Here is a 72,089-nt window from a genome sequence, read left to right as displayed (position 1 = left end):
TAGGGAGGTGAGGGCTGCATTGCTTAGAGTAAGGACCGGGCCTGAATGCCCCAAGGGCAATCTGAGGGAACTAACTTGGGATAGCAAACCAGACTGTGGGATAGCTACCACGCGAAAAGCTCTAACCTAAGACACCCACTCACAGAACAAAGGACTGAGCAGAGCTAGCCAGCTGCAGATCAGCCCATTCCCCTCTGGTGATAGGCAAGCGAGGGCAGCCAGAGCCAGAAGGGGGCAATCATGGCTCCAGAGATGATTATCTACTAAACTGCAAGCAGGCTTCATTGCTAACCAAGACTTCTTGGGATTCTGGACGGTCAACATATGCCTGAGAAGGTGCACCAGTTGTACACCCAGAAAACCGAGCAGCAGGGACAGAGGAGGCGATAAGTTGCAGCGACTGTGCTCACCAAACACCTGGTCACCTGAGCTGCTCGGACCTGGGAAGGGCACAAAACGCAGGCCCAACCGAGTCTGCACCTTTGAGGAGTACCCGACTACCTGAACCTGAGCGGCTTAGACCTGGGAAGTGCATACAAGCCAGGGCTGGCCTCAGACAGTTCCCAGCAGAGAAACCTAGAGCCTAAGAAGGGTAGACAGGGAAAGCACACACGTCGTGAGGGGGGCAAACCCAGTGTGGCTGAGACGCTGTGAGCACATGCCAGTGTTATTTGTTTGCAGCGTCCCTCCCTCCCCACAGCATGACTGAACAAGTGAGCCTAAAAATGTGTCCACCACTGCCCCCTTGCATCAGGGCAGAAATTAGACACTGAAGAGACTAGCAAACAGATGAAGCTAAAACAGAGGGAACCTCCTTTGAAGCGACAGGTGCAACAGATTAAAACCCTTTGGTTAGTACCGACTACACAGGAAGGGGCCTATAGATCTTGAAAATTTAAACCGGATCAAGGAACTATCCGAAAATGAAAACCCCACACTGCCCACAACAACACCTATTTTTACTATCATTCTTTAATTAGAGACCCTATTTTTTAAAACAAACTTCATATATATATTTTATAATTTTGTGACCTTTTTTTACATTTAATATTGGATTTTTGAAAATCCAACCTCTACTCTAGATTTTAAATCTTTGCTTTTTGGTATTTATTATCAATTTTTTACCCTTAAGAACCTAATCTTCAGTACCCATTTTTACTTGGGAGCGAGATTACTGGCTTGACCACTCTCTCCCCCTTTTGTCTCTCCTTTTTCTCCACCAGGTTGCCTCTATCTCCTCCCTTCCCCTTCTCTTCTCTACCCAACTCTGTGAATCTCTTTGTGTGCTCCAGACGGTGGAGAACACTTAGGGAACTGATTACCAGCTGGATCTGTCTCTCTCCTTTTGATTCCCCTCTTTATCCTCCTGGCCACCTCTGTCTCTTTCCTCCCTCTTCTCTTCTCTTCTCTTCTCTGTATAAGTCTGTGAACATCTCTGAGCTGTCCAGACTGTGGAGCACACATAAGGAAGTGATTTACTGGCTAGCTTGCTCTCTCCTCTTTTGATTCCACCTCATCTCATCTGGGTCACCTCTATCTCCCTCCTCCCGTTTCTCGTCTCCATGTAACTCTGTGAACCTCTTTGGGTGTCCTTCACTGTGGAGAAACTTTTCATCTTTAACCTAGATGTTTTATCAATGGTGCTGTATAGATGGAGAAGTCTTGAGGCTACTGTAAAAATAAGACTGAAAACCAGAAGCAGGAGGCTGAAATCCAAATCCTGAGAACACCAGAGAACTCCTGACTCCAGGGAACATTAATTGACAGGAGCTCATCAAACACCTACACTGAAACCAAGCACCACTCAAGGGCCAACAAGTTCCAGAGCAAGACATACCACGCAAATTCTCCAGCAACACAGGAACATAGCCCTGAGCTTCAATATACAGGCTGCCCAAAGTCACTCTAAACCTACTGAGATCTCATAACTCATTACTGGACACTTCATTACACTCCAGAGAGAAGAAATCCAGCTCCACCCACCAGAACACCGACACAAGCTTCCCTAACCAGGAAACCTTGACAAACCACCCACAATGAGGAAACTCCACAATAAAGAGAACTCCACAAACTGCCAGAATACAGAAAGGCCACCCAAAACACAACAATATAAACAAGATAAAGAGACAGAGGAATACCCAGTAGGTAAAGGAACAGAATAAATGCCCATCAAGCCAAACAAAAGAGGAAGAGATAGGGAATCTACCTGATAAAGAATTCCAAATAATAATAGTGAAAATGATCCAAAAATCTTGAAAACAAAATGGAATCACAGATAAATAGCCTGGAGACAAGGATTGAGCAGATGCAAGAAAGGTTTAACAAAGACCCAGAAGAAATAAAAAAGAGTCAATATATAATGACTAACGCAATAAATGATATCAAAAACACTCTGGAGGGAACAAATAGTAGAATAATGGAAGCAGAAGATAGGATTAGTGAGGTAGAATATAGAAGGGTAGAAATAAGTGAATCTGAGAGGGAAAAAGAAAAATGAATTAAAAAAATGAGGAAAATCTCAGAGACCTCTGGGACAATGTTAAACGCTCAACATTCGAATCATAGGAGTCCCAGAAGAAGAAGACCAAAAGAAAGACCATGAGAAAATACTTGAGGAGATAATAGTTGAAAATTTCCCTAAAATGGGGAAGGAAATAATCACCCAAGTCCAAGAAACCCAGAGAGTCCCAAACAGGATAAACCCAAGGCAAAACACCCCAAGACACATATTAATCAAATTAACAGAGATCAAACACAAAGAACAAATATTAAAAGCAGCAAGCGAAAAACAACAAATAACACACAAGGGGATTAGCATAAGGATAACAGCTGATCTTTCAATAGAAGCTCTTCAGGCCAGGAGGGAATGGCAAGACATACTTAAAATGATGAAAGAAAACACCCTATAGCCAAGATTATTGTGCCCATTAAGGATCTCATTCAAATATGAAGGAGAAATCAAAAGCTTTACAGACAAGCAAAAGCTGAGAGCATTCAGCATCACCAAGCCAGCTCTCCAACAAATGCTAAAGGATCTTCTCTAGACAGGAAACACAAAAAAGGAGTATAAACTTGAACCCAAAACAGTAAAGTAAATGGCAACAGTATCATACTTATCAATAATTACCTTAAATGTAAATGGGTTTAATGGCCTAACCAAAAGACAAAGACCGGCTGAATGGATACAAAAACAAGACCCCTATATATGTTGTCTACAAGACCCACCTCAAAACAAGGGATGCATACAGACTGAAAGTGAAGGGCTGGAAAAGGATATTCCATGCAAATAGAGACCAAAAGAAAGCAGGAGTAGCAATACTCACATCAGATAAAATAGACATTAAAACAAAGGCTGTGAAAAGAGACAAAGAAGGACACTACATAATGACCAAAGGATCAATCCAAGAAGAAGATATAACAATTATAAATATATATGCACCCAACATAGGAGCACCACAATATGTAAGACAAATGCTAACAAGTATGAAAGGGGAAATTAACAATAACACAATAATAGTGGGAGACCTTAATATCCCACTCACACCTATGGATAGATTAACTAAACAGAAAATTAACAAGGAAACACAAACTTTAAATAATACAATAGACCAGTTAGACCTAATTGATATCTATAGGACATTTCACCCCCAAACAATGAATTTCACCTTCTTCTCAAGTGCACACAGAACCTTCTCCAGGATAGGTCACATCCTGGGCCATAAATCTAGCCTTACATATACACTGAGGAAACCAGAATTGAAATAGACACGTGTACCCCAATGTTCATCGCAGCACTGTTTATAATAGCCAGGACATGGAAGCAACCTAGATGTCCATCAGCAGATGAATGGATAAGAAAGCTATGGTGCATATACACAGTGGAGTATTACTCAGCCATTAAAAAGAATACATTTGAATCAGTTCTAATGAGGTGGATGAAACTGGAACCTATTATACAGAGTGAAGTAAGCCAGAAAGAGAAACACCAATACAGTATACTAATGCATATATATGGAATTTAGAAAGATGGTAACAATAACCCTGTATACGAGACAACAAAAGAGACACTGATGTATAGAACAGTCTTTTGGACTCTGTGGGAGAGGGAGAGGGTGGGATGATTTGGGAGAATGGCACTGAAATATTTATAATATCATATATGAAACGAGTCGCCAGTCCAGGTTTGATGCATGATACTGGATGCTTGGGGCTGGTGCACTGGGACGACCCAGAGGGATGGTATGGGGAGGGAGGAGGGAGGAGGTTTCAGGATGGGGAACACATGTATGCCTGTGGCGGATTCATTTCAATATATGGCAGAACCAATACAATATTGTAAAGTTAAAAAAAAAAAATCTAGCCTTGGTAAATTAGAAAAAAAAAAAAAATTATTCCAAGCATCTTTTCTGATGACAATGCAGTAAGATTAGATCTCAATTACAGGAGAAAAACTATTAAAAATTCCAACATATGGAGGCTGAACAACACGTTGCTGAATAACCAACAAATCATAGAAGAAATCAAAAAAGAAATCAAAATATGCATAGAAACGAATGAAAATGAAAGCAACCCAAAACCTGTGGGACACTGTAAAAGCAGTGCTAAGGGGAAGGTTCATAGCAATAGAGGCATACCTCAAGAAACAAGAAAAAAGTCAAATAAATAACCGAACTCTACACCTAAACCAACTAGAAAAGGAAGAAATGAAGAACCCCAGGGTTATTAGAAGGAAAGAAATCTCAAAAATTAGGGCAGAAATAAATGCAAAAGAAACAAAAGAGACCATAGTAAAAATCAACAAAGCCAAAAGTTGGTTCTTTGAGAGGATAAATAAAACTGACAAACCATTAGCCAGACTCATCAAGAAACAAAGGGAGAAAAATCAAATCAATAAAATTAGAAACGAAAATGGAGAGATCACAACAGACAACACAGAAATACAAAGGATCATAAGAGACTACTATCAGCAATTATATGCCAATAAAATGGACAACGTGGAAGAAATGGACAAATTCTTAGAAAAGTACAGCTTTTCACAACTGAACCAGGAAGAAATAGAAAATCTTAACAGACCCATCACAAGCATGGAAATTGAAACTGTAATCAGAAATCTTCCAGCAAACAAAGCCCAGGTCCAGATGGCTTCACAGCTGAATTCTACCAAAAATTTAGAGAAGAGCTAACACCTTTCCTACTCAAAGTCTTCTAGAAAATTGCAGAGGAAGGTAAACTTCCAAACTCATTCTATGAGGCCACCATCACGCTCATACCAAAACCTGACAAAGATGCCACACACACAAAAAGAAAACTACAGGCCAATATCATTGATGAACATAGATGCAAAAATCCTTAACAAAATTCTAGCAATCAGAATCCAACAACACATTAAAAAGATCATACACCATGACCAAGTGGGCTTTATCCCAGGGATGCAAGAATTCTTCAATATCCGCAAATCAATCAATGTAATACACCACATGAACAAATTGAAAAATAAAAGCCATATGATTATCTCATAGATGCAGAGAAAGCCTTTGACAAAATTCAACATCCGTTTATGATAAAAACTCTCCAGAAAGCAGGAATAGAAGGAACATACCTCAACATAATAAAAGCTACATATGACAAACCCACAGCAAACATTATCCTCAATGGTGAAAAATTGAAAGCATTTCCCCTAAAGTCAGGAGCAAGACAAAGGTGCCCACTCTCACCACTACTATTCAACATAGTTTTGGAAGTTTTGGCCACAGCAATCAGAGCAGAAAAAGAAATAAAAGGAATCCAAATTGGAAAAGAAGAAGTAAAACTCTCACTATTTGCAGATGACATGATCCTCTACATAGAAAACCCTAAAGATTCAACCAGAAAATTACTAGGGCTAATCAATGAATATAGTAAAGTTGCAGGATATAAAATCAACATGCAGAAATGCCTTGCATTCCTATACACTAATAATGAGAAAATAGAAAGAGAAATTAAGGAAACAATTCCCTTCACCATTGCAATGAAAAGAATAAAATGCTTAGGAATATATCTACCTAAAGAAACTAAAGACCAATATATAGAAAACTATAAAACACTGGTGAAAGAAGTCAGAGAGGACACTAATAGATGGAGAAATATACCATATTCATGGATCAGAAAATCAATACAGTGAAAATGAGGATACTACCCAAAGCAATCAGAAAATCAGTATAGTGAAAATGAGGATATGACCCAAATCTATAGATTCAATGCAATCCCTATCAAGCTACCAAAGGTATTTTTCATAGAGCTAGAACAAATAATTTCACAATTTGTATGGAAATACAAAAAACCTCGAATAGCCAAAGCAATCTTGAGAAAGAAGAATGGAACTGGAGGAGTCAATCTGCCTAACTTCAGGATCTACTACAAAGCCACAGTCATCAAGTCAGTATCGTACTGCACAAAGACAGAAATATGGATCAATGGAACAAAATAGAAAGCCCAGAGATAAACCCACGCACCTATGGACACCTTATCTTTGATAAAGGAGGCAAGAATATACAATGGAGAAAAGACAATCTCTTTAACAAATGGTGCTGGGAAAACTGGTCAACCACTTGTAAAAGAATGAAACTAGAACACTTTCTAATACCATACACAAAAATAAACTCAACATGGATTAAAGATCTAAATGTAAGACCAGAAACTATAAAACTCCTAGAGGAGAACATAGGCAAAACACTCTCCAACATAAATCACAGCAGGATCCTCTATGACCCACCTCCCAGAATATTGGAAATAAAAGCAAAAATAAACAAATGGGACCTAATTAAAATTAAAAGCTTCTGCACAACAAAGGAAACTAAAAGCAAGGTGAAAAGGCAGCCTTCAGAATGGGAGAAAATAATAGCAAATGAAGCAACTGACAAAGAATTAATCTCAAAAATATACAAGCAGAAGCTTTTAATTTTAATTAGATCCCATTTTTTTATTTTTGCTTTTATTTCCATTATTCTGGGATGTGGGTCATAAAGGATCCTGCCATGATGTGTGTCAGAGAGTGTTTTGCCTATGTTCTCCTCTAGAGTTTTATAGTTTCTGGTCTTACATTTAGATCTTTAATCCATGTTGAGTTTATTTTTGTGTATGGTGTTAGAAAGTGCTCTAGTTGCATTCTTTTACAAGTGGTTGACCAGTTTTCCCAGCACCACTTGTTAAAGAGATTGTCTTTTCTCCATTGTATATTCTTGCCTCCTTTGTCAAAGATAAGATGTCCATAGGTGCGTAGGTTTATCTCTGGGCTTTCTATTTTGTTCCACTGATCTATATTTCTGTCTTTGTGCCAGTACCATACTGTCTTGATACTGTGGCTTTGTAGTAAAGCATGAAGTCAGGCAGGTTGATTCCTCCAGTTCCATTCTTCTTTCTCAAGATTGCTTTGGCTATTCGAGGTTTTTTGTATTTCCATACAAATTGTGAAATTATTTGTTCTAGCTCTGTGAAAAATACCGTTGGTAGCTTGATAGGGATTGCATTGAATCTATAGATTGCTTTGGGGTAGTATCCTCATTTTCATTATATTGATTCTTCTGATTCATGAACATGGTATATTTCTCCATCTATTAGTGTCCTCTTTGATTTCTTTCACCAGTGTTTTATAGTTTTATATATATAGGTCTTTAGTTTCTTTAGGTAGATATATTCCTACAACAAAAGAAACTATAAGCAAGGTGAAAAGACAGCTTTCAGAATGGGAGAAAATAATAGCAAATGAAGTAACTGACAAACAACTAATCTCAAAAATATACAAGCAACTCCTGCAGCTCAATTCCAGAAAAATAAATGACCCAATCAAAAAATGGGCCAAAGAACTAAACAGACATTTCTCCAAAGAAGACATACAGATGGCTAACAAACACACGAAAAGATGCTCAACATCACCCATTATCAGAGAAATGCAAATCAAAGCCACAATGAGGTACCATTTAACCCCAGTCAGAATGGTTGTGATCCAAAAGTCTACAAGCAATAAATGCTGGAGAAGGTGTGGAGAAAAGGGAACCCTCTTACCCTGTTGGTGGGAATGCAAACTAGTACAGCCACTATGGAGAACAGTGTGGAGATTCCTTAAAAAACTGGAAATAGAACTGCCTTATGATCCAGCAATCCCACTGCTGGGCATACACACTGAGGAAACCAGAATTGAAATAGACACGTGTACCCCAATGTTCATCGCAGCACTGTTTATAATAGCCAGGACATGGAAGCAACCTAGATGTTCATCAGCAGATGCATGGATAAGAAAGCTTTGTACATATATACAATGGAATATTATTCAGCCATTAAAAAGAATACATTTGAGTCAGTTCTAATGAGGTGGATGAAACTGGAGCCTATTATACAGAGTGAAGTAAGCCAGAAAGAAAAACACCAATACAGTATACTAACTCATATATATGGAATTTAGAAAGATGGTAACAATAACCCTGTATGTGAGACAGCAAAAGAGACACAGATGTACAGAACAGTCTTTTGGACTCTGTGGGAGACGGCGGGGGGAGGAGGGAATGATTTGGGAGAACGGCATTAAAACATGTATAATATCATATAAGAAATGAATCACCAGTCCAGGTTTGATGCAGGATACAGGAAGCTTGGGGCTGGTGCACTGGGATGACCCAGAGGAATGGTATGGGGACGGAGTTGGGAGGGGGGTTCAGGGTGGGGAACATGTGTACACCCGTGTCGGGTGCATGTTGATGTATGGCAAAACCAATACAATATTGTAAAGTAAAATTAAAAAAATATATATACAAGCAACTCCTGCAGCTCAATTCCAGAAAAATAAATGACCCAATCAAAAAATGGGCCAAAGAACTAAACAGACATTTCTCCAAAGAAGACATACAGATGGCTAACAAACACATGAAAAGATGCTCAACATCACTCATTATCAGAGAAATGCAAATCAAAACCACTATGAGGTACCATTTCACGCCAGTCAGAATGGCTGCGATCCAAAAGTCTACAAGCAATAAATGCTGGAGAAGGTGTGGAGAAAAGGGAACCCTCTTGCACTGTTGGTGGGAATGCAAACTAGTACAGCCACTATGGAGAACAGTGTGGAGATTCCTTAAAAAACTGGAAATAGAACTGCCTTATGATCCAGCAATCCCACTGCTGGGCATACACACTGAGGAAACCAGAAGGGAAAGAGACACGTGTACCCCAATGTTCATTGCAGCACTGTTTATAATAGCCAGGACAAGGAAGCAACCTAGATGTCCATCAGCAGATGAATGGATAAGAAAGCTGTGTACATATATACAATGGAATATTATTCAGCCATTAAAAAGAATACATTTGAATCAGTTCTAATGAGGTGGATGAAACTGGAGCCTATTATACAGAGTGAAGTAAGCCAGAAAGAAAAACACCAATACAGTATATTAACACATGTATATGGAATTTAGAAAGGTGGTAGCGATAACCCTGTATGTGAGACAGTAAAAGAGTCACCGATATATAGAATAGTCTTTTGGACTCTGTGGGATAGGGTGAGGGTGGGATGATTTGGGAGAATGGCTTTGAAAGATGTATAATATCACATATGAAACGAGTTGCCAGTCCAGGTTCGATGCACGATACTGGATGCTTGGGGCTGGTGCACTGGGACGACCCAGAGGGAGGGTATGGGGAGGGAGGAGGGAGGAGGGTTCAGGATGGGGAACACAGGTATACCTGTGGTGGATTCATTTTGATATTTGGCAAAACTAATACAATATTGTAAAGTTTAAAAATAAAAACAAACAAACAAAAACCAAAATGTTTTTGGTGTTAAAAATAAATTAATAAAAAAATTAAAAAAATAAAGTAAAAAAAAAAAAAAAAAAAAAAAAAAAGAGAGAGAAAAATATGTAGACATTTGTAATAGTGTTAAAAAGTTATAATCTTATACCTAAGAATCCTGACTACAATCCTCTAGCTAGTAGTTCTATAGCTAGGAATAAATCTTGCAATAATAGGCAATACTTCTGTATTTAAAACTGCAAAACATTGATGAAGGATTTTTAAAAGACCTAAATAAATTGAGGAATATATGCACATGAATTGGAGGACTCAATAATGTTAAGATTTCATTCTCCCTAAATTCTCCTATATACTCAATATGTAATGTCACTCAAAATCCAAGTTGAATTTTATTTTATTATCTTGTTATTTATTTACTTTAAAAATATTTATTTTTGAAATTTTCAAACTGATGCTAAAGTATATTTTTTAAAAAGTCTTGAGGAGCACATTAGAGAATCATGCTACCAAGTATCAAAACTTACTATAAAGTTTCAGCTACTAAGCAGAGTGACAGTGGCATGTCATTATTCAGTTCAGTTCAGTCACTTAGTCGTGTCCGACTCTTTGTGATCCCATGAATCGCAGCACGCCAGGCCTCCCTGTCCATCCCCAACTCCCAGGGTTCACTCAGACTCACGTCCATCGAGTCAGTGATGTCATCCAGCCATCTCGTCCTCTGTCATCCCCTTCTCCTCTTGCCCCCAATCCCTCCCAGCATCAGAGTCTTTTCCAATGAGTCAACTCTTTGCATGAGGTGACCAAAGTACTGGAGTTTCAGCTTTAGCATCATTCCTTCCTAAGAAATCCCAGGGCTGATCTCTTTCAGAATGGACTGGTTGGATCTCCTTGCAGTCCAAGGGACTCTCAAGAGTCTTCTCCAACACCACAGTTCAAAAGCATCAATTCTTTGGTGCTCAGCTTTCTTCACAGTCCAACTCTCACATCCATACATGACCACAGGAAAAACCATAGCCTTGACTAGACAGACCTTTGTTGGCAAAGTAATGTCTCTGCTTTTGAATATGCTATCTAGGTTGGTCATAACTTTTCTTCCAAGGAGTAAGCATCTTTTAAGTTCATGGCTGCAGTCACCATCTGATTTTGGAGCCCCCCAAAATAAAGTCTGACATTGTTTCCACTGTTTCCACATCTATTTCCCATGAAGTGATGGGACCGGATGCCATGATCTTGGTTTTCTGAATGTTGAGCTTTAAATCAACTTTTTGACTCTCCTCCTTCACTTTCATCAAGAGGCTTTTTAGTTCCTCTTCACTTTCTGCCATAAGGGTGGTGTCATCTGCATATCTGAGGTTATTGATATTTCTCCCAGCAATCTTGATTCCAGCTTGTGCTTCTTCCAGCCCAGCGTTTCTCATGACGTATTCTGCATATAAGTTAAATAAGGAGGGTGACAATATACAGCCTTGATGTACTCCTTTTCCTATTTGGAACCAGTCCGTTGTTTCATGTCCAGTTCTAACTGTTGCTTCCTGATCTGCATACAGGTCTCTCAAGAGGCAGGTCAGGTGGTCTGGTATTCCCATCTCTTTCAGAATTGTCCACAGTTTACTGTGATCCACACAGTCAAAAGCTTTGGCATAGTCAATAAAGCAGGAATAGATGTTTTTCTGGAACTCTTTTGCTTTTTCGATGATCCAGCAGATGTCGGCAATTTGATCTCTGGTTCCTCTGCCTTTTCTAAAACCAGCTTGCACATCTGGAAGTTCACGGTTCACATATTTCTGAAGCCTGGCTTGGAGAATTTTGAGCATTACTTTACTAGTATGTGAGATGAGTGCAATTGTGCGGTAGTTTGAGCATTCTTTGGCATTGCCTTTCTTTGGGATTGGAATGAAAACTGACCTTTTCCAGTCCTGTGGCCACTGCTGAGTTTTCCAAATTTGCTGGCATATTGAATGCAGCACTTTCACAGCATCATCTTTCAGGATTTGAAATAGCTCAAGTGGAATTCCATCACCTTCACTAGCTTTGTTCGTAGTAATGGCTTCTAAGGCCAATTTGACTTCCTATTCCAGGATGTCTGTCTCTAGGTGAGATAGAACAAAATTGGAGAAGGCAATGGCACCCCACTCCAGTATACTCTTGCCTGGAAAATCCCATGGATGGAGGAGCCTGGTGGGCTGCCGTCCATGGGGTCGCTAGGAGTTGGACACGACTTCACTTTCACTTTCACTTTTCCCTTTCATGCATTGGAGAAGGAAATGGCAGCCCACTCCAGTGTTCTTGCCTGGAGAATCCCAGGGGCCGGGGAGCTTGGTGGGTTGCCGTCTATGGGGTCGCACAGAGTCGGACACGACTGAAGTGACCTAGCACCAGCAGCAGCAGCAACATTAAGAGGCTTCTCTGATAGCTCGGTTGGTAAAAAATCCGCCTGCAATGCAGGAGACCCCGGTTCGATTTCTGGGTTGGGAGGATCCGAGACGGGATAGGCTACCCACTCCTGTATTCTTGGGCTTCCCTTGTGGCTGGTAAAGAATCCGCCTGCAGTGTGGGAGATCTGGGTTCAATTCCTGGGTTGGGAAGATCCCCTAGAGAAGGGAATGGCTACCCACCCCAGTATTCTGGCCTGGAGAATTCCATGAACTGTAGTGTCCATGGGGTCCCAAAGAGTCAGACACAATTGAGCCACTTTCACTTCACTAACATTAAAAATACTTCCATCGTGTGAAAGAAGTTTCTCTCTTAGGTATAGAGCTAAGGGATATGTATACATAAGTTCCTCTGATAAGATGCATCATAATATTCATTGTAGCTTTATTCATAATAGCCAAATGCTGGAAACAGTTCAAATACCTATCAATGCTGAATAAATTAATAAGTTGTAATGGATTATTTATATGATGAAATACCACACAGTAACATAGCAGAATAAATTTCTGTTGTGGAATCTGGAGTCACAAAACACACCTTGGAGGACACTTAAGCCAGTGTAGTACAGTTTATTATGCCAGCGGGTCCATAGGGAATCAGTTCCCAGCAAGGACTCTGATGTTTTTGAGAGACTTAGTTTTATACCCCTCGCTACGTGACATGTTCGCAACTTCTTTGATGTATATGATTGAGTTTTACAACAAGAAGGTGGTAGGAGATCAAACAATTAAGGTTAAAGGAGGGAACAAAAATTTTATATCACAGGGGCATGTCTCCATGGTTAATCTAACAGGGCCAGCCTGACCTCAACTACAATCTCCATTTGCCATCTGTTGGGAGGGAAGTCTCCAGGAGACCTGGTTTTCATTAGTAATGGTTTCCTCATTCTTGGGCAGAGTTCAGGCCCAGTTCACATCCTGTCTTTAAGATGAATGACAGGCTTCAAGATGGTGTCTCTCCTGCTTTCCTCACAGTGGCCCCAACACTACTACCACAGGCAACAACAAAGGTAAATGGTGAACAAAGGAAACAAGGCCCAAAATTAATAGGTAGACAATGATTCACATCAAAAATAGTGGATGCTATATGATTCTCTTTATAAGAAACTCTAAAGTAGGCTAATTTAATACAGAGTAATAGAAATCAGAGTGGAGGTACTTCTTTGCTGGACAGGTGATAGTTATGAGAGAAAGGGCATGAAAAACCTTCTGTCTGCTGAAAATTTTCTGTATGTTGATATGGGGGATGATTACACAGTTGTATATATATTTTAAAATTGGTTGAGGCTATCCATTCAAGATTTGTGTTCTTCTCTATATGTACCTTCTACCACAATACTAAAATTTTAATGATGTTTTAAAATTTGAAATACAGAATAATTAAATAAAAGTTTACCTAGATTTGGCACATTGTTTTACAAATCAGAAATAGCACTTTTGACACCTTTTATAAACACACTAAAATACATTTGGATTACATGACAAAAACAAGGGCTGTTCTTGGATAAAGAGCAGCAACCTTAATATGTTCACAATATTTGAAACAGAATTCCATAAGCATCAGATCAGATCAGTCGCTCAGCCATGTCCGACTCTTTGCGACCCCATGAATTGCAGCACACCAGGCCCCCTGTCCATCACCAACTCCCGGAGTTCACTCAGACTCACGTCTATCGAGTCAGTGATGCCATCCAGCCAGCTCATCCTCTGTTGTCCCCTTCTCCTCTTGCCCCCAATCCCTCCAAGCATCAGAGTCTTTTCCAATGAGTCAACTCTTCGCATGAGGTGGCCAAAGTACTGGAGTTTCAGCTTTAGCATCATTCCTTCCAAAGAACACCCAGGACTGATCTCCTTTAGAATGGACTGGTTGGATCTCCTTGCAGTCCAAGGGACTCTCAAGAGTCTTCTCCAACACCACAGTTCAAAAGCATCAATTCTTTGGCACTCAGCCTTCTTCACAGTCCAACTCTCACATCCATACATGACCACAGGAAAAACCATAGCCTTGACTAGACAGACCTTTGTTGGCAAAGTAATGTCTCTGCTTTTGAATATGCTATCTAGGTTGGTCATAACCTTCCTTCCAAGGAGTAAGCGTCTTTTAATTTCATGGCTGCAGTCACCATCTGCAGTGATTTTGGAGCCCCCCAAAATAAAGTCTGACACTGTTTCCACTGTTTCCGCATCTATTTCCCATGAAGTGATGGGACCGGATGCCATGATCTTCGTTTTCTGAATGTTGAGCTTTAAGTCAACTTTTTCACTCTTCTCTTTCACTTTTATCAAGAGGCTTTTTAGTTCCTCTTCACTTTCTGTCATAAGGGTGGTGTCATCTGCATATCTGTGGTTATTGATATTGCAGTATTAATTTTTGACTTGTAGGAATTGCATAAATAAGAGGAAAGATTAAAGAAAATTTACAATTTAATTACTAAATAAGAACAAACTAAATTAACATAACTCATAAGATTCTAAAAAAGAATGTTAGTCTTCTATCCAAAACCTCCTATAAAAAAAGTACAGAAAGCAGAAGGAACAGACTAAAAAGAAAAGTTAATAAATGAGAAAAACATGAAAATTTATTTGGACAAATCTAAGAAATAGTTCTTTTAGAATATCAATAAAAGGGATTGTGAATCTTAATCCATAATAAAAGAGAAAATAATTTTTTAAAAAATTAAAAAATACTCCATTGTGTATATGTACCACAGCTGTCTTATCCATTCATCTGCTGATGGACATCTAGGTTGCTTCCATGTCCTGGCTATTATAAACAGTGCTGCGATGAACATTGGGGTACACGTGTCTCTTTCCCTTCTGGTTTCCTCAGTGTGTATGCCCAGCAGTGGGATTGCTGGATCATAAGGCAGTTCTATTTCCAGTTTTTTAAGGAATCTCCACACTGTTCTCCATAGTGGCTGTACTAGTTTGCATTCCCACCAACAGTGTAAGAGGGTTCCCTTTTCTCCACACCCTCTCCAGCATTTATTATTTGTAGACTTTTGGATCGCAGCCATTCTGACTGGTGTGAAATGGTATCTCATAGTGGTTTTGATTTGCATTTCTCTGATAATGAGTGATGTTGTAATGAGGTGGATGAAACTGGAGCCTATTATACAGAGTGAAGTAAGCCAGAAGGAAAAACACCAATACAGTATACTAACGCATATATATGGAATTTAGAAAGATGGTAACGATAACCCTGTATACGAGACAGCAAAAGAGACACTGATGTATAGAACAGGCTTATGGACTCTGTGGGAGAGGGAGAGGGTGGGAAGATTTGGGAGAATGGCATTGAAACATGTGAAATGTCATGTATGAAACGAGATGCCAGTCCAGGTTCAATGCACGATGCTGGATGCTTGGGGCTGGTGCACTGGGACGACCCAGAGGGATGGTATGGGGAGGGAGGAGGGAGGAGGGTTCAGGATGGGGAACACATGAGAAATAAAGGAATAAATTTAAAAAAAAAATTAAAAAAATTGAAAAACAATTATATTAGCAAATATAAACAACTATTTCCAGACTAACTAATTTGGAACCTAGGTGAAAGGACTGATTTTTAGGAAATTTGAAAATAAATTATCAAAAAGCTAAAGAGAATAGTTTAGAATATTGAGAATGTGCTCAAATAGCTACTTCAAAAAAAAAAAGGTATATTCTCTGCCAATTCTCTTGTTTTGTTTTAGCAATGATTTCATATGTACAAGGAGCCTAATAATGATAGGTTAAAGGGCAGTGGTGAACAGATTCTTGATCTCTGAAGGAGATAATTTCACTTTGGGGCCAAAGGACACCGACTCAGTCACCAAGAGCTTCATGTAGCAAAGTTTTATTAAAGTAACAGGGATAGAAAAAGCTTTTAATAAGAGGCACTGGAAGGGGGAAGGAGAGTAACCCCCTTGCTAGTTTTTAGCAAGATACTATATACTTTTTCAATTATTACTAATAATAGATCAAAATTGTTGGAAAAGACCCTGATGCTAGGAAAGATTGAAGGCAGGAGGAGAAGGGGATGACAGAGGATGAGATGGTTGGATGGTATCACTGACTCAATGGGCATGAGTTTGAGCAAGCTCTGGGAGTTGGTGATGGACTGGGAAGCGTGGCATACTGCAGTCCATGGGGTTGCAAAGAGTTGAACATGACTCAGTGAACTGAACTGAACTGAACAGATCCAAAGAATGTCTCAAGGTTGTAAATGTCTTACCAGACTCACTCCCACACATACATCTTATGATAACAAGATTAGCCAGAAGGTTACTGTTTCCTGGAAAAACATATCTTACAGCAAGATCAGTTCTGTTCAGTCGCTCAGTGGTGTCTGACTTTTAGCTTGCTCAAACTCATGTCCATCGAGTCAGTGATGCCATCCAACCATATCTTCCTCTGTTTTCCCCTTCTCCTCCCACCTTCAATCTTTCCCAGCAGCAGGGTCTTTTCAAATGAATCAGTTCTTTGCATCAGGTGGCCAAAGTATTGGAGTTTCAGCTTCAGCATCAGTCCTTCCAATGAATATTCAGGACTGATTTCCTTTAGGATTTACTGGTTGGATCTCCTTGAAGTCCAAGGGACTCTCAAGAGTCTTCTTCAACATGACAGTTCAAAAGCATCAATTCTTCAGGGCTCAGCTTTCTTTATAGTCCAACTCTCACATCCACACATGACTACTGGAAAAAACATAGCTTTGATTAGATGGACCTTTGTTGGCAAAGTAATATCTCTGCTTTTGAATATGCTATCTAGGTTGGTCATAACTTTTTTTCCAAGGAGCAAGCGTCTTTTAATTTCATGGCTGCATTCACCATCTGCAGTGATTTTGGAGCCCCCCAAAATAGTCTGTCACTGTTTCCATTGTTTCCCCATCTATTTTTCACGAAGTGATGGGACCAATTGCCATGATCTTAGTTTTCTGAATGTTGAGTTTTAAGCCAACTTTTTCACTCTCCTCTTTCATGTTCATCAAGAGGCTCTTTAGTTCTTCACTTTCTGCCATAAGGGTGGTGTCATTTGCATATCCAAGGTTATAGATATTTCTCCCTGCAATCTTGATTCCAGTTTGTGCTTCATCCACCGTGGCATTTCACATGATGTACTCTGCATATAAGTTAAATAAGCAGGGTGAAAATATGCAGCCTTGACATACTCCTTTCTGGATTTGGAACCCATCTGTTGTTCCATGTCCAGTTCTAACTGTTGCTTTTTGACCTGCATACAGATTTCTCAGGAGGTAGCAAGATACTTTGTTCCATTAACATAGCTTAAGAAGGACATTTGGGCATTCTCATGAGCAAGATATACTGGTTTATTGAGCAATTAGCAGCTCAGGGTTTAAAAAATTTAGTTTTGGGTAGTTGCCATGGCAACACAAGGTTAAAGGAGCCTCCTGTGTGACTAAGGAGGAGTGAAGAAATGTAGAGAAAAAAAAAGTCTGCTGTTTGATCACTTGCCTCTTCTCCTGGCTTGGGGACCTTGGCCTCCCTACAGAGCCCTACCTGACCATTCATTCTTTCAATAATTTAGTATAATTTTGAGAAATTTATTTGGAATCATGCTAAAATAAAACTTTTCTGTTTACATAAATAGCATATATTGATCATAAAACCTGGAAAATGCCCTTCTAAAATTATGCACAAATATTGCCACTAAATATATATTAAAAGTTACAAATGAAACAAGTGTATGTATAGTTTTCAAGCTAATTGGGGTTATAGTGGTTTTGTACTGTGAATTTAGTTGAATGGGAGCTACATTTACCAGAATTTGCTCCCCTGTATGGTCCTGGGTCAGGTTTCTGTGAATGTGTGCTAAGTCCAACTTCAGTGTCCAACTCTTTGTGACCCTATGGACTGCAGCCTGCCAGGCTCCTCTGTCCATTAGATTCTCCAAGCAAGAATAGTGGAGTGGGTTGCCATTTCCTTCTCAGGGTATCTTCACCACCCAGAGATCAAATCCACACCTCTTACATCTCTTGCATTGACAATCTGGTTCTTTACCAGCATGACATTAGAGAGGCAGAAGTGAAGCAGCTGTCATTACCCTCTAAAAGTCAGTGTAGGGATCTAGGTGCAGTTTCATTCCAAACGTCATGCACTGGCTCTTTTGGTTGCCAAGGGATAGCACTCAGACCTGCAGCTCTTTCACCTCCAATAGGATCTTCTCCTGAAGATTATTAAGGCTGAATCAGATGCAGATTTTTAGTGAATTACTCTATAATCAAGGTTAAAGATAGTGAATGACAGACATCGGGTTGTATTCATAGGTTGTCACAATTCTTGCCTGTTTTTCTTCCAGACTGTCAATGTTACAATATGCAATGAGTTCTGGCCCAATACTGGACTCAGAACGATAGCCTTATGTAGACTCTTTTACCTGCTCTCTTCTTTGGGGTCCCTGGTTAGTGACTTTTATCTGATCCTTCAACAGTCCTCTTCCAGACCTCTGTTTCCTCTCTTCTCCCTTACCTACCCTTTATAATAAATCATTTATTCTATATCAATCATAAACTTAAAAACTTAATCTCAGAAAGTTTCCAGCAAGTTTTATAAAGTATTCAATAAGGAAATAACTTCAATCTTATATCATCTCTTTCAGAAACTGAAAAAAACAAAACAAACAAACAAAAAACCCAGGAAACAGTACCAAATTATTATATGTATGTAGCTTAACCTTAATATTAAAATATAGCAAGAACAATCTGAGAATGAAAATATATGGTTGATTTTTGCTCCTTAACATAAACACAAAGGTCTTAAACAGATCTTTATCTTTTTTTATTTTTTTAGTGTTTTTTTTTTAAATTTTATTTTATTTTTAAACTTTACAATATTGTATTGGTTTTGCCAAATATCGAAATGAATCCATCACAGGTATACATGTGTTCCCCATCCTGAACCCTCCTCCCTCCTCCCTCCCCATACCATCCTTCTGGGTCGTCCCCCATATAAATTTATTTATTTTAATTGGAGGTTAATTACTTTACAATATTGTATTGATTTTGCCATATCTTTAAAACACCAAATCCATTAATGTGTGTATGTAAATACATTAAAGTTAGATTTTATTCTAGAAAGAGAAAGTTGGTGTTGCTCAGAAAATCAAACAATTCCCCACATTAACAGAGAGGAAAAAGCTATTGACAAGGTCAATAGATATAGAAAAAGCATGTGATAAAATGTATAATATTCATTTTATAAAGCTTAAAGAAATAGGAATGAAAGAAAATGTCTTGCTTAAAAAGTATCTTCAAAAAAACATTCAATACATATCATGTGCTTTGTGTGCTTAGTCACTCAGTTGTGTCTAATTCTGCCGCCCCATGGACTGTAGCCCAATGGGCTCCGTATCCATGGGGATTCTCCCGGCAAAGATACTGGAGTGGGTTGCCATGCCCTCCTCCAAGGGATCTTTCCAATCCAGGTCTCCTGCATTGCAGGTAGATTCTTTACTGAGTCACTGGGAAAGCCCAATATATATCATACAGATAGTTTAAGATGTCCTTTGGTGGAGGAGTAAAAAGATAATGGGAGAGTAAGACATGGAGTTTACATTCTGCACACAAAAATATAAAAAATGCATCTACAAGTGGAATGACTTCCCAGTGTTGTGTTAGTAGCTCAGTCATGTCCTATTCTTTGCAACTCCATGGAGTGTAGCCTGTCAGTCTCCTCAGTCCGTGGGATTCTCCAGGAAAGAATACTGGAGTGGGTAGCCATTCCCTTCTCCAGGGTCTTTCCAATCCAGGGATGGAACCCACATCTTCTGCATTCCAAGCAGATTTTTTACTGTCTGAGCCACCAGGGAAGCCCAGCAGATCTACTACACTCTAGCAGAAGACCTTAGTCTTTTAAAAAGGAAAGAAAATCTCTAAATAACTGGGTAGAGCAAAAGGAAAAAAGAAATAAAAAAGAGAGAGACAAAGGAATCTGGGAAGGAGCTGTGAAGGAAGAAAATTTTCCACAATGTAGGACCTACCCTCATTAGTGGAGACAAATGGGAAGCTTCAGAGCCTCAGAGGAGAGTACAGCAACAGGTATACAGAGGGCAAAGCTGAGAGAATCCTGCACAGACGATCGGTGCTGATGCACACTGCCCAGCCTGAGACATTTGTCTGCTTGTGGTCACAAATCAGGGTGGGTAGGGGCTTGGTATTGAGACTCTGGCTTTGGAGGTCAGACCCAAGGGAAAAGACTGAGATTGGCAACATGAAGACAGCTTGTGGAGGCCAGAGTATAATGTACCACATCTGAGGGAATCCAGGAAGAAGACTGGGCATGCCAAAGAGGCATGGGACCATTGTTGTGGGGTGCACAAGGAGGGGCTGGGGTCTGCCATAGGAGCTTCTTTCTCCCCATGCCCTTAGGCAGCCGGGCACCATTTATGTGAGCTCCAGGGGCTGTTGTGAGTGATGGATCCTATCGCGGATTGAAGAGGCAGGCATGGACCACTACCACTGTTGCTGCTGCTGCTACCTCCAAGGGTCCTTTGAGCTAGTACAGAACAGTGCATATACTTTCCCAGTAGGCCCACCATTGTCTAGGGTATCATGATCAGGATGTGGGGGACAACTTCCCTGTCAAAGGCAAGAGTACATGGTGTACCCCAGCCTCTCGCAACTTCCTGCCAGCCTCTATCACCACAGGCACTTCCACATCCCACTTATGCCATATCCTTCCTTCTCCCTTGCCTGAGTGAGTGTGCTCTAATCAGCTACTACTGAACCCTAGGGATAGTGCTACTAAAGAAGAGGAACAGAATTCTCTCCATGCAGCCACAGGGGCAACAGATTAGATCCCTGTAATTGGCTTGGTAAACACTGCATTTGTGGAATATCTGAATAGACAATGAGGGTTCCCACATTTTGAGGCTAGTCTAGCATTAATAACTGTGGGCTTTGAGGAAAAGTACACACATAAATTGGGCTGAGTCAGTGTCTGAGCTGGCCTCACACTACTGATAGCAGGTCCAGAGACCCACCTAGAGGTATTAGAGGACTTTCTGGGAGGGTGAGGATCAGCTGTGTTTCACCACTGGGGCAAGGAAAATGACAGATGGGGCCTCAAGAAATTTCATTATTTCTACTATTTCATTTTATTCTGTTCTTTCATTATTCTTTTATTTTTATTTATTTATTTATTTTTGGTCTTTTCAGCAAAGTGATGTCTCTGCTTTTTATTTTTAAATTTAAATTTATTTATTTTAATTGGAGGTTAATTTAAAAAATTAATTGGAGGATAATTACAATGTTCTGCTGATTTCTGCCATTAAATGTGAAACAGTCTTAATTATAGATGTATACTTTCCCTCTTGAGGCTCCTTTCCCCCTCCCGTCTCACACCTCTTGGTCATCACAGAGAGCCATGCTGGGCTCCCTGTTATATAGCAGCTTCCCACTAGTTATTTTACACATGATAGTGTATATATGTCAATGCTACTTTCTTAATTCGTCCTTTACTCACCTTACCCTGTGGTATCCACAAGTCTCCTATCTATGTCTGCCTCTGCATTCCTTCTCTGCAAAATGTTCACCAGTGCTGCTTTCTAGATTCCATCAGTTCAGTTCAGTTCAGCCCCTCAGTTGTGTCCGACTCTTTGGGACCCCATGAATCACAGCACACCAGGCCTCCCTGTCCATCACCATCTCCTGGGGTTCACTCAGACTCACGTCCATCGAGTCAGTGATGCCACCCAGCCATCTCATCCTCTGTCATCCCCTTCTCCTCCTGCCCCCAATCCCTCTCAGCATTAGAGTCTTTTCCAATGCGTCAACTCTTCGCATGAGGTGGCCAAAACACTGGAGTTTCAGCTTTAGCATTAGTCCTTCCAAAGAACACCCAGGACTGATCTCCTTCAGAATGGACTGGTTGAATCTCCTTGCAGCTCAAGGGACTCTCAAGAGTCTTCTCCAACACCACAGTTCAAAAGCATCAATTCTTTGGCACTCAGCCTTCTTCACAGTCCAGCTCTCACATCCATACATGACCACTGGAAAAACCATAACCTTGATTAGACGGAGCTTTGCTGGCAAAGTAATGTCTGTTTTTGAATATGCTATCTAGGTTGGTCATAACCTTCCTTCCAAGGAGTAAGTGTGTTTTAATTTCATGGCTGCAGTCACCATCTGCAGTGATTTTGGAGCCCCCAAAATAAAGTCTTACATTGTTTCCACTGTTTCCCCGTCTATTTCCCATGAAGTGATGAGACCAGATGCCATGCATCTTCGTTTTCTGAATGTTGAGCTTTAAGCCAACTTTTTCACTCTCCTCTTTCACTTTCATCAAGAAGCTTTTTAGTTCCTCTTCACTTTCTGCCATAAGGGTGGTGTCAACTGCATATCTGAGGTTATTGATATTTCTCCCAGTGATCTTAATTCCAGCTTGTGTTTCTTCCAGCCCAATGTTTCTCATGATGTATTCTGCATATAAGTTAAATAAGCAGGGTGACAGTATACAGCCTTGATGTACTCCTTTTCCTATTTGGAACCAGTCTGTTGTTTCATGTCCAGTTCTAACTGTTGCTTCCTGACCTGCATATAGGTTTCTCAAGAGGCAGGGCAGGTGGTCTGGTATTCCCATCTCTTGAAGAATTTTCCACAGTTTATTGTGATCCACACAGTCAAAAGCTTTGGCATAGTCAACAGAGCAGAAATAGATGTTTTTCTGGAACTCTCTTGCTTTTTCGATGATCCAGCAGATGTCGGCAATTTGATCTCTGGTTCCTCTGCCTTTTCTAAAACCAGCTTGAACATAATGGAAGTTCATGGTTCACGTATTGCTGAAGCCTGGCTTGGAGAATTTTGAGCATTACTTTACTAGCGTGTGAGACGAGTGCAATTGTGTGGTAGTTTGAGCATTCTTTGGCGTTGCCTTTCTTTGGGATTGGAATGAAAACTGACCTTTTCTAGTCCTGTGGCCGCTGCTGAGTTTCTAAATTTGCTGGCATATTGAATGCAGCACTTTCACAGCATCATCTTTCAGGATTTGAAATCGCTAAACTGAAATTCCATCACCTCCACTAGCTTTGTTTGTAGTGATGCTTTCTAAGACCTACTTGCCTTCACATTCCAGGAAGTCTGGCTCTAGGTGAGTGATCACACCTTCGTGATTATCTGGGTTGTGAAGATCTATTTTGTACAGTTCTGTGTATCCTTGCCACGTCTTCTAAATCTCTTCTGCTTCTGTTAGGTCCATACCATTTCTGTCCTTTATCGAGCCCATCTTTGCATGAAATATTCCCTTGGTAGCTCTAATTTTCTTGAAGAGATCTCTCTGGCTTCACTTTACACTCTGGGATATCTGGCTCTAGGGGAATGATCACACCATCGTGGTTATCTAAGTCATTAAGACCTCTTTTGTATAGTTCTGCATATTCTTGTGACCTCTTCTTAATACTTTCTGCTACTGTTAGGTCCATACCGTTTCTGTCGTTTATTGTGCCCATCTTTGCATGAAATGTTCCCTTGGTATCTCTTTTTTGTTGTTGTTGTTGAAGAGATCTCTAGTCTTTCCCATTCAATTTCCCCCCTCTCTTTCTTTCTTTTTTTAATTTATTTTTTTAATTTAATTTTATTTTTAAAACTTTACAATATTGTATTAGTTTTGCCAAATATCAAAATGAATCTGCCACAGGTATACCTGTGTTCCCCATCCTGAACCCTCCTCCCTCCTCCCTCCCCATACCATCCCTCTGGGTCGTCCCAGTGCACCAGCCCCAAGCATCCCATATCGTGCATCGAACCTGGACTGGTGACTCGTTTCATACATGATACCTTACATGTTTCAATGCCATTCTCCCAAATCTCCCCACCCTCTCCGTCTCCCACAGAGTCCATAAGACTGTTCTATACATCAGTGTCTCTTTTGCTGTCTCGTATACAGGGTTATTGTTACTATCTTTCTAAATTCCATATATATGTGTTAGTATACTGTATTGGTGTTTTTCTTTTTGGCTTACTTTACTCTGTATAATAGGATCCAGTTTCATCCACCTCATTAGAACTGATTCAAATGTATTCTTTTTAATGGCTGAGTAATACTCCATTGTGTATATGTACTACAGCTTTCTTATCCATTCATCTGCTGATGGACATCTAGGTTGCTTCCATGTCCTGGCTATTATAAACAGTGCTGCAATGAACATTGGGGTACACGTGTCTCTTTCCCTTCTGGTTTCCTCAGTGTGTATGCCCAGCAGTGGGATTGCTGGATCATAAGGCAGTTCTATTTCTAGTTTTTTAAGGAATCTCCACACTGTTCTCCATAGTGGCTGTACTAGTTTGCATTCCCACCAACAGTGTAAGAAGGTTCCCTTTTCTCCACACCCTCTCCAGCATTTATTGCTTGTAGACTTTTGGATCGCAGCCATTCTGACTGGCGTGAAATGGTACCTCATAGTGGTTTTGATTTGCATTTCTCTGATAATGAGTGATGTTGAGCATCTTTTCATGTGTTTGTTAGCCTGTGTATGTCTTCTTTGGAGAAATGTCTATTTAGTTCTTTGGTCCATTTTTTGATTGGGTCATTTATTTTTCTGGAGTTGAGCTGTAGGAGTTGCTTGTATATTTTTGAGATTAGTTGTTTGTCAGTTGCTTCATTTGCTATTATTTTCTCCCATTCTGAAGGCTGCCTTTTCACCTTGATAATAGTTTCCTTTGTTGTGCAGAAGCGTTTAAGTTTAATTAGGTCCCATTTGTTTATTTTTGCTTTTATTTCCAATATTCTGGAAGGTGGGTCATAGAGGATTCTGCTGTGATGTATGTCGGAGAGTGTTTTGCCTATGTTCTCCTCTAGGAGTTTTATAGTTTCTGGTCTTACGTTTAGATCTTTGATCCATTTTGAGTTTATTTTTGTGTATGGTGTTAGAAGTGTTCTAGTTTCATTCTTTTACAAGTGGTTGACCAGTTTTCCCAGCACCACTTGTTAAAGAGATTGTCTTTAATCCATTGTATATTCTTTCCTCCTTTGTCAAAGATAAGGTGTCCATATGTGCGTGGATTTATCTCTGGGCTTTCTATTTTGTTCCACTGATCTATATTTCTGTCTTTGTGCCAGTACCATACTGTCTTGATAACTGTGGCTTTGTAGTAGAGCCTGAAGTCAAGTAGGTTGATTCCTCCAGTTCCATTCTTCTTTCTCAAGATAGGTTTGGCTATTTGAGGTTTTTTGTATTTCCGTACAAATTGTGAAATTATTTGTTCTAGCTCTGTGAAGAATACCATTGGTAGCTTGATAGGGATTGCATTGAATCTATAAATTGTTTTGGGTAGTATACTCATTTTCACTATATTGATTCTACCGATCCATGAACATGGTATAGTTCCCCATCTATTAGTGTCCTCTTTGATTTCTTTCACCAGTGTTTTATAGTTTTCTATATATAGGTCTTTAGTTTCTTTAGGTAGATATATTCCTAAGTATTTTATTCTTTCCGTTGCAATGGTGAATGGAATTGTTTGCTTAATTTCTCTTCCTGTTTTCTCATTATTAGTGTATAGGAATGCAAGGGATTTTTGTGTGTTGATTTTATATCCTGCAACTTTACTATAATCATTGATTAGTTTTAGTAATTTTCTGGTGGAGTCTTTAGGGTTTTCTATGTAGAGGATCATGTCATCTGCAAATAGTGAGAGTTTTACTTCTTCTTTTCCAATTTGGATTCCTTTTATTTCTTTTTCTGCTCTGATTGCTGTGGCCAATACTTCCAGAACTATGTTGAATAGTATTGGTGAGAGTGGGCACCCTTCTCTTATTCCTGACTTTAGAGGAAATGCTTTCAATTTTTCACCATTGAGGATAATGTTTGCTGTGGGTTTGTCATATATAGCTTTTATTATGTTGAGGTATGTTCCTTCTATTCCTGCTTTCTGGAGAGTTTTTATCATAAATGGTTGTTGAATTTTGTCAAAGGCTTTCTCTGCATCTACTGAGATAATCATATGGTTTTTATTTTTCAATTTGTTAATGTGGTGTATTACATTGATTGATTTGCGGATATTGAAGAATCCTTGCATCCCTGGGATAAAGCCCACTTGGTCATGGTGTATGATCTTTTTAATATGTTGTTGGATTCTGATTGCTAGAATTTTGTTAAGGATTTTTGCATCTATGTTCATCAGTGATATTGGCCTGTAGTTTTCTTTTTTTGTGGGATCTTTGTCAGATTTTGGTATTAGGGTGATGGTGGCCTCATAGAATGAGTTTGGAAGTTTACCTTCCTCTGTAATTTTCTGGAAGAGTTTGAGCAGGATAGGTGTTAGCTCTTCTCTAAATTTTTGGTAGAATTCAGCTGTGAAGCCGTCTGGACCTGGGCTTTTGTTTGCTGGAAGATTTTTATTACAGTTTCAATTTCCATGCTTGTGATGGGTCTGTTAAGATTTTCTATTTCTTCCGCCTTTATTTCTATACATTGATCACTTAGGAAGCTTTCTTTTCTCTCCTTGCTATTCTTTGGAACTCTACACTCAGATATATCTTTCCTTTTCTTTTGGATGTATCTTTTCCCACACAACATAACCTAAAAAGATTAATTATGCATTTGACAACACTTCTATATAATTTAAAACACCAAATTAACCTAATTAGTTTAGTATCTGTCTTTGGAATGTTTAAGGGGCCCTTTGAAGCATCCCAAAATTAGATAGAAGTCAAAGAACTTCATTAAATTTTGATTTAGGAAGTTTTGTCAATAAATATCAAGAGTTTAGAACACTCAGTCAGATAGGAACACAAATCACTGTGAAACAAGTTATTCCCTTGTTTCAAATGTTTCAAAGGCAAATACAAGAACATATCACTTCAAAGTAAAGAACTTAAAATGTGTTATCAAAGGCAGCTCAACATTTAAAAAATTTTTACCATGCACAAAACTCTTTTTTCAGGGTCCACTTTCACAAAGCTTTCCTTATTTTCTGTAGCTCTCCCTTAATTTGCCCATCCTGAAATAGACACTCTGTAAGTCAAACCCACTTCTTTTTCCTTTAGTTAAATGCAATTCCATTCCTGATACCTTCTTTACTAAAAATATGCATTCTACTTTCCTTAAGCAACCATGAACAGTTCTTTATATCAGCACTCTGTAGATTGGTGAACATAAATGCCAGTGATAATTTCTAAAAATATTTACTTTCTTTTAGAGAACATATCAGGATGGCACCATGTTCATTAATAGCCCAAGATATCTTTAGTTTCTCTATAAGAGGAAGTTAGTGTTCAGAAATTAATGTTTCAGTATCTTATTATATTTGTGAGTGACTGAGCTATTCAATAAACTACCATCACTTAACTAATTTGGAACAGTCCTAGAAATTCAATTTAACAAAATCTAGGGAGACTAGAATAGAGTTTTTCTTAGTAGAGTTTATCTAAAAAGTTCTTATCTCATTTGTATTTTCATTCCTTAAAAGTCTTTTCACATTGGGTTACTTGCTGATAAAATTGTAACAGATATAACAAGGTTTTATTTAACTTACATTAAATCTAGGCACAATGAAAATATTATATTGATGTTACTGACTCAAGACTTGTCTATATTAATTAGATCAACAAACTTAAGCATTAAAACCAGGTATTAATTTAGTATTGAATATTCCCCAGTTGACATGAACCTGAAATTAACTTAGTTTAACTTTTTCTCTATTTAGAATTGTTTAATTTGTAAGTGCTTACTTTCTCTTTAGACTAATTAAATAGGGATCATTTACAAATTAACTTCAGCAGTATTAAGACAAAGACACAATATCAAAGACAAAGACATACTGAGATGTACATATATCGAGACAGACACAACAAGAGATCTAGCTTCATTTGATAAACTAAGTCATGAATTAGATATCATGATATAAAACTCACTAGTTTTTAAATGAAAGTTGGGATACTGCTGCTGCTAAGTCGCTTCAGTCGTGTCCGACTCTGTGCGACCCCATAGACAGCAGCCCACCAGGCTCCCCCGTCTCTGGGATTCTCCAGGCTTCCCCGTCCCTGGGATTTTCCAGGCAAGAACACTGGAATGGGTTGCCATTTCCTTCTCCAATGCAGGAAAGTGAAAAGTGAAAATGAAGTTGTTCATTCGTGTCCGACTCTTGGCGACCCCATGGACATCAGTCTACCAGGCTCCTCCATCCATGAAATTTTCCAGGCAAGAGTACTGGAGTGGGGTGCCATTGCCTTCTCCGAAAAGTTGGAATAAGAAAGATTTTAAAGGACTTTATTCCTTGTTCGTGTTTTGTTTTTTTCAATTTCAGGAATTAGAGATGGTCTAGATAAGATAAGTGATCCTGAGAGCCCTGGTCTCAAGGCACAGGGAGTGAAAATCAGGTTCTCCAAGTAGAATTTATTCCCTCAGTACTCTACTTTCCTTCAAGCTATCTTCCTCTACTAGTTTCCTTGTTTGTGTGTTTTTTTTTTTTTTTTCAGTTTCAGGAATTAGAGATGGTCTAGATAAGATAAGTGATCCTGAGAGCTCTGGTCTCAAGGCACAGGGAGTGAAAATCAGGTTCTCCAAGTAGAATTTATTCCCTCAGTACTCTAATATTACTCTCCTTCAAGCTAGCTTCCTCTACTAGTTGGAACTTAAACTCATTGGGGGTCATTTAAGCTTTGACTGGCATTGTGTACTTTAGCACAAATTTATTGGCACAATTAAAGGTTCATAATTTTTGTAGATACTTCTGTTTCTTTTTTTTTTTTTTAATGGTTTGAAAGTTTGGTCAGCCAGTATAAGAAGGGTGTTTATGTGTAATTCAGAGCAATCTAGATTGTCTTCTGACTAGAGTAGCCAAATCCTCATCTAAGCTGTCCAAAAATGCAGACTTAAGCAAAGGATCACTTTGGGCATTAAAAAATAACTCAAGTGTCAAGCCATAATGTTGCTTTAAAGTTTTTTGATTTAAAACTTTCATAGTAGTTCAGAATTGCTTCATTTGGTCTTTACTTGCACTGTTGGATCTCTGTCCAATCTATAGTTTTTGAAAAAGACTCTGGGAAAAATTTTGAGTAATTTTTGAGCTAACTGCTTGCATTTAGTGCTACCCTGTGGACGATGTGATTCAATGTCCACTAAGAACATTTCCATTCTGCTTTCTCTACTTATTCCTTTGTTTTGCTTTCAAAAACTGACAGCTGAATAGGCATGCACACACAAACACTTGACAACTATATTAATTGATATAGATCTGAAAGCCAAGGCTTATAGGAGGGATGGTCAACTGAAATTACTTAGCAAATCTTAATGGATTCTGATTTAGATTGGGAAATTCCTTAGCCAACATTCTAAGCCACTCATTCTAAGTGCTGCTAAGTGTATGTGTTAGCCTCAGGGCAGTTGACTTCTCTCTCTAATAGATTTCTCCTTAAGGGAACTATAATCACTTCTGATTTTTATCCTCCTATGCTGGGAGAAGGGGAGCAGCAGGTGGAGGAAGAGTTGGAAGAGAAAAAAAGAGATATCATCCAGCCAAGTAATTCAGATAGAAAAAGATATGTAGAAGGAGAGAGAGAGTCAGTGACATACTGCTAGCAGCCTTTTGTTTCCGTTATTCTTATATAATCTCAAGAGAAGTTTTTAGATACCAATCAAAGCAAGCATATCATTCAGTCTGATCTTATGGCCAGCTTTTTCTAATGGTGTGCACAAAGCTACCAATTTTGGAATATCAAAAGAACCCCAATTTTGTCATTTTAGTTTGAGATATCCCTTAGTGTAATTTCCCCAATCAAGTAGGCACTTTCAAATACAAATTTTGTATATACATAACCCTGGCTGGTGTGTTAGTTAGAGGCTGGCTTTCTGATGCCCCTTGTTTCTGTTTGATTGACTCTATTTCCCATTTTAAGTTCGATTTATTGGGATAAAAGTTACTAATGAAATTGTGTGGTGGGTCACTGTGCTGCTTGTAAGCTTAACTATTCTAGGCATCAACCTTAAGTCATTTCAGCTCTCTTACATGCTTCAGTTTATCCCTTCTGCAGTCTAAGACCACCACCTGTGTTCAGATTACTGAATGGTCAATTCTTACCTGTGACCACTAGACAAGTATTTTAATTAATCAGTGGGTTTTCCTTTAGGACCACTGAACAATATGAGGACTCAGCCTCCACCACTCCTGTAAATTTCTCAGTTGCCCGAGAAAGCTGTAACCAGCCAGGAGAAGTTTTGTTTCTTTTCTTAGGAGCAAAATCCTCATATAATATCTATTATCTTGACAAATTCTATTAAGTCAGCCATTTCCTGGTTTTGAGGAAAGCTTTAGGACCTGGTGATGGACAGGGAAGCCTGGTGTGATGGACAGGGAAGCCTGGCATGCTGCAGTCCATGAGGTTGCAAAGAGTCAAACATGACTGAGTGACTGAACTGAACTGAACTCACTGAGGAAAAATATGAGATCAGATTCTTATCTAACCATTGAGCATAGACCACTCAGTCTCTTACAACTGAGCAGCCTCTGTATCTTTCAACTGAGCCCTACCCTGTATCTTTCCACTGGGTAGGGTGCCTTGGTATCTTTCAACCACTCCCACTCCAAGTTTCTTTCAGCTGAGAGAGGGCAGGTACCTGCTCCAGTGCAAATAAAATTAAGGATTTTCAACCAATATGGAAAATCTGAGAACCAAGAGAAACTTACCAAATTCATCTGGAATCTCTGAAGAGGCAGATGGGCACAAGGGGTCTCTGCTGGTACCAAAGCTCAGGATCCTAGGAGAGTTCAGGCAAAGAAAAGAAGTAAACTCTTTCTTGGTCATCAAGGAACCCTCCTTCTTGGTCATCATAAAACTGTGGACTTAAAAAATGCATAACATGTCAGTTATGAGTTAAGTTTCACTTGGGGCAAAATAAGGACTGCAGCCCGAGCCACAGCTCCTCAGATATCTCTGAGAAACTGATCCAAAGAGGCAGGGGGGAATATCAGTATTTATGTGATTTTGGTGAAGGGGGAATACATGCAGTCAAGCACATATTTTTCTAGATAATTTCTGCTAGTCTGGTGAAGCTTTCTGCTAGTCATGAGAAAAAGTCATCATCAGCATGAATTACTTTAGTGATTTTCTAGATATGAAGAGATAGAAAAATTGGGCTCATAATATTGGCTCCTGAAAATCCTACTTTTCCCCTCAACCCGGAGTGTCGCATTTTGCTCTCCAGCCCAAACTCTTTTCTGGAGGTGTTAAATGTCAGTAGCTGCAGCAGCACTTGATTTAACCCTTATAGAAATACATGACAAGTGCCCAAGAAAGGGCAAATTTGTTGTTGATAGTAGATACTACTGGCATTATAGGAGGCTTACAGTAAGAAGAAGTTTTGAAAGAAAGAGTCCAGCTAGCTAGCACTGTAGCTAGCAATAGTGTGAAGTACATTTAATAATGATACACACAAAATCGAAAGTATAAATGGACGTTTCTACAATGGTGTTTGAGAAAGTTAAACACTACACTGGATTTTATTGCAGATGAGTTTATGTAAGTGGGGAATATCTTGAAGTGAAAGGAATTAGAAGCAGCTCATAGGGATATTATTTGTTGTTGTTCAATCACTAAGTCATGTCTGAATCTATGCAACCCCATGGATTGTAGTGGGCCATGCTCCTTTGTCCTGTACTAACACCCAGAGTTTGCTCAAATCCATATCCACAGAATCAGTGCTGCCACCTACACATTGCATCTTCTGCCACCCCCTTCTCCACATGGCTTCAATCTTTCCCAGCATCAGGGTCTTTTCCAGTGGGTCAGGTTTCACAACAAGTGTCCGAAGTATTGGAGTTTCAGCATCAGTCCTTCCAATGAATATTCAGCATTAATAATTGACTGGTTTGATCTCCTTGTTGTCCGAGGGACTCTTAAGAGTCTTCTCCAGCACCACAATTAAAAGCATCAATGCTTTGGCACCGAGCATTCTTTATGATCCAACTCTCATATTCAAACATGACTACTGGAAAAACCATAGCTTTGACTATACGGACCTTTGTTGGCAAAGTAATGTCTCTGCTTTTTAATATGCTGTCTAGGTTTGTCATATCGTTCCTTCCAAGGAGCAGTTAAGTTCAGTTCAGTCACTCAGTCTTATCCAAATTTTTGCAATCCCATGAACCGCAGCACTCCAGGCCTCCCTGTCCATCACCAACTCCCAGAGTCCACCCAAACCCATGTCCATTGAGTCGTTGATGCCATTCAACCATCTCATCCACTGTCGTCTCCTTCTCCTCCTGCCCTCAATCTTTCCCAGCATCAGGGTCTCTTCCAATGAGTCAGCTCTTTGTATCAGGTGGCCAAAGTATTGGAGTTTCAGCTTCAACATCAGTCCTTCCAATGAACACCCAGGACTGATTTCCTTTAGGAAGGACTGGTTGGATCTCCTTGCAGTCCAAGGGACTCTCAAGAGTCTTCTTCAATCCCACAGTTCAAAAGCATCAATTTTTTGGTGATCTCTCACATCCCTATATGACCATTGGAAAAACCATAGCCTTGACTAGACAGACCTAGTTGACAAAGCAATGTCTCTGCTTTTCAATATGCTGTCTAGGTTGGTCATATCTTTCCTTCCAACGAGTAAGCATCTTTTAATTTCATGACTGCAATCACCGTTTGCAGTGATTTTGGAGCCCAGAAAATAAAGTCAGCCACTGTTTCCACTGTTTTGCCATCTTATGCCATGAAGTGATGGGACCGGATGCCATGATCTTAGTTTCCTGAATGTTGAGCTTTAAGCCAACTTTTTCACTCTCCTCTTTCACTTTCATCAAGAGGCTTTTTAGTATTTCTTTGCTTTCTGCCATAAGGGTGGTGTCATCTGCATATCTGAGGTTATTGATATTTCTCCTGGTAATCTTGATTCCAGCTTGTGCTTCCTCCAGCCCAGCTTTTCTTATGATGTACTCCGCATATAAGTTAAATAAGCAGGGTGACAATATACAGCCTTAACATACTCCTTTTCCTATTTGAAACAAGTCTGTTGTTCCATGTCCAGTTCTAACTGGTGCTTCCTGACCTGCATACAGGTTTCTCAAGAGGCAGGTCAGGTGGTCTGGTATTCCCATCTCTTTCAGAATTTCCCACAGTTTATTGTGATCCACACAGTCAAAGGCTTTGGCATAGTCAATAAAGCAGAAATAGATGTTTTTCTGGAACTCTCCTGCTTTTTCCATGATCCAGCAGATGTTGGCAATTTGATCTCTGGTTCCTCTGCCTTTTCTAAATCCAGCTTGAACATCTGGAAGTTCACGGTTCAGGTATTGCTGAAGCCTGGTTTGCAGAATTTTGAGCATTACGTTACTATCGTGTGAGATGAGTGCAATTGTGCTGTAGTTTTAGCATTCTTTGGCATTGCCTTTCTTTGGGATTGGAATAAAAACTGACCTTTTCCAGTCCTGTGGCCACTGCAGAGTTTTCCAAATTTGCTGGCATACTGAGTGTAGCACTTTCACAGCCTCATGTTTCAGGATTTGAAATAGCTCAATTGGAATTCCATCACCTTCACTAGCTTTGTTCGTAGTGATGCTTCCTAAGGCCACTTGACTTCACATTCCAGGATGTCTGGCTCTAAATGAGTGATCATACCTTCGTGATTATCTGGGTTGTGAAGATCTTTTTTGTACAGTTTTTCTGTGTATTCTTGCCACCTCTTCTTAATATCTTCTGCTTCTGTTAGGTCCATACCATTTTTGTCCTTTATCGAGCCCATCTTTGCATGAAATATTCCCTTGATATCTCAAATTTTCTTGAAGAGATCTCTAGTCTTTTCCATTCTGTTGTTTTCCTCTATTTCTTTGCATTGGTCACTGAGGAAGGCTTTCTTATCTCTCCTTGCTATTCTTTGGAACTCTGCATTCAGATGCTTATATCTTTCCTTTTCTCCTTTGCTTTTCGCTTCCCTTCTTTTCATAGCTGTTTGTAAGGCCTCCTCAGACAGCCATTTTGCTTTTTTGCACTTCTTTTTCTTGGGGATGGTCTTGATTCCTGTCTCCTGTACAATGTCATGAACCTCCATCCATAGTTCATCAGGCACTCTATCAGATCTAGTCCCTTAAATCTATTTATCACTTCCCCTGTGTAGTCATAAGGGATTTGATTTAGGTCATACCTGAATGGTCTAGTGGTTTTCTCCATTTTCTTCAATTTCAGACTGCATTTGGCAATAAGAATTTTCTGATCTGAGCCACAGTCCACTCCCGGTCTTGTTTTTACTGACTGTATAGAGCCTCTCCATCTTTGTTTGCAAAGAATATAATCAATCTGATTTCAGTGTCAACCATCTGGTGATGTCCATGTGTGAAGTCTTCTCTTGTGTTGTTGGAAGAGGGTGTTTGCTATGACCAGTGCGTTCTCTTGGCAGAACTCTATTAGCCTTTCCCCTACTTCATTCTGTACTCCAAAGCCAAATTTGCTTGTTATTCCAGGTGTTTCTTGACTTCCTACTTTTTCATTCCAGTCCCCTATAATGAAAAGGACATTTTTTGGGGGGGGGGGCGGGTATTAGTTCTAGAAGGTCTTGTATGTCTTCATAGAACTGTTAAATTTCAGCTTCTTCAGCTTAATGGTTGGGGCATAGACTTGGATTACTGTGATACTGAATGGTTTTCCTTGGAAAAAAACAGAGATCATTCTGCTTTATGAGATTGCGTCCAAGTACTGCATTTCAGACTCTTGTTGACTATGAGGGCTACTCCATTTCTTATAAGGGATTCCTGCCCCCAGTAGTAGATATAATGGTCATCTGAGTTAAATTCACCCATTCCAGTCCATCTTAGTTTGCCGATTCCTAGAATGTCGATGTTCACTCTTGTCATCTCCTGTTTGACCACTTCCAATTTGCCTTGATTCATGGAGCTAACATTCCAGGGTCCTATACAATATTGCTCTTTACAGCATCGAACCTTGCTTCTATCACCAGTCCCATCCCCAACTGGGTGTTGTTTTTGCTTTGGCTCCTTCCCTTCATTCTTTTTGGAGTTATTTCCCCACTGATCTCCAATAGCATATTGGGCACCTACTGACCTGGGGAGTTCATCTTTCAGTGTCTTATCTTTTTGCCCTTTCATATTGTTCATGTGGTTCTCAAGGCAAGAATACTGAAGTGGTTTGCCATTCCCTTCTCCAGTGGACCACATTCTGTCAGACCTCTCCACCATGACCTGTCCATCTTGGTTGGCCCCACATGACATGGCTTAGTTTCAATGAGTTAGACAAGGCTGTGATCCATGTGATCAGATTGTACTGTTGTCTGTGATTGTGGTTTCAGTCTGTCTGCCCTCTGATGCCCTGTCTCAGTGCTACCGTCTTACTTGGGTTTCTCTTACCTTGGATGTGAGGTATCTCTTCACGGCTGTTCCAGCAAAGTGCAGCCACTGCTCCTTACCTCAGACATGGGGTAGCTCCAAGGAGCAATGGTCTTTTTTTTTTTAATGGAGGCTAATTACTTTACAGTATTGTATTGGTTTTGCCATACATCAACATGGCTGCAATCACCATCTGCAGTGATTTTGGAGCCCAAGAAAATAAAATCTGTCAGTTTCCAGTTTTTCACCTTAAGTTTGCCATGAAGTAATGAGACAAGATACCATGATCTTCATTTTTTTTTTTTTTTAAATTTCAAGTTTAAGCCAGCTTTTTCAGTCTTCCCTTCACCCTCTTCAAGAGGCTCTTTAGATCCTCTTCACATTCTGTCATTAGAATAAAATCATCTGCATATCTGAGGTTGTTGATATTTCTCCTGGCAATCTTGATTCCAGCTTGTGATTCATCCAGTCTGGCACTTTTGCACGATGTACTCTGCATATAAGTTAAATAAGCAGAGTAACAATATACACCCTTGTCATACACCATTCCCAACTTTGGACCTGTTCCTTGTTCCATGTCCAGTTCTAACTGTTGCTTCTCGACCCAGATACAGGATTTACAGGAGACAAGTAAGGTGATTGGGTACTCCTATCTATTTAAGAATTTCCCACAGTTTATTGTGATCTGCATAATCAAAGGTTTAGCATAGTCAATGAAGCAGAAGTAGATGTTTTTCTGGAACTCCCTTGTTTTGTCTGTGATCCAACAAATGTTGGCAATTTGATCTCTAGTTCCTCTGCCTCTTCAAAACCCCCTTTGTACATCTGGAATTTCTCAGTTCATGTAGTGCTGAGTCCTCACTTGAAAGAATTTGATCATAATCTTGCTAGCATATGAAATGAGTGCAATTGTAAGGTAGTTTGAACATTCTTTGGCATTTCTCTTAGTTGGAATTGGAATGAAAACTGACATTTTCCAGTCCTGTGGCCATTGCTGAGTTTTCCAACTTTGTTGATATATAGTTGTGATGTGCTAAATCTTGTCCAACTCTGTGATACCATGGACTGTGGCCCACCAGCCTTCTCTGTCCATGGAATTTTCTGGGCAAGAATACTGGAGTGTATTGCCATTTCCTACTCCAGGGTATCTTCCTGACCCGGGAGTTAAACCTGCATCTCTTGAGTCTCCTGCATTCGTAGGCAAACTTTTTACCATTGTGCCTCTTAGGAAGCCTTAACAGCATACATTAACTGACTTATTCAAATTAGTCACTTATAAAGAGGACAACAATTAGACTAAATGTGAAAAAATTAGATATGTACCATGCATGATGAAAAGGCCATTAAGAATCTTTATGTTCTCCAATAATACAGTTCTTCCTGATCCTTTGAATGAAGGGATGGAGGAAACTAATTCCTTCCTAATTTCTGAGGCCCCATCCTTCCAAGACTAGTAGAATATGGCAGCTCCTTTCGAATAGCTGACAGTCTGTTGCATCTCTCCATTGCCCTGAACACGTCCTCCCTTCTTCTTCTGCCTGCTTTTTAAAGCTCTTCTAGATTCAAACAAAAAGGTCCAGTTTTCTGAATTTTTAGTATAAACTAGCCTTGATATGGAGAAGGCAATGGCACCTCACTCCAGTACTCTTGCCTGGAAAATCCCATGGACAGAGGAGCACTGCAGTCTGTGGGGTCGCTGAGTCGGACATGACTGAGCGACTTCCCTTTCACTTTTCACTTTTATGCATTGGAGAAGGAAATGGCAACCCACTCCAGTGTTCTTGCCTGGAGAATCCCAGGGATAGGGGAGCCTGGTGGGCTTCCATCTATGGGGTCGCACAGAGTCGGACACGACTGAAGCGACTTAGCAGCAGCAGCAGCCTTGATAATTGTGGAGGTCCATTCCTAGTTTAACATTTAATAGGTTGTGATCAAAACCAAAACAAACAGTAGGGTTTTCCAGGCCTTGCTGTTTTCTGCCAAATATGTGCTGATATACAGACTGCAACACTTTAATAGCATCATCCTTGAGGATTTTAAATAGCTCAGCTGGAATTCCATCACCTGTAATTACTTTGTTCATGGTATACCTTACTAAGGACCGCTTGATTTCACACTTCAGGATATAAGGCTCTGGGTGAGTGATCACACCATTATGGCTATCTGGGTCATTAAGACCTTCTTGTATAGTTCTTATGTGTATTATTGCCACCTCTTCATAATATCTTCTGCTTCTGTTAGGCACGTACCATTTCTGTACTTTATTGAGCCTACCCTTGCATAAAAATTTCCCTTTATTTCTCCAATTTTCTTGTAGAGATCTCCACTCTTTCCCATTCTGTTGTTTTCCTCTATTTCTTTGCATTATTCATAGAAGAAGGCCTTCTTATGTCTCTTTACTATTCTCTGGAACTCTGCATTCTCTTAGTAAAATTTTCCCTTTCTCCTTTGCCTTACACTTCTCTTCTTTTTTCAGCTATTTGTAAAGCCTCCCCAGACAACCACTTTGCATGTTTACATTTCTTTTTTTTTTTTTGCATAGAAACTTGGAATCTTAGGTTCATGAATCAATGTAAATTGGACATCGTCAAGCAGGAGACCACAATATTGAACATTGACATCTTAGGAATTAGTGAACTAAAATGGATGAGATGGGCAAATTTGCTTCAGATGACCATTATATCTACTAATATGCACAAGAATCACTTAGAAGAAATGGAATGGCCCTCATACTCAACAAAAGAGTACAAAATGCAGTACTTGGGTGCAACCTAAAAAAATAACAGAATAACCTCTGTTTGTTTCAAAGGCAACCATTTAACATCAGAATAATCCAAGTCTATGCCCCAACCACTGATGCTGAAGAAGCTGAAATTGACTGCTTCTATGAAGAACTACAACATCTTCCAGAACTAACACTAAATTAAAAAAAAAAAAAAAAGATGTCTTTTCCATCATAAGGGATTTGAATGCAAAAGTAGGAACTCAAGAGATACTAGAATAACAAGCACATTTGGCACAGGGCAAAGGCTGAATTTTGTCAAGAGAATATGCTGGTCATAACAAACATCCTTTCCTAACAACACAAGAGATGACTGTCCAGGTGGACTTCACCAGATGGTCAATACAAAAATCAGATTGATTATGTTCTTTGCAACCAAAGATGGAGAAACTCCATACTGTCAGCAAAAAAACAAGATATGGAGCTGATTCTGGCTCCTTATTGCAAAATTCAGGCTTAAATTGAAGAAAGTAGGGGAAACCACCAGGCCATTCAGGTATGAACTAAATCAAATCCCTTATGATTATATGATGGAAGTGAGGCATAGGTTCATGGGATTAGGTCTGGTAGACAGCATGCCTGAAGAACTATGGCTGGTGGTTTGTAACACTGAACAGGAAGCAGTGACCAAGACCATCCCAATAGTATATTGCCTATTGTCTTCTTAAAGTGACAGGTTCTCAGTTAGCCTTTTCTTTCCTACCATATATATGTATTATACATATATATATATATATATATATATATGAAAGTAAAAGCACCTAGATAAGAGTAGAGAAATAATTCAAACATCACAGACAAACAGCAAAAATAACCAGGGAAACAATAGAGAAAATAACCGTCAGAAAGTCATCTCAAGCAACACACAGAAGACTGTGTTTAGTGGTAAATAAAATCGGAATCTGAGTATCTTGCAAAGAAAGGAAGCCAAAGAGTCCTGATGGTACAGTAAAGAATAGAAAGTAAAGACAATGGAGAAAAATCAGATGAAAGATAATCATAGTGAGATAGACTGAGTAGAATGAAGCAGCAAAACAAGCAGATCAAGAGTCTAATCATGAGCTCATTTTAGCATGTCTTAACTCTCTGGTTATAGTAACCATCCTCCCCATATGTAACTCCTCAGCAAATACCTGAAGTACAATATAGCTAAAACCTACCTAAATATCTTGCTATGGAATTGCCAGTACCTGGCTAGCTCAGTTGATAGAGCATAGATTCTTAACCTCAGAGTTGTGAGTTCATGCCCCACGTTGGGTGGCAAAGGTTTTTTGGATTTCCCTGGTGGCTCAGATGGTAAAGAATCTGACTACAAAGCAGGAGACGCATTCAATCCCTGGGTTGGGAAGACCCACTGGAGAAGGGAATGGCAATCCACTCCAGTATTCTTGCCTGGAGAACTCCATGGACAGAGGAACCAGGTGGGCTACAGTCCATGGGGTTGCAAAGAGTCAGACACAACTAAGTGACTAACACACATGCATACACACACATGCACACACAGAATTAACAGATGTTTTATATATTTAAGAAATAGGTCAAAAAATTCATGTAGATGCTGAAATTCTTATTATCATCCAAATCTCTTTTTTAAAACTCTTTTTATAGTTTAAACAGTAAAGGAGTAGATTGCTTCCTTATAGTCAGCTAAGCTATTCATAATTACCATGTCACTTTACAGAAATATAGACAAAAACTTTAATGAAAAAGATTTAAACAGCAATGTCCCAAAAACTCTAAGAAATGACAAGGCAGTCAGGAAGAACCTTGCCAAAAATAAAGGGAAAACAGGACCCAGACAGAAGCAAGCATTAAAGCCACTTTGCCCTGAAAGCATTTACTGGTACTGTGAAATTGGGATCTTATTTTTCCCCATTAGACGCTGTGAAAGAAGCACAATTTAGAGCTCCAAACCAGTTTAGTGAAGGACCATCTCTACAATAAACTGCAAAAAAGTCTCCTAAAGTGCTATATCCTCAAACTTAGAATAAAACAGCAACGGGAAAGCTTTTACATGTAATGTGGGCCCAGAAGTAGAGAAGTAGAATGAAAAAGACTTCAGTTACTGCAATTATTAAATTCAGATAATGAAACAATAACGAATAAAGAAATGAATGTATTTGGTTGTCTCCAAGTTTAAAATGCATTATAACTATAATGAAAGATATTCTTTTGAATCAAATTTAGGATAAAAGAAAGAAAATGACAAAGCAAAAAGAGAACTTTATCTTTCCCACAATAAAAGTATATAGGTAGAATGTGTTAATATAAACGTGGTTCAATTTTTTAAAAGAAAGTGAAAATGTTAGCTGCTTAGTTGTGTCCAACTCTTTGTGACTCCATGGACTGTAGCCAACCAGACTCCTTTGCCATAGGATTCTCCAGGCAAGAATACTGGAGTGGGTTGCCATTCCCTTCTCCTGGTGATCTTCCTGATCTGGGATCAAACCCAGGTTACCTGCATTGCAGGCAGATTGTTTATCATCTGAGCCACTAAGCAAACCCTAAATTATTTAAAAATACTCCTATTTCTGGACATAAGACTTTCAACAAGTTGTTTTAAGAAAAAGCTTTGTATGATTGACAGGCTTTATTCACAATGTTTGTTGGGAGAAGAAGTTTTGACAGTTGTCTTGTTGATTGCTGAACCCAGGGTAGGCAAGGTGCAAGCAGGGAAGTTGGAAGAAAATGTGAGGAGAAGCAGTAGCAACTACAGACAGTCTTTATTCACTAGTGGCCAACACAGCAGGAGGGGATATTTCAGGTGGGCTTAATATAGGTACACAGGAACAAAGGTGGCAATTTGCCAGGCGATTACATCATGATGCACACACGCAGTGCTATGAATGAGCTCAGCTGTTAGATAACCATGCGAAGTCATTGTTTACAGAAAGTGGGGTGAGAGAACCTGAACACCGCCATCTTAACTCATTTCTATTCCTCTAAAACAGTGTATTTATACAATTGAGTATAAATAGCAGTGAGACTGGAAGATCTGTATTATTAAATGTTAATGATTGGTCAGACCTATTCTGCTTAAGGCCAGAATGCTAGAAATGCCCTTCACAGACTACATTTATGAATTTTCTAAGGGTTCTCTTTAAAAGGCACTTAAGGAACTATAGGTAGGTATGGTAAGTATTGGAACAGTCATAATAAATAGAGTGGAGCCATGGCATTTAGCATCTCTCTTATTATACAATGGATCTGTCTACATGTAAAAATATCTGCATGAATCTTATGCCTTAAGACGTACATGAATCACCTGGGAATCTTGTTAAGTTACAGATTCTCATTAACCTTGTCTGGGGTGGGCCTGAGATGTCAAACAAGCTCTAGATAATGCTGACAATAGTACACTTGACTAAGAGGATCTACTGTAAACTTTATTATGCATTAGAATCACCTGGAGACCTTCTTAAAACACAGATTCTTAGATATGACAGGAATTCTAAGTTGGTTCCTGAGAGTTTTCATTACTAAAGCTTTCCTTGGAAATGCTGATATTGCTGGCTGATATGCCAGATTTTGATATCCACCAATCTAGTATAAACAATTTGGAACAGGCAGTTGAAAATACTAAAGAACACAATAGGAAATAATTTTGGTCATAACCCAAGGCTTAAACCTATCATGCTTCTCCTGACAAGGCACCATAAAAAGCCTGGGTAAGGACACACTTTCAGGTGCATTTCAGGTGTCTAATTAGTTCTCATGATAGATATGGTGGGCCTCAGCCTCTTGAACCCAGTCAGTAAAGGGTTTCATTAAATAGCCATTGTGTCTGAAGTTCATCATTTTGCTGTTACATACCAGGAACTGAATGTAATTTCATTCATATAAATTCAGATGGAAAAAGAAATTGGGATCATTCAGTAGCCATTGTTTAGAAAAGAAATCGAGAGCCAGAGTGATTGCTTGAGATTACACAGTTAGTGGCATAATTGAAATCAGATAGTCTCTGACTCCCATGGTATAAAATGGAATGTTATCTTCTAGTACATTGTGATTGCACTCTAAGTGTTCCTCTTTGAAGAAGATGTTCAAGTTTTAGGGACATACTATGTGTTTGGGGAAGGAGAATTCACTCAATGTTCCTCTGAAAGTAATCAAGCAATAGATCAGTAATTATTTCCTGCCAGGATATTATTTCATCTAAACTAACAGTAAAAAATAATAATAGTAACAAAATAGAACAAACAAAACAAAAACATATAAACAAAAAAGATGAGGGGAGAAAACATTTACTGAGTGCCAATTATTTTAGACATTGTGCTACATACTCTTTCCCACATATTTATGTTTTATCTTCATAAGGCCCTTAGAAGAAAAAGACCCTGGATCTTAAAATTGAGATTATCATCCAAAGTAAAAAACCTAAGTGGAGTCACTTATTATATTTCTAGGGGCCAAATTTTACCCTCATACTCTTAGTAAGCAGAACACTGGAGGAAGAAATAAAATGAGACAAGAATTTAAAGGGGCCAAATAGCTTAGACAAAAGACTAAAAACTGATGCAATTCACTTACTCTGTAGAAGTAATTGGCTGCATATTTACATTGCACTTGGACTCAAGTATTCAGCTATATGTCCTGTATGGATATATCATAGGCATGCTGAACACAAAGTGTACAAGGCTGAAGCTATCTTTCCTCCAAAAATTTGTTGCTTCTCTCTTAGGCCTTATTTAGTAAATGGAAACATCATTTTATGCAAGACTGAAACCTAGATGTCATCTTAACTCTTTCTTCTTCCACACCACTACATTCACATGTCACTAATATCTTTTAACTCACTGGACTTACTCTCCTTCATCTTACTTCATTTTTTTTTCAGTATAATATGTGTTTTAACTGAAGTGGAATAATAATTCTGAGATCTGAGATCTCAGAGATCTTTAACAGAACAGAATAGAAATCTGAAGTCTGTATATCTACATCCTTTTGTTTTCCCTTATATCTTTTAAAAATTAATTTATTTTAATTGGAAGATAAATACTTTAAAATGTTGTGATTTTTTCCATACATTGACATGAATCAGCCATGGGTACACATGTGTCCCCCCATCATGAACCCCGCTTCCACCTCCCCACCCACCCTATCCCATTGGGCTGTCCCAGAGCACTGGTTTTGTGTGCCCTGATTCATACATTGAACTTGCAGTGGACATCTATTTTACATATGGTAATACACATGTTTCAATGGTATTCTCTCAAATCATCCTACCCTCACTTTCTCCCACAGAGTCCAAAAGTCCATTCTTTACATCTGTGTCTCTTTTGCTGCCTTGTATATAAGATCATCATTACTGTCTTTCTAAATTGAATATGTATGCATTAATATACTGTATTGGTGTTTCTCTTTCTGACTTACTTCACTCTGTATAATAGGCTCCAGGTTCATCCACCGTTAGAAATGACTCAAATGCATTCTTTTTTATAGCTGAATAATATTCCATTGTATAAATGTACCAAAACTTCCTTATCCATTTGTCTGCCAATGGACATCTAGGTTGCTTCCATGTCCTAGCTATTGTAAACAGCGCTGCAATGAAAATTGGGATACATGCGTCTCTTTCAATTCTGGTTTCCTTGGTGTGTATGCCCAGCACTGGGATTGCTGAGTCATAAGGTAGTTCTATTTCCAGTTTTTTAAGGAATCTCCACACTGTTCTCCGTAATGGCTGTACCAGTTTGCATTCCCACCAGAAGTGTAAGAGGGTTGCCTTTCCTCTACACCCTCTCCAGCATTTATTGTTTGTAGAATTTTTGTTGGTGGCCATTCTGACTGATGTGAGATGATACCTCATTGTGGTTTTGATTTGCATTTCTCTCATAATGAATGATGTTGAGCATCTTTTCATGTGTTTTTTAGCCATCTGTGTGTCTTCTTTGGAGAAATTTCTGTTTAGTTCTTCTGGGCCACTTTTTGATTGGGTTGTTCATTTTGCTGGTATTGAGCTGCATGAACTGCTTATATATTTTGGGGATTAATTCTTTGTCAGTTATTTCATTTACTATTATTTTCTCCCATTCTGAAGGCTGCATTTTCACCTTGCTTAAAGTTTCTTTCATTGTGCAAAAGCTTTTGAGTTTAATTAGGTCCCATTTGTTTATTCTTGTTTTTATTTCCATTACTCTGGAAAGTGGGTCATAGAGGATCCTGCTATGATTTATGTCAGAGAGTGTTCTGCCTATGTTTTCTTCTAAAAGTTTTATATTTTCTTGTCTTATATTTAGATCTTTAATCATTTTGAGGTTTGGGTGTGTGTGTGTGTGTGTGTGTGGTGTTAGAAAGTGTTCTAGTTTCATTCTTTTACATGTGGTTGACCAGTCTTCCCAGCACTGCTTGTTAAAGTAAAGAGATTGTCTTTTCTCCATTGCATATTTTTTCCTTCTTTGTCAAAAATAAGGTGTCCATAGGTGCAAGGATTTATCTCTGGGCTTTCTCTTTTGTTCCATTGATCTATATTTCTGTCTTTGTGACAATCTTGATGACGGTAGTTTTGTAGTACAGTCTGAAGTCAGGAAGGTTGATTCCTCCAGTTTCTTTCTTTTTTCTCAAGATTGCTTTGGATATTTGAGGTTTTTTGTGTTTCCATACAAATTGTGAAAATATTTGTTCTAGTTCTGTGAAAAATGCCCTTGGTAGCTTGATAGGGATTGCATTGAATCTATAGATTGCTTTGGGTAGTATACTCATTTTCACGATATTGATTCTTCAATCCATGAACATATAAAGTAGAAAATTCAGTTCAATTCAGTTGCTCAGTCGTGTCTGACTCTGTGAGCTCATGGATTGCAGCATGCCAGGACCCCCTGTCCATTGCCAACTCCCGGAGTTTATTCGAAATCATGTCCATTGAGTCGGTGATGCTTTCCAACCATCTCATCCTCTGTTATCCCCTTCTCCTACTGCCTTCAATCTTTTCCAGCATCAGAGTCTTTTCCAGTGAGTCAGTTCTTCACATCAGGTGGCCAAAGTATTGGAGCTTCAGCTTCAGCATCAGTCCTTTCAATGAATATTTAAGACTGATTTCCTTTAGGATAGACTGGTAGAAAATTGGACAGTAATAATTTTAAAAGACAATGGAATACATTTTGCTAGGTACTTTCCCTGGTGGCTCAGAGGTTAAAGCATCTGCCTGGAATGAGGGAGACCCAGGTTCGATCCCTGGGTTGGGAAGATCCCCTGGAGAAGGAAATGGCAACCCACTCCAGTACTCTTGCCTGGACAATTCCATGGAGGGAGGAGCCTGGTAGCCTGCAGTCCATGGGGTGGCAAAGAGTCGGACACGACTGAGAGACTTCACTTTCTTTCTTTCTTTCACTTTATGCATATTATTTATTTAAACGTATAACGACTTCTAGGAGTTCATATTATTGTCTTCATTTTACTGATGTATACTGAAGAAGTGTTAGAGATAAGATTCAAGCCCAGATTTGCCTAAGTCCCAAACTTACATTTTAAACCATATATGCTGTTTTAGCTCTGTAATATGATTTAACGGAACTTTGCAATCACCCTGAATATATATTGTGAATAACACAACAAGGATACTCATTAGCATTTTTCTTGAGAATTAGTCATCTTTCCTTCAGTAGAGGAGGTGTATACAAATAACATCAGGCAAGAAAAATCAGAGAAACATGCCAAGTATAGTGCAGGCATATATACAGCCCACAGCTCCATTCAGCAGCATCTGACTACTTCTGAAACAAAGTGAGCTCTCAGTCTCTAGCATAAGGTCTTATATGTGCAATTGTAGTCTTCACATGTCCACTTTACCTTCTGTGGATCCCAATTATACTTCATAAATCAAGACAATCTACCTTGTTTTACTCCTTTACAAAGAAGGAAGGATAACCATAAACATATATAATTGCATGTCATCATATAAAATGTAGGGCTTCCTTGGTGGCTCAACGATAAAGAATCAACCTGCAATGCAGAAGACACAGAAGACTTGAGTTTGATCCGTGGATGGGGAAGATTCCCTGGAGAAGGGAATGGCAAGACACTCCTGTATTCTTGCCTGGAGAATCCCATGGACAGAAGAACTTGACAGGCTACAGTCCATAGAGTCACAGGGAGTCAGACACGACTGAAGCAACTGAGCACACATGCATATAAGATGTAACATTCAAGTGAAGAAGTATAGAAACACAAGGTACACTATCAGTTATTGGATCTCAGCATCATGGGATGAAAAGGTACAGCCTGAGATTGGCTTGAGTTTTTATAAGAACTAGTTTTTGCCTCTTTTCTAAAAATATTCTTTAACTAGTTTATAGATGTTGTCCAGTTATGTCATAGATACAAAGGAAGGGGAGAAGAAGAATGAGGAGGAGAAAAGGAAGATGAAGGAGTAGAAGGGGGAAAAGGATAGGAAGGAGAAGAAGAAGGAGGGGTGGTAGAAGAGGAAGAAGAAGGAAAAGGATGAGGAGGGAGAGAAGAGGAAGAAGGAGGAGGAGAGGAGAAGGAGGGACAGGAGAAAGAGAAAAAAGAAAGAAAGAAGGGGAAATATCTGTTTTGGAGCTGAGGATTCTTTTTTGAATTTTGCCTAGATTTCTGGCTTCTGCATAATCTTCATTAAACCATGCCTTTTTCCTGCACCTGTTTTTGTTTATAAAATGATGTTAGGCTAGATTATTTAGAAAGCCATTTCAATTTGTGCTGAAAGAAGGTGCTACATCCTGTGTTAAACAAATGCACTGCCAAGTTTATGATACTAAAGTCTGCCCACATACATTAATTTATTTATTCATTCATTCAGCAAATACTTACTGAGAGTCTATGAAGTGCCAGAAACTGTTCTATCTGATCATAATTCATCAAAGAATAAAATAGACAATATATTCTTCACTTTATGAGACTGTGACCTTTACTTTCAAGTGATGTAAATAAATAAGAATCCATGTATTCTACTTTTGGGAATCAAATGTACCAAGTAAATGAGATGCCCCTCCCCGCCCAAAGTATCTGAAACATTATATCTCAGGTAATTGGTTTTGGGCATCAGTTCAGTTCAGTTCAGTTCAGTCATTCAGTCATGTCCGACTCTTTGCAACCCTGTGGACATACAGAGTTTTCCATACACATATATAATTGTCTATGTTGGTACTCTCTAGTCTATTGTATTAATTGACATTCCTATTTTTATTGTACCTCAGTTCAGTCATTCAGTCATGTCCAACTCTTTGTGATCCCATGGACTGCAGCACACCAGGCTTCCCTATCGATATCATCAACTCCCAGAGCTTGCTCAAACTCATGCCCCTCAAGTCAGTGATGGCATCCAACCATCTCATCCCCTCCTCCTGCCCTCAATCTCTCCCAGCATCAGGGTCTTTTCCAATGAGTCAATTCTTCGTATCAGGTGGCCAAAATATTGGAGCTTCAGCTTCAGCATCAGTGCTTCTAATGAATATTCAGGACTGAATTCCTTTAGGATTGACTGGTTTGATCTCCTTGCAGCCCGAGGGACTCTCAAGAGTCTTCTCCAACACTGCACTTTGAAAACATCAATTCTGCATCAAACCTGGACTGGCAATTCGTTTCTTATATGATATTACACATTTTTTAATGACCCAGAGGGATGGTATGGGGAGGGAGGTGGGAGGGGGGTTCAGGATGGGGAACATGTGTACACCCATGGCAGATGCATGTTGATGTATGGCAAAACCAATACAATAAATAAAATCGAAGAGTCAAAAAAAAAAAAAAAAAAAAAAAAAAAAAGCAAAAAAAACACCAAAAACAAAAAAACCCACCAATATCAATTCTTCTGCACTCAGCTTTCTTTATATTCCAAACTCTCACATCCATACATGACTACTGGAAAAACCATAGCTTTGACTAGACAGAGCTTTGTTGATAAAGTAATGTCTCTGTTTTTCAATATGCTGTTTAGGTTTGTCATAGCTTCTCTTCCAAGGAGCAAGCATCTTCTAATTTTATGGTTTCAGTCACAATTTGCAGTTATTTTGGAGCCCAAGAAAATAGTCTTTTTCTGTTTCCATTGTTTGAGGCATACTGTGCCTCAATCTCCTCTCAGTGTCACATTGAGAATTATGCTGTAATGTACAACTTCCTCAAAAACAAAATACTCTTTTCCAGTTCCCCTATGTTAATAGTTTAAGCAGGATCCACTCTTGTTTATAGTGGCTTCTTTGTTCATTGACTGGCTCCGAGGTCATCTCTATCAGAGTCACCTTAGGTCCTTTGTCCTCTATGATGTTTTTGGTCAAAGTTTCCCTGGAACTTCAGCAGGTCTCCTTTAAAACTTTCTGCTATTACTGCCTCTTATCACATGGAGAGAATATCCACATTAGCTACTAGTTATTGCTTATAAAATGAACATTTTACAGAAAATAAATAATATATGCCTTCTCCAAAGGATCTTCTTTTACTCAGTTTGCAGGGATCTGCTATCAAGGAGGGTGAGCAACTCAATTCAAGTTTAGTGGTAGGCAATATGATGGTCGAAAGAATGGCTGTGAGAGGCCTACATTTTCATTGTATAAACTTAGGGAAAGTATTTGGTCTCTGAGTCTTGGATTCTTGTGAAAAAATAATATGCAACTCAGAGTATTGTTATAAAGATTAAATCAGATAGCAAGTAAATGCCTAGCACCCATCACTAAGCATTACATAGACAATACATCCATCACCTACTCTGATGCCAAGAAGGACATCAAAGCATGCAAATGAACGACCAGTTACAAGTTATATAAGAATGTTCAAATATGAAACATTTTTAAATTATGAAAATAAAAGTCTAAGGAATAAGCTGATTGATTTTCTAATTTAATATTTATGTCTATGACCTCTATGTTCCAGCATAATAAATGCTAATTTCTTTTCATAACCTTCCCTAATATCCTACACAAAGACCTATAATGAAATCGGTTACTTCTCCAGATGGACAGTTCTAATGACCTACATGTTAAGAGCACTTACTTTATTTACTGGGTCACTTACCAGTGAATCAAATAAGCAATTTTGGTAAAGGAAATGCAAGGAGTACGTTCAAGTCATAGATTTACCACTTACCATCTGTGTAGTTTACATATTGATTTTTCTAGACCAAATTTTTCCAGCTGTAAAATGGTCATCTATAGCTGTTTTATCAGTCTGTACAGGTTTCTTGTAAAGATCAAAACCCTTACTCTTCAGTTTTGTAAATTTAGGACTTTTATAAATATAAGTGATATTATTATCCATGTTTCCCTAATATATTTGAATAGACTCAAATAAAGTTTTTGATTATATCAGTTTAGTTCAGTTAGTTCAGTGGCTAAGTCATGTCTGACTCTTTGCGACCCCATGAATTGCAGCATGCCAAGCCTCCCTGTCCATCACCAACTCCTGAAGTTCACTCAAACTCACGTCCATTGAGTGAGTGATGCCATCCAGCCATCTGATTCTCTGTCGTCCCCTTCTCCTCCTGCCCCCAATCCTTCCCAGCATCAGAGTCTTTTCCAATGAGTCAACTCTTCGCATGAGGTGGCCAAAGTACTGGAGTTTCAGCTTTAGCATCATTCCTTCCAAAGAAATCCCAGGGCTGATCTCCTTCAGAATGCACTGGTTGGATCTCCTTGCAGTCCAAGGGACTCTCAAGAGTCTTCTCCAACACCACAGTTCAAAAGCATCAATTCTTCGGCGCTCAGCTTTCTTCACAGTCCAACTCTCACATCCATACATGACCACTAGAAAAACCATAGCCTTGACTAGACGGACTTTGTTGGCAAAATAATGTCTCTGCTTTTCAATATGCTATCTAGGTTGGTCATAACTTTCCTTCCAAGGAATAAGCGTCTTTTAATTTCATGGCTGCAGTCACCATCTGCAGTGATTCTGGAGTACAGAAAAATAAAGTCTGACACTGTTTCCACTGTTTCCCCATTTATTTCCCATGAAGTGATGGGACCGGATGCCATGATCTTCATTTTCTGAATGTTGAGCTTTAAACCAACTTTTTCACTCTCCACTACACTTTCATCAAGAGGCTTTTTAGTTCCTCTTCACTTTCTGCCATAAGGGTGGTGTCATCTGCATATCTGAGGTTATTGATATTTCTCCTGGCAATCTTGATTGCAGATTGTGCTTCTTCCAGCCCAGCGTTTCTCATGATGTATATATATATATGTGTATATATATATATATATTTGATTATATATGTATGTATATTTACAATTTATAGGTCCAGATTTCTTTTCTCTCATAAAAACTATGCCTTAGAGAGAAATTAAAAATTGAAGCCTGTGAAAGGATAGCCACCTGTATTTTTCTCTCTTGATCCTTAAGAAACAGAAAATAGTGCTGTCATGAGACAAATAGGGTGATTACATCATTTGCTGAACTATTTGTAAAGGTATGTGACAGAAGATGTCAATTTTCTTGATATTAGTTTGCATGAGCTACTTATATTTGTTAGAGATTAAACTTTTGTCAGTTGCTTCATTTGCAAATATTTTCTCCCATTCTGAGAGTTGTCTTTCCATATTGTTCATGGCTTCCTTTGCTGTGCAAAAGCTTTTAAGTTTAAGTATGTCACATCTGCTTATTTTGGGTTTTGTTTTTATTACTCTAGGAGACGGGTCAAAAAGAATCTTGCTGATTGATGTCAGTGTTCTTCCTGTTTTCCTCTAAGGGTTTTATAGTGTCTGGTCTTACATTCAGGTCTTTAATTCACTTTATTTTTATGCATGGTGTTACGAAGTGTTATAGCTTAATTCTTTTACATGTAACTGACCAGTTTTCCCAATACTATTTATCGAAGAGATAATCTTTTCTCCATTGTATATTCTTGCCCCCTTTGTCATAGATTAGGTGACCAGAGATGTGGATTTTTTTTTAATCTGAGCTTTCTATCTTGTTCTATTGATCTATATTTCTGTGCCAGTACCATATCATCTTGATTACTGTAGTATATTATTTTAAAAATTACTTCCATCATAGGTTATTGTAAGATATTGACTATAATTCCCTATGCTATACAGTAAACTTTTGTTGATTGCTGCATATCTATTTGTAAATTAGAAATCTAGCATTCTATTCATATTAAGTCAAGCAAGTGGGATCAATATATCATAATTTTCTGTTAGGCAAAAATTCATACATTTTCTAAAATATATATATTATACATATTTCTGTATATGTTTATACAAAAGCTATTCTACTACACTTGATAAAGGCTTGAGAAAGAACATAAAAAAAAAATAGGTGGAGAAATTAGAGAATGTAAATTAAATAAGTGGGAGCACTGAATATGAAATAGAAAAAGTGAAACAAACTAGATAAAGGTAAAAAATTTCCGAGGCAAGAGTACTGGAGTGGGCTGCCATTGCCTTCTCCCCACCCCCCCCCCCAAATAAAAATCATCAGAATCCAGTTGTTTTTAAACATGACTGCTCACTAGAAACATAACTGGAGCTCTGGCAAAACCAATAAAATATTGTAAAGTAATTAGCCTCCAATTAAAATAAATAAATTTATATTAAAAATTCAAGATAATTCTGATATGCATCTGGATTTTAAAAAGTGATTACATGGTGTATTATTAGGTACTAGTTTTGGTGATATCAGTTCAGTTCAGTCACTCAGTCGTGTCCGACTCTTTGCGACCCCATGAATTGCAGCACGCTAGGCCTCCCTATCCATCACCAACTCCTGGTGTTCACCCAAGCTCATGTGCATTGAGTCGGTGATGCCATCCAGCCATCTCATCCTTTGTCATCCCCTTCTCCTCCTGCCCCCAATCCCTCCCAGCATCAGAGTCTTTTCCAATGAGTCAACTCTTCGCATGAGGTGGCCAAAGTATTGGAGTTTCAGCTTTAGCATCATTCCTTCCAAAGAACACCCAGGACTGATCTCCTTTAGGGTAGACTAGTTGGATCTCCTTGCAGTCCAAGGGACTCTCAAGAGTCTTCTCCAACATCACAGTTTAAAAGCATCAATTCTTCGGTGCTCAGCTTTCTTCACAGTCCGACTCTCACATCCATACATGACTACTGGAAAAACCATAGCCTTGACTAGATGAACCTTTGTTGGCAAAATACTGTCTCTGCTTTTTAATATGCTATCTAGGTTGGTCATAACTTTCCTTCCAAGGATATAGAGTTCTATTTGGTGATATAGAGTTCTATTATTTTTCTGTTGGCCAATCATGATACAAAGGTATTAAGTGAGTAATATTTACATAATCACAAAAGTAAAAGATGTTTATCAGTTTTCACAATCAATAGCTAGACAAAAAACAAAAGATAATTAAAACTGGGAACCATAATGGGAATATAATTAATTTAACAATATAGAATAATTACATACAGTTTGAGAGGGTTAAGCAGAATGATGTGGTAAGTGGAAGTACATGCATGCAGATGTCTTCATCCACCCAGCCAGTCTATGCCTTTTGGTTGGCACATTTAATCCATTTACATTTAAGGTAGTTATTGATATGTACGATCATATTAGCATTTTCTTAATTATTTTGAGTTTATTTTCTGTAGGTGTTTTCCTTCTCTTGTGTTTCCTGCCTAGAGAAGTTCCTTTAGCACTTGTTGTAAGGCTGACTTGATGGTGTTGAATTCTCTTAACTTTTGCTTGTCTGCAAAGCTTTTGATTTCTCCATCAAATCTGAAGGACAGTCTTGCTGGGTAGAGTATTCTTGGTTGTAGGTTCTTCCCTTTCATCATTTTGAATATGTCATGCCATTCCCTGCTGGCTTGTAGAGTTTCTGCTGAGAAATCACCTGATACTCTGATGGAAGTTCCCTTGTATATTATTTTTTGTTTTCTCCTTGTGGCTTTTAATATTTTACCTTTGTCTTTAATTTTTGTCAGTTTGATTATTATGTTTCTCAGTGTGGTGCTTCTTGGGTTTATCCTGCCTGGGACTTTCTGTGCTTCCTGGAATTGGTGGATTATTTCCTTTCCCACATTAGGTATGTTTTCAACTATTATCTCTTCAAATGTTTTCTTAGGTCCTTTCTCTCTCTCTTCTGCTTCTGGGACCCCTATAATGCCAATGTTCATGCATTTAATGTTGTCCCAGAGGTCTCTTAGGCTGTCTTCATTTCTTTTCATTCCTTTTTCTATAGTCTGTTCTGTAGCAGTGATTTCCACCATTCTGTCCCACAGGTCATTTATCTGTGCATCTGCCTCAGTTATTCTGCTATGGATTCCTTCTAGTGTACTATTCATCTCTGTTTGTTTGTTCTTCATTTCTCATATGTCTTTGGTAAAGATTTCTTTCATCTTCTCAATATTTGCCTCCATTCTTTTCTGAGATCCTGAATCATTTTCACTATCATTAGTCTGAATTCTTTTCCTGGAATGTTGCCTATCTCCACTTCACTTAGTCGTTTCTCTGGGGTTTAATCTTGTCCCTTCATCTGGGACATAACTTTATGCTTTTTCATCTTGATTAACTTTCTATAATATGGCTTTTTTTTTTTTTTTAGTCACTGTGAGACTGTGTTTCTTCTTGGTTCTTCTGTCTGCCTTCTGATGGAGCAGGCTAAGAGATTTGTGTGAACTTCCTGATGGGAGGGACTGGTGATGGGAAAAAAGAGGTGTTGCTCTGGTGAACAGGGCCTTGCTCAGTAAAACTTTAATCCATTATCTGCTGATGGGTGGGGTTGCACCCCCTCCCTGGTAGTTGTTTGGTCTGAGGTGACCCAGCCCTTGGGTCTAGAGGATCTATAGTAGAGTTAATGGAAAACTCCAAGAAGGTTTACACCAAAGAGGACCTTCCCATACCAGTGCCCCTGTCCCTGTGATGAGCCCCTGCTGTCCCATACCTCCACCAAGGAATGGATAAAGAAGATGTGGTGCATATATATAATGATTTTTTATCTTTAAAAAAAAATAAATTTATTTATTTTAATTGGAGACTAATTACTTTACAATATTGTATTGTTTTTGCCATATATCAACATGAATCCGCCACAAGTATACATGTGTTCCCCATTCTGAACCCCCCTCCCACCTCCCTGCCCGTACCATTCATCTGGGTCATCCCAGTGCACCAGCCCCGAGCATCTTGTATCCTGCATCGAACCTGGACTGGCGATTTGTTTCATACATGATATTATACATGTTTCAATGCCATTCTCCCAAATCATCCCACCATCTCCCTCTCACACAGAGTTCAAAAGACTGTTCTATACATCTGTGTCTCTTTTCCTGTCTTGCATACAGGGTTATCATTACCATCTTTCTAAATTCCATATATATGCATTAGTATACTGTATTAGTGTTTTTCTTTCTGGCTTACTTCACTCTGTATAATAGGCTCCAGTTTCATCCACCTCATTAGAACTGATTCAAATGTATTCTTTTTAATGGCTGAGTAATACTTCATTGTGTCAACCATAGAAAAACTATGAAATAATACCATTTTTAAACAATGTGGATAGGCCTAGAGATTACCATACTAAGTGAAGTCAGTCACACAAAGAAAGTCAAATATCCTATGATATATTTACATGTGAAATCTAATTTTTTTTTTAAATGAAGCAATTGAACTTATTTACCAAACAGAAACAGACTCACAGACTTGGAAAACAAATTTATAGTTACCTAAGGGTAAATGTGGTGGGAAGGTATAAATTAGGAGCTTAAGATTACCATATTTATACTACTATATATGAGTGATGTCAACAAAGGTCTACTGTCTAGCACAGGGAACTCTATTCAACATTCTATAGTAACTTATATAAGAAAGTTATATATATATATATATATATATATATATATATATATATATAAAATTATATATAACATATATATATGCGAGGTCCAGCCCCGGCTGATCCAGGGTATTCGAAGGGGAGACAGCATCGGCTATTAATTTAAATATTCATCAAAGATATAAAGAGTAATAGAATGAGGATAGCTCAGTAGGAAAATTCAATGGAGAAAAGAGGCTGAGTAGCTTGGTTTACACGGAAAATCAATATAACCTGTGACACCAGGTTAGCTCTGACCACGGAGGCCACAGGCGCCCTCTTGAATAGCGGAAGGTGCCCCACCTTAGACACCTTCTCGAGTGGGTCTCAGAAGCCCAGGCAAACAAATGGTCGCAAAGGACCTCCGCTCCAGATGGAAACTTCAGCCGGAATGTGAAAAGAAAGAATGACATGAAAAAAAAAAAAAAAAAAAGAATGACATGGAGAGACCAAGCTTCGGTGAGCAAGGCCCACAGCTTTATTTTCAACAGGGGCTTTTATACCCTAAGTTGTACATACAGGATAATAGGGGATGTGAGATCATACAAAGTCAGCAGTCTTTGATCCTTATCGAAACCAGGGTTTCTTTTTTGCAAACTTATCTTATACAAATGGTTTAGGTGATTTACATCATCTTCTGGCCAGAAGGCCTATTAACATTTTATGACTCTTGACAAAGGTTTGTCAACCGTAAGACTTATTTTCTCTAAGAGTAATTATTTTAAGGTTTGGTGCCATCCTCCAAAGGTGTTAGATAAAGTTGCATTCCTATAGGGCAGAGGTGCAGTGGGTTTACAACAAAGGAAAGAATTTATTACCTGAAGGGTCTAAAGTTGCTAACACCAAGGCCACTACTTATTTTTTCTACATACCAACTATATTAATTAATACACATTCAAGGATACAATACAGGGGATGTGGAAACTTGGCAACAAGCATTGGCTCAGGCTCATCAATGAAATCTTTTACTAGTTTTATTCTGACAGTTTCTAACTCTCTGAGAGGCTCTAAGCTATTTGAATATCTTAAGCTTCCTGTGCCTCTCGAGGCTGGGAGACTGTAAACAATCGTATGCATAGCTGTAGGAGTCTGGGTAAACTTGTCAGGTGAGTTAGAGAGCTATCTGATGGGTTTAGATTTAAACACTCCTAATGCCCAAGAACTTTATTAATGGAGCTGTAAGTTAACTCTTTGTCAGAGAGAGCTAGATGGTGGTGGGGGACAGCCCCCAGTAAAGTCAGAGGTGAGAGCACAAAGCAATAAAGTAGGCAGACTCTGGTTTTTTGGAGGTAGATGCTTGAGAATATCCAGGGGGACTCCTGAGGCTCGATCCCACCTTTGCATATGCTGAGCCTCCTTCCTCATGACCTTTGCCATGAGTGGAGTGCCTCTCATGGCTCCTGGCATATATATATATATATATATATATATATATATATATGTATTAGTTCAGCTCAGTCGCTCACTCATGTCTGATTCTTTGCAACCCCATAGACTGAAGCATGTCTGGCTTTCCTGTCCTTCACCAACTCCCAGAACTTGCTCAAACTCATGTCAATTGAGATGGGGATGCCATCCAACCATCTCATCTTCTGTCATCCCATTTACTCCTGCCTTCAAGCCTTCCCAGCATAAGGGTCTTTTCTAAAGAGTCAGTTCTTCAAATCAGGTGGCCAAAGTATTGGAGCTTCAGCTTCAGCATCAGCCCTTCCGATGAATATTCAAGACTGATTTTCTTCAGGATTGACTGGTTTGATCTCCTTGAAGTCCAGGGGACTCTCAAGAATCTTCCCCAGTTCCATAGTTCAAAAGCATCAGTTCTTTGGTGCTCAGCTTTCTTTATGGTCCAACTCTCAAATGAATAAGCAGAAGTAGATGTTTTTCTGGAACTCTCTTGCTTTTTCTATGATCCAGTGGATGTTGGAAATTTGATCTCTTGTTTCTCTGCTTTTTCTAAATATAGCTTGAACATCTGGAACTTCTCAGTTCATGTACTGTTGAAGCCTTGCTTGAAGAATTTTGAGCATTACTTTGTTAGTGTGTGAGGTGAATGCAATTGTGCAGTAGTTTGAATATTCTTTGGCATTGCCTTTCTTTGTGATTGGGATGAAAATTGACCTTTTCCAGTCCTGTGGCCACTGCTGAGTTTTCCAAATTTGCTGGCATATTGAGTGCAACACTTTCACAGCATCATCTTTTAAGATTTGAAAGAGCTCAGCTGCAATTCCATCACCCCCACTAGCTTTTTTCATAGTGATGCTTCCTAGGCCCACTTCACTTTGCACTCCAGGATGTCTGGCTCTAGGTGAGTGATCACACCATCGTGGTTATCTGGGTCATTAAATCTTTTTAGTGTAGTTTTTCTTTGTATCTTCTGCTTCTGTTAGGTCCATATTGTGTTAGTTTCTCAAGCTTCTGTTAGGTCCATATTGTGTTAGCTCTAGGTATGCATGAAAGTGATTTGTATGTATGTGTGTGTGTGTGTGTGTGTGTGTGTGTATATATATATATATATATATATATATATATACATGAATATACATGAGTATCAAGTATATATAAATATATATATATATATGAATCCCTTTTATGTATACATGAAACTAACACACAGTTGTAAATCAATTATCCTCCAGTATAAAATAAAAATTAAATAAAAAATAATAATTCAGTGCCAAGTGCTCCTTTATTTAAATTTTAATAAGGAGTAACCAAAAGCAATTACAAATATTTTCAAAAGCAATGCCTATATGAATTGACAAGAAAAGGTTTAAATTACTATAGCACGACAAGGTGAAAAAGAATCAAGAAGGCACTATAATGGTATGAAGCAGAATTAACATTTATCTCATTTTAATCTATGAAAATCAATCTAATAGTTTTTATAGTAGCCACCAGTCATTTATTTCACAGGCTAAACTCAGGGATAATTTCCAATGTTTACTTTCTTTCTTTTTTTTTTTGGTAGATCCTAGTGACACACAAATGTTCATTATAGAGGAAAAATGCTAGTACAAAATACTTGATCAGAAAAGTTAACTTAAAAAGTGATCATACATCTGTGTCTCTTTTGTTGTGTTGCATACAGGGTTATCGTTACCATCTTTCTAAATTCCATATATATGCGTTAGTATACTGTATTGGTGTTTTTCTTTCTGGCTTACTTCACTCTGTATAATAGGCTCCAGTTTCATCCACCTCATTAGAACTGATTCAAATGTATTCTTTTTAATGGCTGAGTAAAGTAATTAGCCTCTAATTAAAATAAATAAATTTAATTTAAAAAGTGATCATATTAATAGATCTAGTTTAATTCACATTATGGGAGAAACTAGCCAGAAAGCCTCAAAGGAGAATTCTGTATTAAACATGAAGAGAAGAATTCCTAGAGTTTTATAGAGGTATAGTAAGAGAAGTCAATCAAAATTTAGTTATTTCTGTCAAAAACACAATTGGAAAAAAATAGTACTTTAGTAATGTGTAGGTTGAGCAGTGTAGATTTAAGAGTAGTTTAGGTTCAAGAGCAGCTTCTCCAGTGGCTCAGCAGGTAAAGAGTTTGCATGCAGTGCAGGAGATACAGGAAATGTCAGTTCAATCCCTGGGTCAGGAAGTCCCCAGAAGAAGGAAATGACAACCTACTCCAGTACTCATGCCTGGGAAATCCTGTGGACAGAGGAGTCTGGTGGGTTGCAAAGAGTCAACCTCAATGCAGTGACTAACACTTTCTTTTCACTTCAGATTGAGCAGTTTAGGTTTCAACACTTCAGGTTGAGCAGTTTAGGTTTATCACGAAGGGTAGAAGAAATATAAACAGAAAATTTAATGATATGTGAGGGTCACAGTAAGAAATTTTCAGCCCTTAAAGCTCTTTCCCACTCCCTCCATTTTGGTCAAGGGGTAGACTGAGTCTCATTGTTTGACTATAGCTGTGCATATATGTTAGAACTGTACAACTTGCATTAATTTAAGTCTCAGACTCTTTGTTGTTGCTGTTCAGGTGCTGAGTCCTGTTCAACTCTTTGCAACCCTATGGACTGCAGCACACCAGGCTTCCCTGCTTACCATCTTCCAGAGCTTGCTCAAACTCATTTTCCTTGAGTCAGTGATGCCATTCAACCATCTCATCCTCTGTCATCCCCTTCTCGTCCTGCGTTCAAACTTGCCCAGCATAAGGTTTTTTTCTAGTGAGTCAGCTCTTCAAATCAGGTGGCCAAAGTATTGGAGCTTCTGCTTCAGCATCAGTCCTTCTAATGAGTATTCAGGATTGATTTCCTTTAGGATTGACTACTTTGACTTCCTTGCAGTCCAAGAGACTCTCAAGAGTCTTCTCCAACACCACAATTCAAAAGCATTGGCTTCCAGCCTTCTTTATGGTCCATTTTTCACATCCATACATGACCACTGGAAAAACTATAGCTTTGACTCTAACACACCTTTGTCAGTAATGTCTCTGCTTTTTAATATGCTGTCCAGGTTGGTCATAGCTTTTCTTCCAAGGAGCAAGTGTATTTTAATTTCATGGCTGCAGTCACCATCTGCAGTGATTTTGAAGACCAAGAAAATAAAGTCTGTTACGGTTTCCATTGTTTCCCTATCTATTTGCCATGAAGTGATGGGACCAGAAGTCATGATCTTATTTTTTTGAATGTTGAGTTTTAAGCCAGTTTTTTCACTCTCCCCTTTCACCTTCTTCAAGAGGCTCCTTAGTTCCCCTTTCCTTTCATAAGGGTGGTGTCACCTGCATATCTGAGGTTATTGATATTTCTCCTGGCAATATTGATTCCAGCTTGTGCTTCATCCAGCCTTGCATTTTGCATGATATACCCTGCATATAAGTTAAATAAGCAGGGTCATAATATACAGCTTTGACATACTCTTTTCCCAATTTGGAACCAGTCTGTAGTTCCATGTCCAGTTGTAACTGTTGCTTCTTGACCTGCATACAGCTTTTTCAGGAGGCAGGTAAGATGGTCTGGTATTCCCATCTCTTGAAGAATTTTCCACAATATATTGTGATCCACAAGGCCAATGAAGCAAAATGGATGTTTTTCTGGAATTCTCTTGCTTTGTCTATGATACAGCTAATATTAGTAATTTGTTTTCTTTCTCCTCTGCCTTTTCTAAATGCAGCTTGATCATCTGGAAGCTCTTGGTTCACATGGTGTTGAAGCATATCCTGGAGAACTTTGGGCATTACTTTGCTAGTATTAAATGAGTGCAATTATGTGGTAGTTTGAACATTCTTTGCCATTACCCTTCTTTGGGATTGGAATGAAAACAGATTTTTCCAGTCCTGTGGCCACTGCTGAGTTTTCCATATTTGCTGGCATATTGAGTATAACACTTTAACAGCATCATCTTTTAGGGTTTTAAATAGCTCAGCTGGAGTTTCATCACTTCCACTAGTATTGCTCAGAGTGATACTTCCTAAGGCCCACTTGACTTTGCAGTCCAGGGTGTCTGGCTCTAGGTGATTGATCACACCATTGTGGTTATCTGAGTCATTAAGATATTTTTGGTATAGTTTTTCTGTGTATTCTTACCTGCATTTCTTAATATCTTCTGCTTCTGTTAGGTCCATACCATTTCTGTTCTTTATTGTGCCCATCTTTCCTAGTAAAGTAATGGTCAAAATTCTCCAAGCCAGGCTTCAGCAATACAGTGAACCGTGAACTTCCAGATGTTCAAGCTGGTTTTAGAAAAGGCAGAGGAACCAGAGATCAAATTGCCAACATCCACTGGATCATCAAAAAAGCAAGAGAGTTCCAGAAAAACATCTATTTCTGCTTTATTGACTATGCCAAAGCCTTTGACTGTGTGGATCACAAAACCTGTGGAAAATTCTTCAAGAGATGGGAATACCAGACCACCTGACCTGCCTCTTGAGAAACCTATATACAGGTCAGGAAGCAACAGTTAGAACTGGACATGGAACAACAGACTGGTTCCAAATAGGAAAAGGAGCACGTCAAGACTGTTTATTGTCACCCTGCTTATTTAACTTTTATGCAGAGTACATCATGAGAAACGCGGGGCTGGACGAAGCACAAGCTGGAATCAAGATTGCCAGGAGAAATATCAATCACCTCAGATATGCAGATGACACCACCCTTATGGCAGAAAGTGAAGAGGAACTAAAAATGTTCCTCTTTTTTTAAGTGGAACTGAAAGTGAAAGTGAAAGAGGAGAGTGAAAAAGTTGGCTTAGAGCTCAACATTCAGAAAACGAAGATCATGGCATCTGGTCCCATCACTTCATGGGAAATAGATGGGGAAACAGTGGAAACAGTGTCAGACTTTCTTTTTTTGGGCTCCAAAATCACTGCAGATGGTGACTGCAGCCATGAAATTAAAAGACGCTTACTCCTTGGAAGGAAAGTTATGACCAACCTAGATAGCATACTGAAAAGCAGAGACATTACTTTGCCAACAAAGGTCCATCTAGTCAAGGCTATGGTTTTTCCAGTAGTCATGGAAAAACCATATGGATGTGAGAGTTGGACCGTGAAGAAGGCTGAGCGCCAATGAATTGATGCTTTTGAACTGTGGTGTTGGAGAAGACTCTTGAGAGTCCCTTGGACTGCAAGGAGATCCAACCAGTCCATTCTGAAGGAGATCAGCCCTGGGATTTCTTTGGAAGGAATGATGCTAAAGCTGAAACTCCAGTACTTTGGCCACCTCATGTGAAGAGTTGACTCATTGGAAAAGACTCTGATGCTGGGAGGGATTAGGGGCAGGAGGAGAAGGGGATGACAGAGGATGAGATGGCTGGATGTGCATGACTTGATGCACATGAGCTTGGGTGAATTCAAGGAATTGGTGATGGACAGGGAGGCCTGGCCTGCTGTGATTCATGGGGTCACAAAGAGTCGGACACAACTGAGCAACTGAACTGAACTGAAGTGAACTGAAAAATGTGAGACAGACAAATACTCTTTGATATCACTTATATACCAAATTTTAAAAAATGCAATAAATATATATGCAAAACAAAGAGATTCACAGATATAGAAAACTAACAGTTACCTCATGGGAGAGGTAAAGTGGGGAGGGGCAAATTGTGGGTATGGGATTAAGAAATACAAATTAGTATGTATGAAGTAGATAAGTGACAAGAATATATTATGTAGCACAGACATAAGACATTATCTTATAATAACCTTTAATGAAGTTTAATCTATAAGTATACTGAATTGTTATTGTATACACATGAAATAAACATAATATTGTAAATCAACTATGCTTCAATTAATAATTAATAAATTAGATTTCAGAAAATAAATTAGTTGTAATATAATGTATTTATATTTTTAATTAGCAGAGATTGTCTAACATTTAGAAAATATCTGTGAATATTATACATGTTAAAAGTGGGAAAAATACTTTACAGAAATTTAGATAAGCACAAGATAAGATTTTAATATTATTTGGATGAAAATTCCCAATGGAAATCATCCTGAATTTTTTCCATGAAAACAAAGATTACCCAAGGAAAGGAAACAATTGATTCACAGTATTATAGGCATTTTACTTGAATTAGTTTATTTATTATTCACTGAAACTACAAAGGCTTGTGTTATGTTCCTTAAGCTTTTAGAGAAGAGAATGAGAGATGTTTGGGAAATGTTACATATCTGATGTGTCAGAATGGGTTTTCAATCCTGTTCAATATGACCTAAAAGTCCATGCTCTTTCCACTTCACCAAGTTCTCAAAATAACCATGACCTTTCAAATATAAAAAGATGAAACTCTAAGAATAAACTAAGTATACTGACAGCTAAAGCCTCTGTCTTCTGAGGAATGCTTTAAATAGAAGAACATATAAAAGAAAAATTGAGTTTCAATAAAACAGAATGTATCCATCCAGAATTTTATTTCCAACTTTCAATTTATGGTCTCAAATAGATATTTTAAGCACAAAACAAGGTGACAGTCAAATTGTTACTGACCAGAGTTCTTAAACATCCTTAATCAATAGAATTTGATAAGAGGCTAGACAAGATATTCAGCAAGGCTTTTTGGGGCTCCTAGTGCAGCTTAGGTGGTCTGCCTACACCTTTGGTGGTGTTGAATGCAGAGGGCATGTGCAGTATCCTGTTTTTGCTCTTGGCTTTTCAGAAGTGGCAGTTGGATTTCTGATATTTTTGTAGCTTATGACAAGATATGTAATTTGCCTGAAGTGCACATGTACTCGGTTATCTTTAGTCTCTTATAATATCTTAGTATTCTGTTGCTTGAGGACTTGTGTCCAGGTATTTGTGTAGGTGAAGCACTGCAGCAAAGGGTTCCAAGTCCCAGGTCCAAGGCTGTCTTAAATGACATAATGTTGCTGAAACTCAGCCTCTGTTCATCAGTGCTGAACAGAAACACGGAGACAGAGTTTTGAGTGAAGTAGAAAAGAGTAGCTTTTATTGCTTTGCCGGGCAAAGGGGGCCAACAGTGGACTAATGCTCTGAAAACTGTGTGACCCACCATGGAGGGGTTAGTGAGGAGTTTTATAGTGTTAAAGGAGCAGGGTGTGATCAGCCCATGGAAAGTTTTTGGACTGGTTGGCATCAAGTTGAAATTTCGAGTATCATCAACATTCTGATTTCAACCAATCTAGGGTCTATGTTCTTGTGGTCAGCAGTTTTCATCTGGGGTGGGGGTGGGGGGCAGTATGCTTCCTGCAAAAGAGCTTAGGAATGTGTGTCAGGCCTTTATCTTTCAGGGAACTGGAAGCTTGGTGGTTCTGTTATGTGGCAGAATTATAGCCTAAATTATTACCAGTTCCTTAACCCTAAAGCCATGCTTTGTTTCTACATCTTCATGTTTCCCAGTCATTAACTCTTGAGTCAGCATTTTACTTCAGAAAACAAGGACACAGGGGCTTGTACACAGACAAGGGCTTGTACACAGTTTCAACTGGAAACAAAAAAGGATTAACATTTGACTCAGCTACAGACTAGTATCTGTGTGCTATTTATTATAATACAATGTTAATATAATCTAAAAATTTATATTTAGCATGTTCAAGTAAGCAATTTACTGGCTCTATGTTTTCCAATTAAAAGCTAAACTAATTGTATTTACTTTACAAATTTTTTCTTTCTTACAACTACATATCAGAAAAAATGGGTCTTTCTTTAGGCTCTCTCTACTGATCAGTAACCTCTTTATTTCTGTTAAGTATTCATTCCTTAAATGAACTATAAATTCTTACAATACTATAGCATTTCATGAAAAAGTCACTACCTAACTACCACTCTCTTGTAACAGAGAACAAACTTGACTCCATATTGGATGTATTCTTTTAGTTATAACCTTTGTGTTCTGCTGTCTGTGCTTAGTCTTGCTGACTCTGCACTTTTTCAAAAATAATATTTTCTATAGCTTGAAAATACTTGATAACCCATTTTCAAAGCTCTTCCTCTCAGGCTTAACCTTTAAAAGTATAACACATTCTTTCATACAGAGACAAAAGTTGCAAAACAGAATAACATTTGTCTTGCTGGAGGTTTACAGGAACAGCTTGATCAGACCTATATGGACAGCTGTAAGAACAAAGGATTAGCATATCCCCTCTGAAGTTTGGCTGGCACCAGGAAGTTCACATCAACCAGCCACACCCCCTCTCCTTTTACTATAAAAGAAGCCTGAATTCTAACTCTGAATAAGATGGTTCTTTGGGACTCTAGTCCACCATCTTCTTAGTCTGCTGGCTTTCCCAAATACAGTTGCTATTCCTTGTCCCAACACCTGATCTCTCACTAGCAGTATGAACTTGAACTCAGTAACACCCTCACACATGGTTAAAAATTATTCCCAACTCTTTAATTCCTTTGGCCAACTACATTTAGAATAAATCATCCTGGCAGATTCCTCAGGAGGCTAGGTAGTGTACGATCATAGGTTTATATTTTTGTATGGATGGCAAGTTACACCCAGCTCCTTCTCTGATTTTTTTCTAAGGCATCACAAAATATTATATATTCTGAATGGTGTTGTTTTTGAGTCTTGATAAATCACCCATCCAGGTACTGAAGCAGGTTCAGATCTCCTTTGTGAAAAGCATCTTGTGTTTCCCTACATTACCAAGAAGGGAAGATACCATATGAAGATTACATCCACCAGAAAGCATGATCTGGGGTATATAGCCACCATATTAGAAAATCAGCACTGCCCATGGTCATGTGGTTCTCACAATATAATAATGTTTCCTAAATTAGCAACATAAGATGAAAACAATCAGAAAATAAGATCTCATGTCTGCTTTTCAATGCCTAGCAAAAGCTTAGATAAAAGACATAATATTTAGAAATTCAATTTAGGAATGCTTTCGTTCCAAAATGGGGTGATTATCAGTCCAATCTGGCAAGTTTTTAGAAATGTCAATTCCTGGCTCTCACTCTCCAGATTCTCTTTTTGAATGGACCCAGGAAACTCTTAATAATAGAGTTTTAAGAGAGTTTAATGCTAAATAGAGTTTTGTTAAGAGAATGCACTGATCATAGAAAACACCCTCTTCCAACAACACAAGAGAAGACTCTACACATGGACATGACCAGGTGGTCAACACTGAAATCAGATTGATTATATTCTTTGCAGCCAAAGATGGAGAAGCTCTATACAGTCAGCAAAAACAAGACAGGGAGCTGACTGTGGCTCAGATCATGAACTCCTTATTGCCAAATTCAGACTTAAATTGAAGAAACTAGGGAAAACCACTAGACCATTCAAGTATGACCTAAATACAATCCCTTATGATTATACAGTGGAAGTGAGAAATAGATTTAAGGGATTAGATCTGATAGACAGAGTGCCTGATGAACTATGGAATGAGGTTCGTGACATTGTACAAGAGACAGGGATCAAGACCATCCACATGGAAAAGAAATGTAAAAAAGCAAAATGGCTGTCTGAGGAGGTCTTACAAATAGCTGAGAAAAGAAGAGAAGTGAAAAGCAAAGGAGAAAAGGAAAGATACAAGCATCTGAATGCAGAGTTCCAAAGAATAGCAAGAAGAGATAAGAAAGCCTTCCTCAGTGATCAATGCAAAGAAATAGAGGAAAACAACAGAATGGGAAAGACTAGAGATCTCTTCAAGAAACTTAGAGATACCAAGGGAACATTTCATACAAAGATGGGCTGGATAAAGGACAGAAATGGTATGGACCTCACAGAAGCAGAAGATATCAAGAAGAGGTGGCAAGAATACACAGAAGAACTGTACAAAAAAGATCTTCACGACCAAGATAATCACGAAGGTGTGATCACTCACTTAGAGCCAGACATCCTGGAATGTGAAGTCAAATGGGCCTTAGAAAGCATCACTATGAACAAAGCTAGTGGAGGTGATGGCATTCCAGTTGAGCTACTTCAAATCCTGGAAGATGATGCTGTGAAAGTGCTGCATTCAATATGTCAACAAATTTGGAAAACTCAGCAGTGGCCACAGGACTGGAAAAGGTCAGTTTTCATTCCAATCCCAAAGGAAGGCAATGGCAAAGAATGCGCAAACTACCACACAATTGCACTCATCTCACACGCTAGTAAAGTAATGCTCAAAATTCTCCAAGCCAGGCTTCAGCAGTACATGAATCATGAACTTCCAGATGTTCAAGCTGGTTTTAGAAAAGGCAGAGGAACCAGAGATCAAATTGCCAACATCTGCTGGATCATCAAAAAAGCAAGAGAGTTCCAGAAAAACATCTATTTCTGCTTTATTGACTATGCCAAAGCCTTTGACTGTGTGGATCCCAATAAACTATGGAAAATTCTGAAAGAGATGGGAATACCAGACCACCTGACCTGCCTTTTGAGAAACCTATATGCAGGTCAGGAAGCAAGAGTTAGAATTGGACATGGAACAACAGACTGGTTCCAAATAGGAAAAGGAGTAGTCAAGGCTGTATATTGTCACCCTGCTTATTTAACTTATACGCAGAGTACATCATGAGAAACGCGGGGCTGGATGAAGCACGAGCTGGAATCAAGATTGCCGGGAGAAATATCAATCACCTCAGATATGCAGATGACACCACCCTTATGGCAGAAAGTGAAGAGGAACTAAAAAGCCTCTTGATGAAAGTGAAAGAGGAGAGGGGAAAAGTTGGCTTAAAGCTCAACATTCAGAAAATGAAGATCATGGCATCCGGTCCCATCACTTCATGGGAAATAGATGGGGAAACAGTGGAAACTGTGTCAGACTTTCTTTTTATGGGCTCCAAAATCACTGCAGATGGTGACTGCAGCCATGAAATTAAAAGATGCTTACCCCTTGGAGGGAAAGTTATGACCAACCTAGATAGCATATTGACAAGCAGAGACATTACTTTGCCAACAAAGGTCCACCTAGTCAAGGCTATGGTTTTTCCAGTGGTCATGTATGGATGTGAGAGCTGGACTGTGAAGAAAGCTGAATGCCGAAGAATTGATGCTTTTGAACTGCGGTGTTGGAGAAGACTTTTGAGAGTCCCTCGGACTGCAAGGAGATCCAATTAGTCAATCTTAAAGGAAATCAATCCTGAATATTCATTGAAAGGACTGATTCTGAAGCTGAAGCTCCAATACTTTGGTCACCTGATCTGAAGAACTGACTCACTGGAAAGGACCCTGATGCTGGGAAATATTGAAGGCAGGAGGAGAAGGGGATGATAGAAGATGAGATGGTTGGATGGCATCACTGATTCAATGGACATGAGTTTGAGCAAGCTCCAGGATTTGGTGGTGGACAAGGAAACCTAGCATGCTGCCGTACATGGGGTCGCAAAGAGTCAGACATGGCTGAGCAACTGAACTGAACTGAACAGAGGACTGGTATTTTGTTTCCTCTCCCTCCCCCCCCCGCCCCGATTCCTGACTTCTCCATTTACATCTTCATTCATTACCCGATCATACAAAGCATCTGAACTGCTTGAATCATAGAGTTTCTACTAGATATCAGTTACTATCCTAAACCCTGTAAATAAAATATTTAACTCTCATAATGTTCTAATCTGTTCTGCTTAAGCTGATATAACAAAATTCCAAAGACTTAGTGGCTTAAAAATACAAATTTATTTCTCATCATTCTGAACACTGAGAAGTCCAAGACCAAAGCACCAGAAGATTCGGTGTCTGGTAAGAGCCCTTTTCCTGGACAGGTCACTATCCTTATATTGTGAAAGGTGACAAGGGAGTTCTCTGGATCCCTTTTATATGAGCACTAATGAGGGCAAAGCCCACACAAAAATTCCATCTCCAAATACCATCATACTGGAGTTTAGGTTTCAGCATCTGAATTTTGAAGGGAACACAGACATTCAATCTTCAGCACATAACAAACCTTAAAGAGAGATATTGTCTTCAATCCACCTTTCAAATGAGAAAGCTGGTTTAAATAAAGAAATTAAATATCTTTCTGACAGTCATGCTCTTAGTGATTAGCACATATACAATTTGAATATAGAATCAATTCTTTTGTTTGCTGTGGTATCCTCCTTTAAGATGATTTTTGTTTTTAATGTGTCTCACGTAATTTGGGTGGTGGGTGGGTGGGAAGGGAACAACAAGCCAGAAACGGAAAAAGCAATTTGACAAGTAATGTTTTGTATGTGATTTTTAATGATTTTACTATATTAAGCTTTGACTTAATCTATGGCCTATGTCTGAAATAGAGAAATACAAAGTACAGCAATAAAAATATTCAGTTTTCACCTTCCTCAGGAAATGATCTTCAAGAGAAACATAAGCATTCTTCTCTCTCATTTAAGACAATAAACAAACTAGACTATTTCCATATTATACAATTGAATGCATCTTTTATTATTATTTCTAAATACCATCTTTCCATTAGAAGCTGTTTTCTGCAATAAAGTATAAAAAGTAAAATAAATATAAATAATATTTATCAAATGATGTAGAAATTCTCACTTATTTAAAGTCCCAGTAGATTATAATCTAAATACAACTAATTATAAATTTACACCTAATACAATAGATTCCTATTTTTTTTTGCTGGATATTGTTTAAAATATTTCTCAATAAATACTAGAGAGAATCTACAATACCTAAGTCTTGTTCAAAAATGGCTTAATTATGTAGCTACATGACCAATATAATGACTTCAAATTAATATGATATGCCAAGGGATAGTCATTCCAGACTGCCTTGGAAATCTTTGGCTTTGGCTATGCAGAGGCTCAGATGTCTGCTCTTCAGTCTCAAGTCACTTCTGACTCTTTAGAAGCCCAAGGACTATAGCACAACAGATTCCTCTGTTCTCCATTATATCTCAGAGTTTGCTCAAATTCATGATCACTGAGTCGATGATGCTATCTAACCATCCCATCTTCTGCTTCCCCCTTCTCCTTTTGCCGTCAATCTTTCCCAGCATCAGGATCTTTTCCAAAGAGTCAGATTTTCACATCAGGTTGTTAAAGTATTGGAATTTAAACTTCAGCAACTTCAGGAGCTTCAAGGTCAGTTTTCATTCCAATACCAAGGAAAGGCAATGCCAAAGAATGTTCAGTCTACTGCACATTTGCACTCATTTCACATGCTAGAAAGTAATGCTCAAAATTATCCAAGGTAGGCTTCAACAGTACATGAACTGACAAATTTCAGATGTTCAAGCTGGTTTTAGAAAAGGCAGAGGAACCAGAGATCAAATTGCCAACATCCATTGGATCATAGAAAAAGCAAGAGAATTCCATCTCTTCTACTGAAAAATCTACTTCAGCTTCATTGTACACTTAAGCCATTGACTGTGTGCTTGTGCTTAGTCACTCAGTCGTGTTTGACTCTTTGCAATCACATGGACTGTAGTCATCCAGGCTCCTCTGTCCTTGGGGATTCTCCAGGCAAGAATACTGGAGTGGGTTGCATGCCCTCCTCCAGGGAATCTTCCCCACCCAGAGATCAAACCCAGGTCTCCTGCATTACAAGCAGATTCTTTACCATCTGAACCATGAGGGGAGCCTATCATGTAAACTGTGGAAAATTCTTAAAGAGATAGGAATATCAGACTACCTTACTTGCCTCCTGAGAAACCTGTGTGCAGGTCAAGAAGCAACAGTTACAACCAGACATGGAACAACAGACGGGTTCAAAATTGGGAAAGGAGTATGTGAAGGGTGTATATTGTCACTCTGCTTATTTAACTTATATGCAGTGTACATCATGAGAAATGTCAAGCTGGATGAGGCACAATCAGAATCAAGATTGCCAGGAGAAATATCAATAACCTCAGATATGCAGGTGACACTACCCTTATGGCAAAAAGTAAAGAGGAACTAAAGAACCTCTTGATGAAAGTGTAAGAGGAGAGTGAAAAAGCTGGCTTAAAACTCAAAATTCAAAAAACAAAGATCATGGCATCCAGTCCCATCACTTCATGGCAAATAGATGGGGAAACAATGGAAACAGTGAGAGGCTTTATTTTGGGGGGCTCCAAAATCACTGCAGATGGTGACTGCAGCTATGAAATTAAAAGATACTTACTCCTTGGTGGAAAGTTATGACCAACCTAGACAATACATTAAAAATCAGAAACATGATTTTCTGAAACTTTGCCGACAGAGTTCCATATAGTTGAAGCTATGGTTTTTCCAGTAGTCATGTATGGATGTGAGAGTTGGACTATAAAGAAAGCTGAGCACTGAAGAATTGATGCTTTTGAACGGTAGTATTGGAGAAGACTCTTGAGAATCTTTTGGATTGCAAGGAGATCAAACCAGTCAATCCTAAAGGAAATCAATCCTAAATATTCATTGGAAGGACTGATGTTGAAACTGAAGCTCCAATACTTTGGCCACCTGATGTGAAGAGCTGATTCATTAGAAAAAACCCTGATGCTGGGAAAGATTGAACACAGGAGAAGGGGACAACAGAGGATAGTTGGATGGCATCACCGACTCAATGGACATGAGTTTGAGTAAGATTCAGGAATTGGTGATGGACAGGGAGTTGTGGTGTGATGCAGTCCATGAAGTTGCAAATAGTTGGACACTTACTGAGCAACTGAGCTGAACCAAACAACTTAAGCAACAGTCCTTCCAATGAATATTCAGTGTTGATTTCCTTTAAGATTGACTGGTGTGTTATCCTTGCAGTCTAAGGGACTCTCAAGTATCTTCTCCAGCACCACAGTTCAAAAGCATCGATTCTTCAATGCTCAGCCTTCTTTATGGACCAACTCTCACAACAGTACATGACTATTGGCAAAACCACAGCTTTGACTATATGGAATTTGTTAGCAAAGTGATATCTCTGCTTTTTAAAATGCTGTCTAGCTTTGTCACCTGAGTGAAAGGTGTCTAACACCTGTACTTAGTATTGAACATGAAACTAACAAAAGGAAATGCATCCAGCATCAGTGCAGAAAGTGAGCCAAAGAAGAAAAATTTTCAAAACTAAAAGCCACCCACACTCAATTAGGGATGGTATGGGGAGGGAGGTGGGAGGGGGGTTCAGGATGGGGAACATGTGTACACACGTGGTGGATTCATGTTGATGTATGGCAAAACCAATACAATATTGTAAAATAATTAGCCTCCAATTAAAATAAATAAATTTATATTAAAAAAGAAAACTCCTTATAGTCTCCTTGTATACTCTATTCTCTATTTCTAGCACAAATTACGTGTGTGTCTTCAATTTCAAACAGGAATTCTTTTATGATGCATGGAGCACTCTATATTGCTTTATCTGATAAATTTCACTTGGCATCACTTTGGGCCCTATTAATGTTCCATGTGCTTAGCTGCTCAGTTGTGTCTGACTCTTTGAGACCCCATGGACTGTAACCTGCCAGGTTCCTCTGTCCATGGGGGTTCTCCAGGCAAGAATACTGGAGAGGGTTGCCATGCCCACCTCCAGGAGACCTTCCCAACCTAGGGATTGAACCCAAGTCTCCCACATTGCAGGTGGATTCTTTACCATCTGAGCCACCAGGGAAGCCCATGTTCCATGTTAGAATATAAAACAGCAGCAAAATTAAAGAAAGCAAAAGCAAGGAAATGAAATAATCATAGGCATTAAGGTTGAACCATCTACTAAGTAACAATCTTATTCCTTACAGTATTGTTTCTGAGTATATAAACTTATATTGTGAAAGGCCAATGATTATAGGTCTAG

At 38.8% G+C, this 72,089-nt stretch overlaps 1 protein-coding gene across 1 annotated transcript; it reads right to left on the bottom strand.

Annotated features, from left to right (window-relative positions):
- Window positions 1-52,797: 52,797 nt before the first annotated feature.
- Window positions 52,798-53,484, bottom strand: L1TD1 (LINE1 type transposase domain containing 1). The gene has a single exon (XM_070370142.1). It carries the CDS (start codon window positions 53,482-53,484, stop codon window positions 52,798-52,800), a length of 687 nt encoding a protein of 228 aa, XP_070226243.1.
- Between the last annotated feature and the right edge of the window lie 18,605 nt (window positions 53,485-72,089).

This window comes from Bos mutus, chromosome 5 (genome assembly GCF_027580195.1).
Source record: "Bos mutus isolate GX-2022 chromosome 5, NWIPB_WYAK_1.1, whole genome shotgun sequence".
In the NCBI taxonomy this organism is placed as follows: Eukaryota; Metazoa; Chordata; class Mammalia; order Artiodactyla; family Bovidae; genus Bos; species Bos mutus.
Note: the sequence above shows the minus strand (reverse complement) of the source record. Positions and strands in the feature narration are given on the sequence as shown.

Coding starts and splice junctions, on each gene's coding strand:
- L1TD1 (XM_070370142.1), bottom strand. CDS start 53,484: ATGAAGAACAAACAAACAGAGATGAATAGTACACTAGAAGGAATCCAT.